The sequence below is a fragment of the Hakea prostrata genome, chromosome 4 (assembly GCF_041222555.1).
Source record: "Hakea prostrata isolate BN-2017 chromosome 4, UWA_Hpros_2, whole genome shotgun sequence".
Taxonomy (NCBI): Eukaryota; Viridiplantae; Streptophyta; class Magnoliopsida; order Proteales; family Proteaceae; genus Hakea; species Hakea prostrata.
In genome coordinates this window covers 12,794,047-12,846,625 of record NC_142603.1, presented here as the reverse complement: position 1 = coordinate 12,846,625, position 52,579 = coordinate 12,794,047, and the positions used below count along the sequence as shown (strand labels likewise).

Below are 52,579 nucleotides of genomic sequence, written 5' to 3'. Positions count from 1 at the left end.
ACATCAAATAGGCCTTTAGAGTTCTCACCATCCAAAAACTGCAAACCAAGGGTCAACCAAATGCTAGATTAATTATGAACTACAAAAGTCTCAATTTGTATCAACTGATTATAGAAAAACCAGCTGGTGATATACTACTACCATGGGATCATGAGGATGCATTTGATGATATTTACAGAGAATAATAGTTTTGATGTTTTTCTTTCTATTTGGAAGCTGAGGTTCATCTGGGCCAGTTTACGCGCACCTTGATTACATCCTCAGAGGGGGAGACGCTGTCTGCAAGGATCATGGGATCATGAGGATGCATTTGATGATATTTATAGAGAATAGTTCTGATGTTTTTCTTTCTATTTGGAAGCTGGGGTTCATCTGGGCCAGTTTACGCGCACCTTGATTACATCCTCAGAGGGGAGACGCTGTCTGCAAGGATCAAACCCATGACCTCTCCACTGAGAAATATGGATCTCTACCACTCTACCAATCCTGCATTGACAGTTCTTATGTTTTTCTATTCCAAGAGAATAAAAGAATGAGAAGTATGTGCTTGTTAAAATTGATAATTTTTTTTTTAACATTTAAGAACAAACCATTCAGAAAAGCGGTTTGAGGTTTTTAGAACATATAAGACATGTACATTTTTTCCGGCAAATAGAAACTTGATAAAATGGTCTCGATAATGAAGATCACCAGAGTCCACTCCCTACCCTTGCTCATAAAATCCCTCCATATTACTCTCCTGGTCCATGCCTTTGCTTGAAAATAAAAATTTTCATATTGTGAGTTTGATTGGAAATATTTCTATATTGGGTTTATTAAACCCTAATCCATGTAGCTTTAATCTCCTCATAAGTGACCTATCTTATTATCTACTCAGCTCTTGACCTAATTGTCCCCTTCAGTTGTGGAACAGTAGGAAAACCCACATCGTTTATCATCATTTGCAGGATCGAAACCTAGAGCCATCCAGGTCCACTTCTGTACATCAGTACTGTTTTAATCAAACCCTAACCCATTAAAGGAGCAAGCTTGAGACGACTGATAGGGCCAGTCAACTACGTACCCAGAAGAAAACTCTGTGTCAACATTTATCAAGACTCATTTTCTCCCTCACTTGGTCAACCTGGGCTAACATATCATTACTCCCCAACTCCATTTCCACTACTGAAGCTTCAAAATTTTGCTTTCCCAGAGCTTTTCTAGAGTTAATCGAAAGAAAATGTTAACAGCAAAAGGGTTTGCTAACTATGGAAGAAAAAAATGTTAGAATATGTGGTCAATAGAAAAGGAAGTAAGTGTGAGAGAAGAGACAAAGAGTGAGAAAAAGCAAAAGCAGATGAGGAGTCTAAATTGAAATTAAAAATAAGTTAGCAGAAGGATTCCCTTTCATGTCTAATAGACAGGCTTTTCTTACTGGTTCTCCAGTCAAGATAAAAGCTACCAAGTAGACTACTTTGCTTATGCTGTCGATGAAGCTTTTGAAATTGAGACCTTCTGGTTCATGACCCACCTTGTTCCATTTTTGAAATTGCACGCAAGTGGAGGTAGTCTTTGTTCTCAGAAAACAATAATTGAAAGAAAGAAAAGAATTGAAGTGATCGTTCACCAAGTTGGGTTGGTGGGGTTTCTTGTATCCTTGTAAGTTGAACCCCATGTTTTCTGCAATGTTTGTTGTCTTCTTAAATGAAGAAAACCCACATTGTTCTTTTCCAACCTCAGCTCATTAGGTGTCGTGTTCTTATTTGGTGTTGTGAACAATTTCAAACCATGTACTTCACTGTTTGGACTTTGTATTTTAACTGTTGAGGGTCATTATTAGTAATGATGCTTAGCTACTATTTTTTTTTGATGTTGGCACTTTATAAATAAAACTGTTTGATGAACTTGTATGATGGTAGAACAAAACAAGGGAGAAGTGTTCTTGGCTGGCAGGATATTCTTATGCATATGCTTCTGTCTGATATCTCCTGATGCGTCAGATAATCTTGTAGGTAGATCACTATGACTAATAAGAGATAATATACTTGGAATTATATATAGTGTCACGCCATGGATGCTTAACCATAAAGAAGGATACAAACAATAATCTTGTAGGTAGATCACTATGGCTAATAAGAGATAATATACTTAGAATTATATATGGTGTCGCACGATAGATGCTTAACCATAGAGAAGGATACAAACAAAACACACAACAGTAAAGAAGGTTTACAAAATTGCTTACATCCAGCTAAGAGAGTAAAAGATTCTATTATTTCCTGAAAACCTATCTATACTATTCTTCACGTAATTATAAAGCGCTACCCATTGTTTGCCCTGAGGTCTGCCCTGAGGTGTGGGCTTCTGTGCATTCATCCGAATTAGATCAGCTCAAATTAAAACCACATGAAACTTTCAATTTCTTTGACCTCTATTATCCCACAGATACAATATCTATAAGGAAACTTAATACCCTATTCTTCATATAATTAGAATTTTATCCGTATACAAGTAATTGACCTAAACTCTGTTCTAGTTACAGTTATATTCAAACTCTAATTACACAAACCCACAGAATACAAGACACCCAGAACCAACATATTAATTTAAGCTTTGATGGTGGTGATAAATTCTAAGTTCACAGCATCTACTCTTTGATCTTGAAACAAATAATCATTATATGCCGAACCTCATAAGTGTAGGAAGGGTAAGATTTTTTTGTTGGAAATAAAGGATATTATTAAAGGGGAAAACCTCTATTACAACATATTCCTAACAAATCACACAGTAAAAACCAATAAATAAGGGGGGGGGGGGGGGGAGAGTTAATAGTTAAGAAAGCTTCTTGTGTGAGAGCACTGTCCTTTGCTAAGGAATCCGCCACTATATTAGCCTCACGAAGGATGTGCCTAAACGTGATAGACTCAAAGGATTATTTGAGGTGCAAAATGCTGCAATGATTGGGTATACCTTCCAAGGAGCCGTTGTGAGGGAATTTTGTAGGATATTGATGATCGCTTGGTTGTCAGATTCTACCTCAATATTTGCTAATTTGAAGTCCATAGCCCATATTAGAGCTTGATGAATGGATAATGCTTCCATTTTAAGGATATCCTGAGCTTCCACGCCTCTTCCAAAGCAAAAAAGCATGTGTCCTTGATAGTCTCTCGCTATACCTCCATATCCCGCTACTCGTCTGTTGTGGAAGAGTGATCCGTCCACATTTTATCTTAGGATGAATAGGTGCCACTCATTTAATGTTGTTGGATCGTTTTATGAGTGAAAGTTTCCTCATGTTTTGGGCTGTAAAATTGAAGACCTTTCTAGATTTGAAAGTATGTTTGAGTAGCAGTTGGATTTTCAGATGAATCTATCAAGCTGGTATAAGATTTCCAATATAGCCAAAGCGTAGTGAAGATCTTGAGTGTGGATGCTGAAGTTGTTTCTGTTTGCCACAGTGATCATTTGTGAGTTTTGTTCTTTAGATTTCCATTTATGCTCATATTAGGAAATTTAAGAGCATGCCAAACGTCTTGGATTATCCTCACCACAGTGAAGACAAAGGAGGGAGCACGAGCATCTTCGTTGGAGTAATAGTGAGGCAATTGGTAGCTTTTTGTGTAATATTTTCCATAGGAAATGGGAGACTCTCGGATGTAGAGGCAGTTTCCAGAGTTTGTTCCATGGAAGCATCTGTATCTCCAGAGTTGTTGAGGTGTTAATGATTCTCCTATTTGCAGAGAGCATGTATGCTGATTTAACTGAAAATTTTCCAAAGGTTGTCCAATGCCAAATTAACATATCTGACTATGTTGACAAAGGTAGGGGAATTGTGAGAGTCCTACTTACCAATTTTGGCGGCCACCATTGTTGTAGAGTATTTCTATTCTAGGAATGAGTGCGAGGATCTATGAAGTGTGCTACATTTCTAGGTGCTATATGGGCGTAAGGATAACAACCCCTATCCAAATCTGTCTTGGGTATCCAGCATTCTGTGAAAGGGTGTATTTCTTGTCCATTTTCGATTTGCAACATAAGCCCTTTGTTGAGAAGATTCCGTCCTATGAGTAATGATTTCCACCCCCATGAATCTGTTATATGTGGAGCAACTTCCAAGAAGGAGAAACGCTTACAATATTTTGTTGCATCAACCTTCCCCACAAAGATTGGGGAGTTTGAAGTAAATCCCATGCCTTTCGAGACAGAAAGGCTAGATTAAAATCATGAAGATTTTTAAAATTTAGTCCACCTAAAGATTTTGGTGAGCAGATAGACTGCTAGTCTATGGTATGAACTTGTTGCTTTTTGCCGTTAGACCAGAAAAAAGCTTTCATTTTCTTCTCAAGTTCCTCAATCATAGCTGAAGGTAGACGAAAGCAGGACATAAAGTGGGAATGCATAGTAGCTAGAGTGGATTGAATCAGTACTTGTTTTCCAGGAGAAGACAAGTATTTGGATTCCCATCCTTATAACCGATTGTTTACTCTGTCCATGAGTGTGAGTTTTCTTTTCAATTTACCAGGAAAGAGTGGAATGTCTAAATATATATCCTCAGATCGAAGACGTTGGAGATATGTGAAATTGTGATGACAATTCTCTTTTGATACCGGTGGAGTGTTTGGATTGTAGTGAGCTCTTGTTTTGTGGATATTTAGTTCTTATCCTTAGAGTTCACAATACTTTTTGATGATGTGAACGAAAACCTTAGCTTCTTTTATGGTAGCATATCCAAACAAAATGAGATCATCGGCAAAAGCTAGATGGGAATGACCATCTTACCCTTAGAAAATCGAAATGCATGTTTTGTAGATTCCTCCACTGAGACTTTCATGGATCTCGATGCCCATATAGGAAACTTGCTTTTTCCACTAACTTCAATATCATAACTTTATGATGAGATCAAAAAGGGGGAAGCTAACTAAAGTAAGAACTGATGTTGAAAGCAAAAGCATCAAACATAAATTTACTGCAACAACCAAAGAGTATATTTACGTGAAAATGCATGGATACAAAAAACCTGTCAGCATTATTTCGAAATGAGCTTTAATAGAATCATTTCTTACTTTTCCCTCATCAATCTCAACGCATCTTATTATTTATCGGTTGTTCTTGACCATTCAACAGGAAATATAATTGTGAGGAAAAGTAGGTTTGCATGGATAAAACTACAATCTCCTCATTAATTAAGATGGGAAGAGGTAGATTCTAGTCAGAGTTCATCATAATTTGATTCCAAAAAGAGAGAAAAAGAAACCTACCCAAATCAAACTAGCTTTTTCCCAATCTCCTGTCCTTTTGCCTAATGGTGAAGCAAATTAAAGTGAAAAGCTTTAAAATTTTGAAAGGAGAAAAAGGAATCCGAGAATGAAATCTAATCTACCAGTCAAACGAGCTGCAGTCACTTTCACCTCCTTGTCTCCTTCCCAATTATTTATGAAGTTCTGAATGAACTTGAAAATAGCTCTGCAACTCCTGCACTTCCTCTATATATATAAGTTTCTTAATTGGATTGCATTGGGAAGGGTGATAAATATGATACCCCACTTCATTGCTTTTACTCGAGTGATTTATGTCTTCCCACAAAAAAAACAAAAAGAAAGTGATATATGTCTCATAGAGAGCTTCAAAAGAAAGAAATTGATGGAACCCTAGTAAAGGCAATAAAAATGTCATTTGTGTAAGCTAGGGTGTGAATCAAACTGGTTTAAATCTTGGTTTTTTCAGTTGGTATAATGTGAAACTAAATCAAATTGATCAAAAAAAACTAAATAGAATATGGAACCAAATCGTCAAACCGAATGTTTTCTGCTCGAAAATCTGGAAACTCTGTGTTTCCCTAATTGAATGTTCGGGGTCCCACGGGTGGGGGGGGCTAACCGCGGGGTTCTTGCGGGGTGATGATCGATTGTTATACATTCACATGCATGACTAATTGAACCAAACTAGATACAAACCAACCAAAGAAAATTTTGGTTTGATCATTTCAATTTCAGTTGAACCCAACCTCTTCACTGGGAAATGAGGTTCTCAACAATTCCACTAACCTTCCATTGGCATTTCAGTAATTATCAATCACCACTAAAAGCGGTGAAACTAGACTGACTGATTGATACCTTATACCCATGGCACAATACAAAATAAGATCTAGGATGGGACTCTAGCATTCTCTCGACAATTCAGATGTACTGTGTTAATCCACCTCTATATGAATTTTTGTTTGTTGTCATGAGAAGATCAGAATACATGGCATTTTCAAAATCCAACGGCTTTGGTCACAAACACGAAAAATCACAATCATTGAATCTTGAAAATGCCACATGTCGTGAGTTGAGACCCCATGAGAAATAACTATGTTGCAACACTAATGAAGAGCCAACCTCGAGGGGTTGTTCAATTGGTTAAAAACCAACACCTTCAAGTAGGAAGTCAGAGTTTGAATCCTCTCTTGGGGCCAACAGCAAAGCCCTGCATTTTAACGAAAAAGGGTCAAAAAATGAAGAGTCCTATAGTTCAATTGCCCAGTGTGTCTTTTGATGTATATTATGGGTCCCCACTCTAGTTAGATCTAAGGTAAAGTGAAAAAAATTTGGGTCACAAGTCCAGTGGGGCCCGGTATTTGTTGGCTTCTGAGAGGCTCTCAGGAACCGTGATGGACCACACTTTCATGGACCATGTTCAGGTTTAGCCCAGCCCAGAGCCCATCAGTATCATCCAAAAGTTCCATCAACATCTAATGAAGGCGTCGGGCATTTCTTCAGTTCGAACAATTCCCGCCAAACTTTCATTCTCTGTCATTAACGATCACTAAAGAATCTGAAAACATCATAAGAAAGCTTGGGTTTTAGAATTTTGTGAAATTTCAAATGAGATGAAAAGATGGACCTCCCAGCCTCGAATCTTATCTTTTTCTGGGAGCCGTTTGAGAATCCTCACTCCTTCGGAACTCAACCGTCTGCTTCAAAATTGCAGCAATTCAACGTCATTAAAACAAGGGAAGCAAGTTCATCAGCAAATTATACTTCATGGGTTGGGATCCGATTCATTCATTGCTACCAAGTTGGTTCAAATGTATGCGGATTGCGATGATTTTCACTCTGCTCACATCTTGTTCGACAAATTGCCTAAACCCAATGTGTTTGCGTGGACGGCTATCCTCGGTCTATACTCAAAGAATGGATTGTATCAACAGTGCCTTAGCTCTTACAGGGAGATGCAAGTGCAGGGTATCAAACCCGATGGATATGTCTTTCCCAAGGTTCTCAGGGCCTGTGCTCAATCCTTGTCCTTGGAGGAAGGGAATTCGAATCCACAAAGATGTACGCAGGTACGCTGCTGAACACAAGCTGGAAGTATGTAATGCCCTGATCGATATGTACTCCAAATGTGGTGATGCTCAAATGGCTAGACAGGTTTTTGATCAAATGGTTGAAAGAGATATTTTGTCGTGGAATTCTATGATTTCAGGGTATGTCTGCAATGGGTATTTTGATTTGGCTATGGAACTGCTGGGTTTAATAAGATCAGAAGGTTTGGAGCCTGATTTAGTCACTTTGAATACAATCGTTGATGGATACTGCCGTATGGGGTTGTGTGAGGAAGCTTCAGAGATCTTTAAACAAATTAAGGAGCCTAATATCATCTCATGGACCACCTTGATGTCAGGATATTCAAGGATTGGGAAGCATGAGATATCTGTAGGGATTTTCAGGAAAATGGTGTTTAGAGGAACAGTTTTCTCCGATGCAGCTGCTATTTCCAGTATCATTGTCTCATGTAGACATTTAGGTGCCATGAGAGGCGGACAGGAAATCCATGCATATGCAATCAAAACTAGATCCTCACTCAAGTTCTACAATTCAGCAGGGGCGGCCTTGTTGACAATGTATGCTAGGTGTGGCAGGTATCAAGATGCAAGAAACGTATTTGCATTCATGGATAAATGTGATATTGTAACATGGAATGCAATGATTCTTGGGTTTGTACTTCTTGGGCAGGTTGAGTCAGCATTTGCATGTTTTAGGGAAATGCAATCTAGTGGAATTAAAAGTGATCAGATAACAGTATCTACAGTTCTTCCCATTTGTGATCTTCAACATGGGAGACAAATGCATGCCCTCATCTGGAGAAATGGTTTCGATTTGGCTATTCCTGTATGGAATGCATTAATCAGCATGTACTCTAAATGTGGAAGCATTGGAACTGCCTATACTGTATTCTCAAACATGAAAAATAAGGATGTGGTATCATGGAACACAATAATTGGAGCATATGGAATACATGGTCAAGGCAGGGCTGCTCTGGAACTTCTGCAAGAGATGAAAAAGTCCAGTATTCAACCCAATGCTGCAACTTTCACTTCTGTGCTCACTGCCTGCAGCCACTCAGGTCTCGTGGATGAGGGAATCCAGCTCTTCAACAGTTTAGTCCAAGACTTTGATTTCTTCCCACATATAGAACATTTTGCATGTATTGTTGATTTACTTGGACGTGCAGGACAATTTGAGGAGGCTATCAGATTCATAAATAAAATGCCAACTGAGCCTGATAGGAGCATTTGGGGGTCTTTGCTTGCCGCCTGCCGGGTCCACCAAAATATCGACTGTGGAAGACTAGCTGCAGAGCACCTATTTCACTTGGAACCAGAGAACCCTGGAAATTATATCACACTGTCAAATATATATGCCAGGGCTGGGAGATTTGATGATGCTGTGAGAGTAAGGAAGCTAATGGAAGATCGAGGATTGATGAAGCCATCTGGATATAGCTGGATTCAGACTTCTGACTCAGTGAGGACTAATGAGGCACAGATGGATCAAAGAGATGGTCAAGATTATGTTGGAACTTTTTTATAGTGCAACAAAGAGGCGAGGAAGACAATTTTCTTTCTGAGGGTAATTCAGCCCAATCTATCATTGAAACAACAGCAATGGTGCACAGTGTCTCAAGACCCCTTTTTCTCCCTAAGGAGGAGAAGCTTCTGGAGGGAATCTTGACTTCCATTATTTGCAGTTCCCAATTAAGGATGTTACAACACCTTTTCTTCTCTACTAAAGGTAAGCATTTTGGGGTTCCAACACCATTAAGAGGCTTAGGCCTTGACTGTCTGTGCATTTCAGTAATTCCTATAATGGAATTAGCATAGGAATTAGCTGTAAATTTGCAGCGAGGGTCTTTTCTTTGCCCCTTTTTTTTTCAGTGTTAGAACAAGCACACATTAGGTACTGTATAAGACAGAATCAACAGCACAATAGAAGACAAACAGAACAGGAAAAGTGCACAACAGAGTTATATAATGGTACAACCACTTACCCGTATTTAGCAACAAAGTGTAACCAGAAACAGAAACAGCAGCAGAAGAGTTGAGGTATACACAAGTGCACTACCGTTAAGGTGTTCGAACATCCCCCCATTGGTGCACAAGCACACTGTCCTTAAGGTGTTTGAATGTCTCCCATTGATGCACAAGTGCACCATCTTTGGTTTGGAAGTCTTGCATTCCAACAGAACACTGCTTGCATAGGAAATCCGTGGATAGTAAATCTGTACATGACACTCGGGAAGGAATGAAAACAGTGCAATCATTTTAGTTTATAAGACATGAAACTAAACCAGCTACTCCAAGATACAACAGCCCATCAGGTTCTGAAGGCTTGCATTCCAATAGAACGTTGCTTGGAAGGAATGAAAACAAAGCGATAGTTTTAGTTTTAAGACACAACTAAACCATCTGGTAAAACCATTAAGTCCTTTGTCCACTATCATTGGCAGATTATAGTTTGTTAGGTATTTGGCTTCTTCGATAAACCAAAAGCTATTCGGTGTTTTACCCTGTTATTCATTTTGTCCCTTGACTTCAATAAAACTAATTACCCAAATTTTGTATTCAGCTATGTATTTTTTGCTGTTGCTGTTGCTGTTGCTGTTGGTCCAAAAGTGGTTGGGACCACGTATGCAGGGAAACAGGGAATGAAACCCATAAAATGAAGAATCTGTCAATGGTAGAGACAGAGCTACCTTCTTTCTTCTCTGTAATCATTCTGAGAGGCCATTATTCATCATGAAGACAAGTTTCCTTTTTAATCAGGATGGCAGAGACAGAGCTACCATCCTCAGTTCCTCACCCTTATTGCTTAATCTTTTATATTTTGTCGTGAAAGATTCAAACAAGTTATGATTGGAGAAAGGAAAACGCCTGGGTCGGATGGGTTATTTTGGTTTGGTTCGCACTGAGATGTTCAGCGTGATTTTAGGCAATTGTTTCCAGACCTTGCTTCAGTCCTACGCATTTAATGGCAGGACTGTCAAGCAAATCAATTTCAGCTGTCGGATCAAAATCTCGACCGAAATTTCAGATCCGACGATCCACATTCGGCTTGACATCTTGCGCATTAAATGCATAGGACTGAAGCAAAATTCAGTCAAGATTTCGATTTTAATCACTCGTTTCGATCTTGACCAATATTTCCATCCAGATAAAAATTATTAGTGTGGGCTTTGGGGCCTCCAGTTGATGGGGTAGCTCAGTTTCTAGAAATAGGCTTAAGAGCCAAGGCACAGGCTTCTCTTGGATTTCATGTCTGCATAATAAGAAGAGTATTTTATTTGTGGGTCCTCTTGATCAAGCCTAAATTATGTGTTGAGTCCTCTTAGTAGGAAATTATGTGTTTAGGATTTTAGAAGTTAAAAGAACCAAAATCCAAAATGCTCCCCTTATCAATTAGTAAGAGTATTTTTACAAAAATATCCCCATGTACCTTTCATGTAGGTCGGTGAACAGATGGGATCCCACTACCTAGATATAAGATTTCCCATTTAAGAGGACTTGACAATATTATAGGCTCAACTAAGAGGACCCACATGTAAAATTCTCTAAGTAAAGATTTGAATAAAACCTATAATGATAAATGGTGCTTCCAACACAATGGTGGTATCCTCCAATGTAGAGGTAGGAGTTTGGATTAGCTCTCCTTTAGGGAGAACAATGTGTTCCCTTGATGGTTCTAAAGCACACAATAGGGGGTGGGTCCCACATGAGGCCCACTAAGACTTTTATTTCTTGTTTTTTAATATAAGTATTTGTAGGTGGGGGCCACCCTCTTACTATGTGATTCAAAATTGTCGAGGGAGCACATTGTTCATCCTTGACGAGAAGGTGATCTAGACTCGTAGAGGCAATAAGCCTAAGGAGGTTATGGGTTCGAACCTTGTTTTTCCGCAGCTTTTGCCAAGTCAAGATCGCCTTCCCTAATGAGTCGACACTTTATGACCGCAAAAATTAACGATGCCATAAAGGACACACTGTTGGTCCCACATTTGTTTTTTTTTTTTTCTCTTTTTTTTGAATAAGTTCTCTCCAATGAGCCACCCCTATTTATGTGGTCATAGAGCGTTGAGTGTTCCTTGATGGAGGTGAGGTGATCCGGGCTCCCTTCCCCCTCTCTTTTGTGAAATTGCTTTAGTTCAACGCCATACACGTGCTAAACTATTAAGCAAGTAGAAATGGACCGCAGATCAAGATCTCAGTTGAGATGTCAATCTTGGTCATTGATAAACAAGTGGTCGAGATTTCCAGATGCACGATCCAACAGTGATAAATCTCACCTAATAGTTCAACGGAAATTTATCTAGTTGGACCATCTCTTTCCTTGTCAGAAATGGACCATCCCTTTCCTTGTAGATGTATGACACGTGTTCCGACATCACATAAAATGGTTGAAATCCATTTATAAGTTACATCAAAGAGTTGTGATTAAATAAAATAAAAGAAGAATTATGTGACTTGTAAATAGACCTCAATCTTTTGACGTAATGTTGAAATACATGTTACACATCTACAAGAAACACGATATTAGTCCACACTTTAACATATTTACTTAGAACAAGATTTTCTCCCCTGGGCCTGGGCCTGGGCCCAGTTGAATAAAAGCTACACCCAAGTTGATTTTGGCTCCGAAGAGAAACGCATGAACCGATTTGACTTTTGTTTTCCTAATTTTTTTGGGTAAACTTATCGGTAATATGGAAAGAAAATGATGTTGACACGAATCTCTAAGCAGAGGTTGCGATTTCGACGGGCAACCAAAAATCAAATATCTCCGGAATCTCAGACTGACGAGAGGGGAAGCAAAAGTGTAATAATGGCCAATATCAGGAAAAAGGAATTTGTATAAAGCTGCAAATAGCCAACCGATCTTCTCTTTTGCCTCTGTTGGAAGCAAAGACTAGCTGAGGGGAGCATCAATCTGGGAAAAGTTACGCTGTGATGGATTTGAAGTATCGTCGAGCTAAGCAGAAGAATATATGAAGAAGAAGAGATGATGGGATGAAGGCAGCCCAAGTGGAAGAAGAGGACTCAAAGGAGAGATGGCGAGGGCAGAAGGCAGAGGGAAGTGGTACTCTTACAAACTTGTCACTGCAGTCATCTGTTCCATCAATATCGTCGCTGGGCTTTACATTTTGCACTTTGTCTACAGCTCCTTACACATCTATTACGACAATCATGACGATTCCTACGGTTAGTCTTTCCTCTCTAGATGGTTAGGTTTCACCACGAGTCGCCCATCTCGCGCTTTTTCCTTTTTAACCTGTATTTCGTCTTTTCTTGTTTCGATTTCGTTGAATAAATGCACATTATTTATTTAATTTTTTGGTTTATTTCTGTTGTCATTCTTTGTCGTTTTGCAGATGTTAAATTCAGTCACGATCCGATTAAGAGAATGGAAGACTCGATTCGGGCTCGAAAGGCATCGGAACCCAAAGAGCTTATTAGATTGGTGAGTTACATATCGTTTTTTCCCCCTCCCTTTATTTGGAGGGTTTATAGTTTATTGTGTCAATAGGATTTAAAATTTTGTTCAATTTTTCGTGTTTGCAAAAGGTGAAGGGTATTGAAAAGGAATTTTCCAGACAGAAAAAGGAACCAGAATTGTCTATGCCTGTGAAGCAGCAAATTATTGAGGAGATCCATCAGAAATTGAAAGGGCTGAGTGCTACAGCAAATGTGACTGAACAGCGAGGTAGGTGCTCTTTTAGTCTCTCTCTGTGTCTAATTGCCTGAACTTGGATATTGCTTTTCTTTGTACAAAATGTGGTTGAATGCTTTATCATTAATCAAGTTAATCTCCAAAGTTAACTGATGACACCACTATACTTGTAAGAATGCATTATTCTTTACAAGGGGATAAGTGGATAATTACTGTTGTTTGTTTAGATCGGCTTTTGCATCATCTCAAGCTTCTACTTCTTCTTTTTTCTTCTTCCTGGGGTAGAAATTCAAGCTTCTAGTCAATAGCTTATATTATCATTATTTCTATTCATATGGTGGAAGAGCTTAAGAATCCACGAGTGGTTGACTAAGTTGTTTAATAAGACTATGAGCAAAGGAAAAATGCAAGATGAATCGAGGAGAGGTATTGTGGTTCCAATTTACAAAAATAAAAGAGATATTCAAAGCTGTAATAACTATAGAGGCATTAAATTGATGAACCATACTTTGAAATTATGAGAGAGAGTAATTGAAATTTGTTTAAGAGTTAAGACACTTAACCTCAATAATGGAGAACCAATTTGAGTTTATATCGGGAAGATCTACGACAGAGGCTATTTACCTAATTAAGAGACTTATGGGAATGTATAGAGAGTATAGGAAAGTCCTTCATATGGTATTTATTGACCTAGAAAAAGCTTATAATAGAATTCCTACAACATTAATTTGGCAAGTACTAGAGAAAAGAAGGGTCACAATTAAATACGTGGACCTAATTAAGGATATGTTTGATGGTTCAATGACAAGTGTAAGAATAGTGGGGGGGGGGGGGACAAAGTAAATTCTCAATTACAGTTGGGCTACCATTAAGGTCAACTTTGAGCCCATATCTATTTGCACTTATAATGGATGGAATTAACCAAAGACATTCAAGACGAGGTTCCTTGGCGTATGCCTTTTGCTGATGATATTGTGTTGATAGATGAGACTCAAATAGGAATTAATACCAAGTTAAAATCATGGAGAGCAACTTTGGAATCGAGAAGCTTTAAACTAAGTAGAACGGAGACAAAACATATAGTTCGTAACTTTAGTCATGATCGGGCAGACAATGAGGTGGTGAAACTTGACGATAAGGAGATTCCTCAAAGTGGTTGTTTTAGGTACCTTGGTTTGATCATAAATAAAATAGGTGATATAGAGGATGATGTTTCCCAAAAAATCAAAATAGGGTTGATGAAGTGGAGATGTATGTCCGGGGTCTTTTGTGATCAATGTATTCCACTAAAGTTTAAAAGGAAAATTCAATAAGGCCGTCGTTCGACCAACTATGATGTACGGTGATAATGTTGGACTATTAAAAAGAATCATATGATAAACTCAGTGTAGCATAAATGAGTATGCTAAGATGGATGAGTGGCAAAACTGGAAGGATAGGATAAGGAATGATCATATTAGAGTTGGTCTGGGAGTTGCTCCCATAAGTGATAAGTTATGAGAAAGTCATTTGAGGTGGCACAACTATGTCCAACGGAGGCCTATAAATGCCGTTGTACGGAGAAGTGATATAATCCAAATTGAAGGAACTAGAAGAGTTAGGGGCAGACCTAGATAACCTTAGGAGAAGTGTTAAGAAAGGATATACATTGCTTAGGCCTTTTATCTAGCATAACCTCAAATATAACTGATTGGAGGGCAAATCCATGTAGCCGACCCCCTTGATTTGGACTAGGCTTATTTTTGTTGTTGTTGATGGTGGATTAATTACCAACTAGAAACAAGACAAATGGTTCCTACACTATACTTGTGCGCTTAAGGATTGTTGATCAAATTGATTATCGAAAACCCTTATGGGTGCATTGCTGGGGTTGCATATATGGAGGTATTGTTCTTTTTGCTTTCTCCTTAGAACAATGTCACATCTCTTAGGCCAGTATGTGTTTCCATTGAGGCACAAAATATGCAATGAAAATTTTATTCATGACAAAAATGATAAGGAAAAAAAGAAAAGAAAAGAAAGAAAACTGATGTTGCTTTAAGATGTATTACATAATCTTACATCCTTGCTAGATGACTACAAGCTTTAACATTTAAATAATTACCCATGAAATAATTTTTTTTTCTTGGAAAGACCATGCCTTCAGCATAATAAGCAAATTCACCTTTAGTTTGCAGCATATTGAGATGTAGAATGTGAATTACCTTCATAACTTCCCAGAAAAGGAATCTTCATTATTAGAAAAGAAAAAGAAAGAATCACCTTTAATCTGAAACTTTCGACCAGCTATAGGATACTCATCTTTAAGTTGCAGATATTTTGCTCTTTTTTATTCTCTCTCTCTCTCTCTCTCCCTCTCCCTCCCCATATTAAGTCTCACAAGTTCTTTTGGTTGCTTTTCTTTGACAAGCAGAAGCAGTGGAGAGCTGGCATAAGAAAAAACTGCAAGAGGTCAAACTATTAGCACGCCGACGGGTAGACTTGAATTCAACCATCCCAGCCAAAGAAGCCCGTATAATCTTTTTCCTTTCCTGGGCATGCTTCTTTGTATTTCTGTCTATTGTGTAGTAGAAAATTGATTATCCTGTTGTTTGGTATACCTTGAGATCTTCTCTGCAGAGAAGCTTTTAAGAGCTTTGGAGTCTGATTGGACTGTGCTACTTGAGAAAATTGGCATTTGGATGCCGACTGAAATCATCCATAAGGAACATGTGGACAAACCTGAGTGGGACCTAGAACTCGGTAAAGGATCATTTCTTTTTGTTGTTTAAACCTTGTTTTAATTCTGCCTCTAATTTCTAATGTTACATTGACCTTCACTCCTATCATAGAAAGTTTTGATATGTTTTTCTTCTCGTTGTGTTATGATCACGAAGTTTCAGAGATTGAAACAGTGGCTGATTGCTTCTAGCAGGTGATGGGGTTCATCGTTAGATTACTAGGATCAGAAGCTCAATTGAAAGTCTGACTCACGGTGAAGAAGACAAAGAACAAGATTCTTTTTATTTTATTTTGTTTTTAAGAAAAAAGCCAATGGCTTATATATGGTCCAAAAACTGGTCAAGTACTCTAATCAGATTGGTGGACAAAATATTTGAATACCACCACAAACTCAGCCCCATTCCAGTTTAATTGGTCTGCTACATGCACATAAAGTTATAAACAGAACAAAAGCAGGTAGAACTGAGTTCTAAACAGAAAGATGGAGAGGGATGGGAGAAATGAGATGAGAAATGGAAAATGGAAAATTACGAATGAGAAATGGGGAATAAATAGAACACCAGTAGACTATCAGCTAAGTAGGAATTCGTGTTCCATTCAAGCAGAATTCTTATCCTATCCATAACAATCAAGGAAATGACAATTACTGAATGACGTAAACTATCTTGAACTAACCTTAATAAAGTAGACCTGTATTCCAACGTTCTACTCATAATTTTGTTCCATTAAAGGAGTATTGGATAGAAAGTCCATTGGACAATAAATAACATGGCCAAAGGCTTATTTCCCCAAAAATTGGGTCAAAGTCTGTGTTATCTCCATGCCAGCAGCAGGCTTCATACTTGATATGTTTCTTTGGTATCATTACGTTTGTGTATTGTGATATTGAATGTATATTTACTTCCACTCTTGTTGGTTCTCCAGAGGATCAAATTTTACCTGGCCCGCGAATTCCACCTGAATGCCATGCTGAGGTTCATACAGATTATGGTGGGGCTGCAGTCAGGTGGGGTCTTACCCACCATGTGGAAAGTGCTGCTGACTGTTGTCAGGCGTGCTTGGATCAGGCTAAAGATGCAAAGCCGGGTGAAATGAAATGCAATATATGGGTTTATTGCCCTTCTGAGACAGGGTGCTATTCGCCAGATATTTATGAACACAAACATCAAGAATGCTGGCTGAAATTTGTAAGGCTTTGACTTTGTTATTGCACCTTTTTCCCCTTTTTAAGTTTTGATTGCTGGGTAATGGACCAGAGAGAGTGGTAGTTAACTAGTTATACACAATCTGGATTTCATATTTTAATTCCTGTTTGATCTCCATGAGCATCATTAATTAGTAGTTTTGTCAGGGGGCCTTGTTAGCTATCTAGGTAATAACTGCCTGCATTTGGTGAGAATACTAGCCAGGCAATATGTAAATTCAGGTAGAGTTTGAGGTTTGAGTTTTATATCTCCTCATGGAAATGGGTAACTTCCTGTATATGAGAACAGGGTAATGGGATACTAGTCAAGTGACATGTAAATTCAGGTAGGATTTGAGGTTTGAGTTGTATATCTCCATTGAGATGGAGATCTTTCCTGTATATGAGAACAAGTTAATGGAGTATGTAATTCACTACCATACCTACAAGTTCATAAAGAGGATTCTTCATACCTGCTTACTGGCACTCAAACCATTTAGTTCACATAAAAGCCTGGACTTGGACTTTGTCTTCATTCAGAGGCCAAAGGATGGTATCTATAACTTGGAAATTTCTTATGTGACATTTACATACAGTGTCTCCAAGGTATCCACAGACTTATCTCCATAGGGTTCTGTTCCACTGCATGATTTATATCATAATAGTTTATCGCAATAACAACTATCTAAGGTTATAAATGGACCAGATATAGGCTGATTGTTGTCATACCCATATTTGGTTTGTGTAGTTATTCCATTGAAATAACCTTATGGATATGAATAGGCAGGCATGTCTGAATTAAAAAACGTTTACAGATATCTAGTTGTCGTTTTCTATCTTTTGATCCTCATTACCTACAATTTTCATTCCTGTCTATGCCTCTTTGATGATCATGTAAAATCTTTCTCAATAAATACCCTTCTCATTATGTTAAATGCCATTACAATAGACCTTAAATCATCAATTTTATAAAATTACTATTGATAGGTGACTGACTGTTTATGAATAGGATATATTACAAAAGAATCCTGTTGTAATCAGATACGACGTTGGTGTATCTGTATCTAGACATCCATATCTGAACAAACTAGCTGGATCTGAATTTGGATCCAGATAATATCTAGTTCATTTACAGTCCTACCATCATGGTATGTTGAAACAAAAACTATTTAACATTCTAAGCTTGACGATTTGTCATGATGAGCCTTTCTAATGCTTTATTTCATTTTTTTCTTTATTCTGGATTCCCATCATCTTTGAGTCTATCTTTATATTTACCATAACTGGTTGTCCTTTTCTCGTTCTCAAATACAGGCAGAAAAACCTAGAAAGAACTTCCAATACAAGTACTCTAAATCTTACAGAGATTCCCACCCAACCGCACCAGTGATTGTTCCTTGGGCTTCAGGTGTCACTAGTACTTGAAAAAGTTTTGCATCAGGAGGTTGGCTTGTGAGGATGGTCACAAATCCCTTCTCTAATTCAAACTACAAATATCACTCTTGAAGCCAGCTCTAGATTCAATCAGCTGATCTTCCTTCATAGAGGTATTTTGTAATCTTTAATTCATGCTTTCCTTTTTATGTTATATGCTGTATCATCATTTTGTAACATAGTTTCTGGTTTTGGGCTGAGACGTTCAAAGTTCAGTCTCATCCTTGGGGGAATTTTGAGCAGTGAAAATCTACTGAAGCACATTGATGGATGTAATCAGTGTTTACTTGATTCATTGTAATGTGGATATCATGATTCATTGCTATTGATATTCTATTCCTGAATTCTTATAAGTTTGTTTTGGCTCTTTGGCTACACCTTTTTATGAGTTCATGAGCAGAAACCAACTACACAGCTGGAGCCTTCTGTATTTGATTTCCTCTTGGTTGTTTGTTACTTAGTGTGTAACTCCTCGTTTTTCTTTCCCTTGGAGCTAAACATGGTATCTTGGGATTCATTTGATTTCATATTCAAATACAGTTCAGTGACAACACGTTAATCTTGGGTTTTGTCCTCATGATTCCTGTAAAGTTTTATTAAAATGTGATGGCATTAAACTGGAACTTGAAATCTGAAGGAGCCAACTTCCGTTTGACATGGAAAAGAAGGTTCAAATCCGTATGAGCCATTACTAAATCTTACCATGCATCGTCTACACCATGCTTTAAGATGGTTTAAGGTGTAAGTAATTTAACTGTCCAATACAGTACATTTCTAAAGGTGATTGGTATGGGTCTCATATTGATGGAATGCTACAATCAAAGATAAATCATCAAGATGTCTATTTCTAAAGGAAAACATTTGGTAAAACTTGTTTAATACGATCTATCTATTACATATTGGTTTAAATTATATATAATAGCTATCCCTTTGAAGGTGTAGTCAAGGTGTGCGAAAGCTGGCATTTGCGAGTCTCAAGTCCAAAAAGAAAAAAAAAAAATTGATCAATACCTAATACAATACCGTATAGTAAAACCATGACACTAATCGGATTGGATCCGTATATCTTTTGAGAAGATCCAACCACAACTGTAGAATGTATAAATGTAAAATGTATGTATGATGTTCACTCCCAAAAAAAAAAAACTTTATGTATAACCAGATTGATGGAGTCCGATTCCTCAACTTTTTAGTAATGTATCATATGTTCAACAGATCTACCTTGTTACTTTTTTAGAATTGGATTCTTGAGAGTTGAAAGAACTCATCAATCTTAAGATATTCTACCCATCAATTAGAAATCGGTTCCCCTCACGCTTTTCCATCACATAGTAGGAGAGGGGTTTCCTCCTAATTCTATCGAAATGATCAAAACTGGGCTTGAGTGGACCCCTCATGGGTCTCGAGTTCTTCATGGTTATTTTTGGTTGTATTCCTTTTTTGGGTTTTAGCCACACTCCTTGTACATGTAGTATTCCTCAAGCTTGAAGCATTCTGCATTGGCTTTGTTTGCTCCAAGAATGTCAAATTGAGATTTTCTACGCCCAAGTTGATTGTGCCCCCATAACCCTACGCTCACATGAGTGTGGGGACCACATTGCCCAACTCAGGCAGACTTGAGGTAGTGTAGTCCCTACACTTGTGTGAATGCGAGGGCATGCGGCACACGACGATCGGACCATGAATAGGGGTGTAAATGAACAACTGAAATCCGCTTTCAAATTCGTATCCGCATCTAATATCTGTCCAATAAAATTATCCGATTAAATTACTTACTTTTGATTTATTTTTCTTATTTTTATACATTTTTTACTTGAAATATTTGACTATTTTTCTAGATATTATACTAAAATAGCTACAAGAGGTTTGCTAAATTCTTAAATTTCAAATCTAGTCCTAACAAACAAAATGATAAAGATGTCAATAAATAATTGAAAATTTGAATTCAATTTGTATATCAATTTAGAAGAATATACGTAAGAAACTATCCAATTATCATCCGAATTTTATCTTTCTTTGTTCAAAAACCGATAAAATATTACCCGAATCCATTCAAATAATAATTGGATGCGGATTTATGACCATAATCCGATCCGTTGAACTCACGAAAGCCTGTTACTGCCGTTTCTCCATCTTACTTGGTCCGTCAAGTCGAGCGTTCTTGTAATTCAAATTACACCGTGGTACGTTCGTCTTTCTCTGGGTACCTTCCAGGCTTCCATAAATCATATGCAGCCTGCTCTGAGGTTTTTCCTTGAAGTAAGTTTCTTCTGAAGAATATTTTTGAAAATCAATTTATAGGGTTTGCTAAAGCTTCATATTCTGATTTTGAAGAAATCGCCTTTCTAATTTTGAAAGAGAAGTTTTAGAGCTTGTATTTAAAAGTTGTTTCGAATCTTAATTCTTAATCTTAGTTGGACGGATACGCACTTCTCGCCTGATTCACTCATTTAGCTTTCCTTCTGATGTATAGCTTCAAATTTCACCCATTATATTTTTTAGCTTATGGACACATTTATATACTCCTCTTAAAGGTACGGAATAAGTTTCAGTACGGTTGAGCTTATGCATATTTTGTAGGGTTCTTGTTTTTTTGTTATTCTTTTGGGTAATTGTATTTCTTGGGTTTCAAATTTGCAATGGACTACAACGCTTGAGCCTTTTGCTACGTGAAATTTTAACTTTCAGCAACAGATCCATTTTTTTCTACTGAATTTTCTTGTTGTTTGGTATTTACCCGTGCCAAAGTAGCACTTGATAATTTGTGTAAAAGCATATGGTCAGCTGCACAATTTGTACGAGTTAAATTGATAAAAGCATGGAGTTTGTGCATTTGTAATGTACCTTTTAAGGCAATACTTGCTTTTGGACTTTCATATGATTGAAAAATGGGAATAAGAGTATTCTAATTTGAACATATGTTGCTGATAAGAAGTATTGCTTTTTATTGGGATGATTGTGAATAAGCCAGCTAGTTATCTGGTTTGACAGATCTAATTGTTCATTAAGATACTGTTAATGGACATAAAAAAAGAAGCTAGGAACCATCTTGCATCTGAAAGCTTTCCTATGCTCTTTTTATTTCAGAAGTTTTCTTCTTAATTGTTTGTTTATACTTCATTTGTTTTTGAAAGATGCAAATGACCTTCTGCTGTGTTGGGCAAATGAATGAAAACATTGGCTTATTGCCTTTAGGGTGATTATTAGTGTTCTAATTGCCTTTTTTTCCTGAGTTAGTTGCATATTACTAAGAATGGGAACTGATTGATTGAGTGGAAGTTACCTGTACTTCTAGACAGGAAATTTTGAATTAGAAACTGATAAGATCCTCTGCAGTACCTTGGGATTAATTGAATAATCTCTTTCTTGCATGATGCTTCTCCCTCATATAACATCTCTCACACACACACACTGCAACTGAAGGATAACTCAGGACTTAGAAGAAACTTTAGCAAAAGCACTCGATTAACGGAACATTGGTTAACAAAAGACTACAGTACAATGTGCCTCCCCATCTTGAATCATCACTTGAATTGCCCCCAAACCAGAGGTCTTCCCCTCTCTTATGAGTCAAGCTCGCCCCAACACTAACACCAAAATCTCCTCCACACACTATTATGCTGGATTAGGGATTCAATTTTGGATCCCATGTCTGACATCTGATGCTGCAAATTGTGCACTGTGATTCAGGATCTTAACCCCTGGACTCCATTTGGCTGTGAATGATCCCTGGGATCGGCGCGCTCTGATTCCACGTTGTTAAGACACTGCGAACCCCAATAGATCGAACACAAACCCAGCTCCTGGCAGCTCCCTTATTAACTCAAACTCACACACACACAAAGCACTTGAATGCCGTAAAAGAGATCTGTAGAACAAATAATAATGGCAAACACACTAATTTCATTAACAGAACTCCATTACAGGACTCTCCCAGATCTGAATTCACCCTTCAAAATGCCCCACCCAAGGGTCTTCCCATTCCCATAAGGAAGCTTGCACCAAAAACACACTAATCCATTCCCCCCCCCCCCCCTTTCCTATCTACCTGATCTCTCCTAATATAGCCCAAGACGAATCCTAGCGAACTAGCAAACCTTCCCTTTCCATGTAGGACAGCATGGGAGTGGTTGCTCCCAAATAGGATTTTGCCACTTGCTCCTTTAGCTGTCCTGTCCCCCACCCAAAAGAAATAAAAAAATAAAAAAACAAAACAAAAAAATAAGTTGTATGGAATTGATCCCCTACAACTCCCTTACCTCTACACCCTCAACTTTATAAGACCAGAAATATATTCCTACTTCTGGTCCTTCCTATTTCCTTGAATCCTATTCTTACCGCGTACTGTTCTTTCTCTGTTTCTCAGATTGAGCAATACTAGTCCAAAACAAACTGTCATTCTGAGGCTATAGCATCCACATCAGCTTTAGGGGGCTATAATGGATTATGTTTTTGAACATCAGTGGTAATATCAGCATTCAATGGCTATCTTTTTATATACAAGCAGTCAGGATGTTGGTTTGGAAAGAATTGGGATTACAAGTTCCTTCTTATGCTTTCTAAAAAGGAATCAGATAATAGAAGGAATGTAGTTGAAATTAAACTCATAATCTAGTCCTTACCAATAAGTGTGTTGATGATAAGTGAGACTGATCCATCTGTTCTGCCACTGCCGGTCTGAAAACTGTTGTTTCTGGGCAGTAGCTGATTTTGTGCTCTCTGGCAGTGGGCCTCTTTCAATTAACAACTACAGCAACAAGTAATCAACCATGGTAAGCTCATTGGTGGAATGACAATGATAATTGATTTTTTTCATGAACTGAGCTTGTAAAATCATGATTAAGATGAGACTAATTTGTGAAGAATGTGGATACCATCTGAATCAGAAATTAAATTGGCAGGTCTGTAATCTTTCCTCTGTGGTGTCTGGTAGAGTGGTGGGATTGAAGAAGAAGACCAGCCTCAAATCACAAGCCAGAAGTCTGATTGCTTTACTTTATTCTGTGAAAGAATTACACCTATAAATTGAGTGCATTTTTTTTCTTTTTCTTTTTCCCCTAGTAGATTTTCAGCTGATTTGGTTCTGATTTGGAGTTCTGGGTTTTAAAAAACTTCTTGCTTTCGCGCATAGAGCAAAATTTGTTAGGGTCACAGTGTCTGAAAACTATTACCCAGCTTTTATTAACTATGTAGTTTACTAGCAAAAGAGTTAGGATATGGGCGATCAGTTCTGAGATTCTAAGAAGGCAGAAGCCTTGGGTATTCTTAGGATGGCTGTAGGTCTCTGAACAGCAAACAGACCTTCTAAAAGAAAGTGTTACAGGCCAGGTACACCAAACAAGTTTGGAAGAGTCTGTGAACTTCTGGGTTATCGTAGCTAACTATATTATTTGATAAGAATATCCTGGATTAATGGAGAAGAAATATTTGGGTATTGATATAACTAAGAAAGGTGATATTTAAAGCTTTAATAATTATTGAGGAATTAAACTCACAGGCCTTTCTATGAAATTCAGGGAGAAAATAATTGAGGCTTGCCAAAGGCAAGAAAAACTAATGTTTCAAATATCCAATTTGGTTTTATGCCAGAAAGACCAATAACAGAGGTTTTTTTTTTCTCCTGTTGGTTAGGTGACTAATGGAATGATTTAAGAGCATATCAGAAAGATATTTGTTTTGTCTTTATTGATTTAGAAAAAGCTTATGCTAGTGTTTCTATACAGTCAAATGTCAAGTATTAGAGAACAAATGTTTTAAGTAAATAGTGGACATAATTAAATATATGTACTGTGTGGTGATTAATGTAACATCTGTGTAAATGACTCCTATAAAATTATACATGGTGTCATGGTGGTATTGCAGTAATAGAACAATCAGTTTGCTGATTCTTTTCTCTTCTGAGGATCAGAGTAATTTTATTTTCATTGCCACTGGCACTCTTGTATCTTTCTTTTCTTTCAAGTTGCTTTTGTCTGAATTTGGTTGTAAAAGCTATTAGTGTTCTAATTTCATTATCTCGTCTTTTTGGTCTTGGTAGTGAAGTTGTTATCATTGCTCAGGAGCAGTTTCCAACCATGCCTCTTGGCTGCAGTTCCATTAAGAAAACCTACTATGACATTCTATTGGTGAAGGAAAATGCAAGTTATGAAGATATCCGTGCAAGCTACAGATCTGCCATCCTTAGTTCCCACCCAGACAAGTTGCAAGGGATACCTGAGTTATCCAATTCTCCCCATAATTCACAGGAAACATTTCTCAACATACAAAAGGCCTGGGAAGTTCTCAGTAATTCAAGTTGTCGTGCAATTTATGATCGTGAACTGCAGGAACTGAGACGGGATACAGAAACTGCAGATGATGTTAGTTTGCAGGACATGACTGTAGAAGATGTTGGAGAAGTCCTGGAGCTCTCTTATCAATGCAGGTGTGGTGATTACTTCTCCATTAATTCTTTAGAGCTAGAAGAGATGGGTTATACATTAGATAGGGGTGAGAGTAAATTTCTATTATGTACAGCAGATGCCTTGGCATCATCAGTTGTTCTTCCATGTGGGTCATGCTCTCTGAAAGTCTGCCTAATGATTGATCTGGACACCAGTTTTTCCAGTTGATGATCAGCAAAACTAGCTCCCTGGATCTAAATTCTTAAATCTGCTGAAAGCAAATTCTTGCTTATTTGGGTATGCATGTGAATCTACAGTGGAATGGAGTGCAAACTGACAAACCTTCAAATTGAAGAACCATTTCATAGCTCACACAAACTTTAACAAGGAATCTGTTAGCTCAAAATCTTCTGATTTGTACCCTATAGTTGGAGGTCACAAACTTAGGATGCACGCTTGGGCAAAATTTGGGTTGTACATTGTAACTTCAAACTAAGTAATATATATTTTTTTTGGGGGGGGGGGAGGTGAGTTGTTCGGGTCAGTTTATGTGTTTATGTGCAGGTCGACCAAACTTCTCTCAAGAGGATAGCTTGTATATAAATATACTTGGGATTATCTTTCTCATATGACTCTGGATCCTCTATGGATCCTCTACCTGTCCGAATAGAAATCTATGTTTTACAAATTTCTCATCCACATAATAGAGGTGGGACCCATCTTCGAATGTTGACAAAATGACTTAGGGTGAAAACTGTCTGTGGGCCCCACGTGGGCTCCCTCCTAGTATGTGGTGGAGAGCCAAGGGGTGTAAGGGGGCAGACATGTATGCTCACTGATGGTGGATCCAGACTCATACAAGGGTGATTATATTACTGTTAGCAAATCTAGCCTTTTCTTGAAATAATAATTTAATTGATTATCTCATTTTTGGGTTAATTCCAATCTGATGGTGAGTTGAAGTGTTAGTAGGAGTTGGGAATTAGCTAAGGTGTCCCTTTCCTGCTGCCAATGCCTACCATATTATTGACCAATTGTGGGGTTTGCTTGCAAGTCTAGCTAAGAGAAAGGTTGAATTCAGGGCAGGTCGCTTCCCTACAAAGTCACTTCTGGCTTCCTGGTCTTGGCTTCAATTTTGATGGAAGATGGGGTCTGGGGAAGGAGGGCGTCAACGCTGGAGCGTATTCGATGGCGTGAAATCCTTTCCTTCCAGCCCTGAAGCTCTCATGGCGGAAATTAACGCGGCCATTGCTGCTGCTGAGTACGTCCATGTTACTTCTCTCCTCCAGTCCTCCGTTTCTTCTTCTTCTTCTTCTTCTGAGACAAATAATTCTCGTGATTCAGTAACAGAGACGGGTTCAGTCCAGCCCCAATACGATGCTCGGCTTGCCGATGAAGCTTATAGGGCGGGTTGTGCTGCTTTGGCTGTAGGGAAGCCTGCTGAGGCTCTTCAGTCTCTGAGAATCGCTCTCTCCAAATGCCCACCTGCCAAGCGTTCCGCCCTTGCCAAGCTCAACTCCCTCATCTCTCTCGCCTCTCAGCAACTTCAAGAATCCAGCTCGATTTCGATATGATTTTGCTTTCATCAAATGGGTACTAGATACACATCTCCAGGTTTTACATTTTTAACACACTTGGATTCTTGTTTTATATTCTTCAATTTGCTTTCTCAGATTAGGACTAGCATCTCGGCTGTAGAGAAGGGATATATTCGACACAGTAAAATGAAAGGTCTACTTCCAATATCTTGGGTAGAAATGGAGAATTTATGCTGACTGAGTCTTCAGTCCTCCATTTTTCTTTATTTGCTCTGTTTTTTACTCTCATACAGAGTTGTTTCCTTTGGACACCTTGTGTGTGGGTTTTTCAAGGGTGTGTTTCCTCTCTGTATAAGAAGGCAGCAAGAGCTACTGGAGAAGGACCCTTTAGGCTATGGTATCTTGGAAGTTGATTTACAAGAACCCAGTTTGCACCATATTGGGGGCAAATACAATTTTGAGGAGAATGGTCAATTGCATGCCTTGGGCTACATTTTCCTGGATGTTCTTTGTAATGGTGTGATCATAGGTGTTGTGTTTACCAAAAGAAAAAATCATCGGTGTTGTTGTGCAAAGTTTTATCAACAATTGATAGTGAACAAGAGTTTCTCAACTGCAGCAACAAATATAAGTTTTGTATCTCATTTGGAACTGTTCACTATAATTCTTAAGATTGTAATTTTTAGATAATTGAATTATGGCTTCTCAAAGTTTTCCAAGTGCTATTGTTGTTCTAGCCATGGTCTAAAATGAGCTTCATCCATTGATTATTAGAGGAGAATACATAGGTATTCACAATGTTAATACAAGTTGTGAATACATACATCTAGCACCAAGAAATGGAACTTGGCCAGTTTGTCATACATATGATAGACAAGGTCTTCCTAGCTAGGGTGTGGGCAAGCTAAACTGCCTAAGAATGTTGTTCCACCATCTTTGAATAATTGACAGAAAAGCACAAACACAACTTGTAGTGCTTGACCCAAAAACCCTACTAGGGCCTCTCCTTCCTTTCCTCTTCTTCACCACTCCTTGAGCCTCATTTGGTGCCAATTTCAATTTGTTGCCTTTATGTTAATTTCAGAATAGGCTACAACTGCAACAACCCAGAGCCACCAAAAGCCTTCAATGTAATGCCCGATTCCTAAAACTTGATGAAACATGAAAATCAAAGAACCAACTATGAAGATGAGGAGATTTTTGAAGAAATAAAACTGCCATGTTGGGGGAAGAAGCATGTATTAGATCAAGAGCTCTAGAAAGATATCCCGAAAGCCCTTGTTCAAACATCTTATGAGCCCTTGATTTGTGTTGGTGTAGAGAGAATGGATGGATGGATGGTCTTAGCCAATCCGCTTGAGTTGATCCTAGCTTGCTCTTGATTCAGCGTGATATCCTGAGATCAAACCATACATTAGAGTGGACCGCCTCACAGGACGGTTAGCCACCTCCGAATATTAAGTTCGTCCAGATAATGGAAGCTGGAGTTTCTCCCTGCGAAGAGACCTTCCCGGAGAGAGAAGAGAAGGAATTCATCCAATCTTGTGAAGGGATCAGAAAATCTCCCTTACTTGTTCATATGTTTTTTGGAGATAAATAGCAGGTTCGCCCCTTGTCGTCGCGGGAGATCGTTCCTTACCCTCAAATGGATATCTTGATAAATGGAGGGTGGAGATGGCTTCATGCATCAGTCAAGAGTGACAAGCTCGACGACTTGACTGTCCAACCATCGTGTTGTCTTGTCACTGGATGAGCTGTCAACACTTATCATGATAATGTCATATAGCCGCTTGGGCAGAGGAGCAAATGACGTTAGGCTCGAGGGAGACTCTGAATTGGTCAAAAGCTTCCATATCCGCAGCGGGATATTAGAGATCCTCCGTACACGCTAGGTATGGGAAAAGACATTCAAGAGGTCCTTTATCCTTGCCAAGAAGTCTTCCATGGGTAGAAGTACTGTGCTACCCCTTGTTTAATTCTTCCAAAGAACAATCTCCCTAAGAAGTACTATCTCTCGAGAAGTCCTTATTAGTCTTGGCCCAAGTCGCGACTTCCAGTTCATACGATTTTGGTTGATAACAATTTGGATTTGCACTCTATACGGTTTAACATCTTTTACGAAAACACGACATTCGAAAACACAACATTTTTCTCCACCATCATTAGTGAGATTTCCTAGGTTGTGCATATAGTTAGAAAATGATAACCAAATCTCATCGGTGGGCTGCTACAAAAAGTTCCCCCAAGATGGATTCAAAAGGATGAATCATGAAGGTTGTGTGATGAGTTAAAACAATACTAAAAAGGGAAAAAAGAAACACGCCACAAGGGTGGAGGACACGGAAGATGATACTGCATCTTGAAGAAGCGAGGGTTTGCTCTCCATTGGAATGAAAGTTGTAGGTCAATTCGGCAGAAGAAAAAAAGGTGGAAAGTGATTAGGGTTAGGTTTTCCTCCACAATAGGTGAGTAGTGTTCTCATGGTCATTTTTTTTGTACTTCATGCTCGTTGTGTTTGATTCCTTGCATGTCATTTATTATGGTGGGAGAGACATTAGCATTCTTTTTGGGATAAATGAGACATTAAAATTTTGTGAAAACCTATTGGGAACTCTTAAGGAAATAATAAACTAGTTACAATAGGAAGTGAGCATTTATGAATAAGATTGGAGGACTATTAAGACAAACTTTACACATCCACTAAAATGGATGACGGAATGAGTTACAAAATTCAATCACATGGAATATTCTAATCGGAGAATTAGGATAAATCTAATGAGTACTCTTGAATTAGAATATTACAACATTCTTCTCCGTGATCATGAGTGAGATGTCTAGGCTGTGCATATAATCAGAAAATGGTAGCCAAATCTCATTGGTGGGTAGCTACAAAAAGTTCCTTCATGCCAAATTCAAAACTATGAATCATTAAGGTTGTGTGATGAGTGAAAACAATACTAAAAAGGGGAAAAAATAAACACACCACAAGGGTGGAGGAACTCACCAATAAGGGAAAGAAACTTCATGCTATGGAGGTGAAGATAACACTACATCTTGAAGAAGAGTCGGTTTGCTCTCCATTGGAATGAAAGTTGCAGGTCAAGTCAACAGAAGAAAACGACGTGGAAAGAGATTAGGGTTAGGTTTTTCTCCGTGGTAGGTGAATAGCTTTCTCATGATCATTTTTATGTACTTCATGGTCGTTGTGTCTCATTCCTTGCATGTCATTTATTATGATGGGAGAGACACTAGCATTCTTTTTGGGATAAATGAGGCATTAAATTTTTGTGAAAACCTATTGGGGACTCTTAAGGAAATATAAACTAGTGACAATAGAAGTGATCATTTATGAATAAGATCGGAGGACTATTAAGACAAACTTTGGGCATCCATTAAAATGGATGACCAAATGAGTTACAAAATTCATTCACATGGAATATTCTAATCTGAGAATTAGGATAAATTTGACAAGTACTCTTGAATTAGAATATTACAACATTCTTCTCCGCGATCATGAGTTAGATGTCTAGGCTGTGCATATAATTAGAAAATGATAGCCAAATCTCATCGGTGGGCCGCTACAAAAAGTTTCCCCATGCCAAATTCAAAACTATGAATCATGAAGGTTATGTGACGAGTTAAAAACAATATTAAAAAGGCAACAAAAGAAACACACCACATGGGCGGAGGAACACGCCATAGAGGCAAAGAAATTTCATGCCACAGAGGTGAAGAAACTTCATGCCACAAAGGCAAAGATAACACTACATCTTGAAGAAGAGAGGGTTTGTTCTCCATCATAATGAAAATTGCAGCCTACAAGTGAAGTTGGCAGAAGAAAAAAAAGGTAGAAAGCTATTAGGGTTAGGTTTTCCTCCACGTAAATGAATAGTTTTCACATGATCATTTTTTGTACTTCATGCTCGTTGCATTTTATTCCTTGCATGTCATTTATTATGGTGGGAAAGACATTAGCATTCTTTTTGGGATAAATGAGACAAATACGAAATGATCATGTTTTTTGCTTAATTCCTTAAATAGCTTGGCTAGTAAAACTATTAGTACTCATGCGTCAAACAATAGAAGTGATCTGAGCCTCATACAAACTGAAGAACTATATTTTTTTGCTTAATCAGTAATACAATTGGTTTTTTTTTCAAAAAAAAAAAAAAAAAAAAAAAAAAAACGAAATGATCATTTATGAATAAGTTGGAGAACTATTAAGACAAACCAAATGAGTTATAGAATTTAGTCGCACAGAATATTCTAACGAATATTCGTGAAGTGAAATATTACATGTGATTTTTTTTATATAAAAATATTACTTATAGTTGAATTCTGTAATTCAAATTTTTTTTACAAGGAAAGGAGTTTTTTTTTGTCAAAAGTTCAAACATTTCATTCATAATTGAAATAAAACACAGACAAAAACACCGAAGGAAAAAAACAAGAAAAAAATAAGAATTAAGGAATGGGCTCAACAAACCCTCAGAAACTTGGTTGTGACAACCACAAAGCCAAAAAAACATAATTGATATGATAAACATAGCCACCACTACCGCCTGCGAAGACACATCACAAGGCGGACACCCACGCAGACATAACCATTGATGGCCGGTAAACCTACAGTGCTAGCGCATACAGTGGAAATGTGCAATGTGTTTTTCTTCGTTAACACAGGCACCGAGAAATTTTCATACTAGTGAGAATATTTTTGGTAGCACCAATGATAATATGACGCGTCATCATTATACAACAAATTCTAACTATAAAACCATGAGCGGGAAAGAAATCGGGAATCAGACCTACCTCGCAAATTTCTTGTGTTCCTTTCTTCTCCAGGCGCAATCAAGGCAGGAGTCAGAAAACCAGAGAGATCATGGTGGGAAAAAGGATGAAGAGACTGAGAGAAGAAGAAGAGAATCGGAGAAATGAGATGGAGATATGGTCGAGACTCGCCAGTTTCCCGACTGAAATTAAGGACGAAATCTTTATGCGTCTTACTACGACGGCCTTGATGCAGTTCAGGTGCGTCATGAGAGACTACATCCGCTTTCATAGTCCTTATTTTCTGAAGATGCACTTGGACAACCAGATCAGATATGATAATGGTTCGAGTATCATTATTAAAACTGCTTCGAAGTTATATAAAGTGAATTTTGACAAATTTAGTTTCCCTCTTGAACTTCGTTTTCCTTTCCGACACCCGACCTGCACAAGCCCAATCGTCGTGGTGGGTTCATGTAATGGATTACTGTTCTTAACGCATAGGGGAATGTATGGAAAGATTATGTATCTGTGGAATCCTGCGACTGGAGATTACAAGCAGTTGCCGGCACTTCTTGAGGATGGCTGCATCTATCACCGTACTTTAGGGTTTGGGTATGACTGTAGTTCTGGTAAATTCAAGGTGGTGGTAATTGCAAACAATATTCGCCATCGTGATGATGAAGCCATTGTCAGAGTGTATACGGTGGGGACAGATTCTTGGAGAAGCATTGGAGAAGTTAAGTATCGTCTTTGGGATTTCAAACCAGCAAAAATGTTTGGGGGTTGTCCTCATTGGCTTGTGCCTCGTTTAAAAGTGATTGTTTCATTTAACATGGAGACTGAGAAGTTGGAGGAAATTCCACTGCCTCCCCTTGGTTATAAGTATGTTACAAACACAACGAACTTGTCTGCATTGGGAGGAGGTTGTCCTCTGTTGTTTTGTGGAGCATATCAATCCATTTGTGACTTTTGGTCGAGGGTGAATGATGGGCCAGAGAACATGACTTGGAAGAAAGGGCTCACCCTTGAGCAGTCATCCCTTCCTGGAGATCTTACTATGGGTGGATACAAACAGGTCAACGTGTACGGCTTCAAGAATGGTAAGATATTACTGCGGAATGATGGACCAGCTTTGTTTGATCCGGTGACCCAACAAGTTAGAGCTTTGCATCTTCGTGGCTACCCAAAGGAATTTGATGTTTATTCCTATATTGAGAGCCTCGCACCAGTTGAATAGATAGGCGATGTGCACCAGAACTCAATAGAAGGAATAGAGAATAACTGGTGGGATATATTGATTTTCTTTAGCATTTGTTATTGGTTTAGTTGAATATGAATTTGAACTTATGGTACTTAATTGGTCCTGGCTTATGGATAAATCTGATTTTGAATTTCCGACGTTGATGTTAATTTTGTGTTATTTATTTATTTATTTGGTGTTTTTATGGTTCTTGCTTGCTTCTTTTTGGGTGCTGTGGAATTTGTAATGCAAACTGATGTGCTTCTGTAGTTTGAAAGACAAAAGATCAAAACAATTTATGTTTAGGCAGATTCTTTTAAAGCTCCACATCACACATGGCACAGATGGGTTCATAAAACAGGTGTTGGATAACTCAGCAAGATTGATTTATAAAAAAACCATATAGGATTAATGCAGTTAAAGACTGCAGACTTTGCATGGAAATACAGTTGTTATGATGTGGAATACACTATGTAAAACAGATAAACTCTCTATCAGAATTGCCATGTGGGGCTTCTTATTTTGGCTTCTAATCCTTGTTTTCTGGTGAAATTGCTTGTGTAGTGCTAAAATGGCTATTGTTGATGTAGCATGACTTGAGATGGATCTCTAATCACGTCGATTTATTTTCAGCTTCTATTCTGGATTTTAGTTTCATCCATCAAATCAGCCTACCTTGGCTCAACTACCCTTTTTTCTGGGATGAATAAACCAATCCATGAAATCAACTACCCCTGGTTATGTAAATGCTACAGTAATGTAGACCGTTAAAATAGGAAAATATTCTTCAGATTTTGTGGGCCCCAGGCCATCTTGCATTGAGGAAATAAAATAGGAGATGATGCGGATTTTGTGGGTCCCAAGGCCAGGTTGCAGAGGTATATAGTAGGAGATGGTGCTGTTTTGCATCCTAGGTTTTTAGTATATATATGAGTTTTTGTTATGTATTATATTCAGATACTTATATAAGCTGATATTCAATTTGGTTAGGATACATAGGAATAGTTCTACCAAAAAAAATTTGTTCAAAACCTTTTCTTTTTGTTTGGCAAAGGGAACTCCTACATGGGGGGGGGGGTACTTTTACATATACCACCAAGGAGAATTGAACGTGTGACCTCTTCACTAACAGGTGTTGGTTACTGCCAATTGAGCCAACCCTTTGGTGGTGTATATTTCTTTTATTATTAAATGTTTGTAGTCAACATATCCTGGTGTGGAGGGAAGAATGAATTGAATCATGGTTTGAACTGCCTCATGGCTGTGTGCAGGTGATGCGTGTACTCTTCTCCTGCGCCCCCCCTCCTACGCTTTATTTCCTCTCTTGCCGCACCACTTTGCTTCATCTCATGTTTCCCCCCTTTTCCCCTTCATCTTCTCCTTTTCTTCTTCACTTCCTTTTCTCCACATTATGCGGCTTCAGAGTGGAAACCTAGGTAGATCTATCTTTGGAATTCTGCCACTATGAAGATGAGGAGATTGTGACTTTTGGTTGAGGTGAATGATGGGCCAGAGAAGATGACTTGGAAGAGAGGGCTCACCCTTAAGGAGTCATCCCTTCCTGGAGATCTTACTATGGGTGGATACAAACAGGTAAACGTGTACGGCTTCAAGAATGGTAAGATATTACTGCCGAACGATGGACCAGCTTTGTTTGACCCAGTGACCCAAGAAGTTAAAGCTTTGTGTCTTCGTGGTTACCCAAAGAAATTTGATGTTTATTCCTATATTGAGAGCCTCGCAACAGTTGAATAGATAGGCGATGTGCACCAGAACTCAATAGAAAGAATAGAGAATAACTGGTGGGATATGTTGATTTTCTTTAGCATTTGTTATTGGTTTAGTTTAAGATGAATTTGAACTTATGGTTACTTAATTGGTCCTGGCTTATGGATAAATTTGATTTTGAATTTCAGACATTGATGTTAATTTTGTGTTATTTATTTATTTATTTTGTGTTTTTATGGTTCTTGCTTGTGTCTTTTTGGGTGCCGTAGAATTTATAATGCAAACTGATGTGCTTCTGTAGTTTGAAAGACAAAAGAGCAAAACAGTTTGTGTTTAGGCAGATTCTTTTAAAGCTCCACATCACACATGGCACAGTTGGGTTCATAAAAGAGGCGTTGGATAACTCAGCAAGATCAGTTTATAAAAAAACCATATAGGAGTAAAGCAGTTAAAGACTGCAGACTTTGCAATTTGCATGGAAATATAGTTATTATGATGCGGAATACACTACGTAAACAGATACACTCTCTATTAAAATTGCCATGTGGGGCTTCTTATTTTGGCTTCTAATCCTTGTTTTCTGGTGAAATTGCTTGTGTAGTGCTAAAATGGCTATTGTTGATGTAGCATGACTTGAGATGGATCTCTAATCACGTCAATTTATTTTCAGCCTCTATTCTGGATTTTAGTTTCATCCATCAACTACCCTTTTTTCTGGGATGAATAAACCAATCCATGAAATCAACTATCCCTGGTTATGTAAATGCTACAGTAATGTAGACCGTTAAAATAGGAAAATATTCTTCAGATTTTGTGGGCCCCAAGGCCAGGTTGCAGGGGGTATATGGTAGGAGATGGCACTGTTTTGCATGGTAGGTTTTAAGTAATATATATGAGTTTTTGTTATGTGTTATTTCAGATAATTATATTATATAAGCTGATATTCAATTTGGTTTGTATGTTTCTTTTATTTTTCATTTTGTTTGGCAAATGGAGCTCCTACTTGGGGGGAGGGGGAACTATTACATTTACCACCAAGGAGAATCGAACGTGTGACCTCTTCACTAACAGGTGTGGTCACTGCCAATTGAGCCAACCCTTTGGTGGCGTATATTTCTTTTATTATTAAATGTTTGTAATAATATCCTGGTGTGGATGGAAGAATGAATTGAATCATGGTTTGAACCACCTCATGGCTGTGTGTGGGTAATGTGTGTACTCTTCTCCTGCACCCCCCCCCCCCTTCCTATGCTTTATTTCCTCTCTTGCCATACAACTTTGCTTCATCTCATGTTCCCCCCCTCCCCTTTTTCCCCTTCATCTTTTCCTCTTCTTCTTCACTTCCTTTTCTCCACATTAAGCGGCTTCAGAGTGGAAATCTAGGTAGATCTATCTTTGGAATACTTCACCCTCTCACACTCTCTTCTTTGCCATTTCTACGTCCTGCTTATATTCTAATTGTGTTGCATCTCTACTAGTAACCAAAAAATTGAAAAAAAAAAAAAAATGAAGAAGAAAAGAAAATTCTCCTACTTGAGACGAACATGTTCCGTACAAGATGAGTCATCGATTTACTAAAATGCGAGGATTATTATTATTATTTTCCCCTAAGAGGGGAAAATGATGCAGCAGGATTTGAGAAGGAACTCCAATTATGTGGTTTTCTTTTCATCCTTTATTCTTGATTTATTTATGCCCATTGGAACAGCCTGTCTTGGCTGGACTACTCTTGGTTGCTGTTCATGCTATACTAGCCTGAACAATCAAAATAGGATTTTTCTCCAATTTTCCAGTATGCTGCAAGGCCAACTTGATAGTTGCTGGCATAGTTTAGAAATTCAATATTGCAAAAATCTTGCCCTGGTTAAGGCGAGATAGCATATGAGTTACAAAGTGTCATATTTCGATGAAAGAATTTGATATTTTGAGCAACATATGATGCAGACCTAGCATTGAATAGGGTTTTTTTCCACCTTGGGGATAGGCCTAGGGTAGGGTCATATAGGCATTGGGCCTTCATTTTATGGGTTACCAATGTACTCGACCAAGATAATGGAACCTAAAACTGGATTTATAAATTGAGTGCGAAAATAGGTAGTTTGTTAATTTAGTTTTGTATTGAATTAGTTTAGAGCTGATTCAAACTAGTTGGGTCTGTTTGAATTCAGTCAGGAATACTAGTTTGTTCTGAGGCTAGTTGGGCAGTTTCTAAAGGTATACGATGTTAGTTAGAAGTCTGTTTTCAGTCTCTTTTTAATTTCCATTTCTAGGTGATTCTAGGGCTTCTATTGTTTGTATTTTTATTTCCTAGTTGAATCCTACTAGTATTAGGATCTTTTGTCAGGATGATTCAGCCCCTATGTATTCCCTTCAATAGAGAATTAAAAGAAGACTTAATTATTGAAATTTTCTGCTGGTTGCAGACAGTCATTGCTGTGTTTTATTCTCTCATTTGTGGGACTGGTCTGGTGAGTCATTCCCAGGCTGACACTTGGTGTCATATCCGAGTTGTTAGGGTTCTTGGTGAGTATATCCTAGCTACCCTAACCTGGTGACTAGTATCTGGATTAATTAATCTCCATCATCTTCTCCTTCCCACATTTCTGTTTTCGTTTGTGAAGAGATCCTGGCACAATAGAACCTACCTGAAGTCTAAGTCTACTATTAGACCTTATCAGAATTGGCTGAAATTCGTACCAGTCCTTCCTATAGGCCTGCACTATTCCTGCAAAGAGTCATTCCTTCTGACCATTGTAGACCCCCAACTGTCTCTACTAGTTGATCATCTATTATTCTAGGACTACTTTATCATATCTTTATGAAAAAACTATAACTTGAATGATGGTGTGAGAAATTTTGTTAGAAAGGGATTAAAACTTGTTGTATTGGTTTGGAGAAGGCAGAAACTCTTTTTCCTTCAATTTTTGGCCTTATTTTGCTCATTCTCACTAGATTTTAATACAATAGTGTTGGTTATCCCTGTTCGCACTCAGCTATTGGGAGTCTGGGATATGGAAGACTAAGATTTCTAACTTTATACAACTTATGTTTATGTCTTGTTGTTTGCTGTAGTTGGTATTTGGGAGTTGGTAGTTAGTTGATACTTGATAGTTGAAAGTTTGGTAATTTGTAATAATGACTTATTGTTCAAGACAAGTTAACTTCCAAATCTGTAATTTATGTTTTGCCATTCAATTTGTCTAAATAATCCTATCTAAAGGAAGGTCCTAGCATGATGGAACCAAGGAAAAAGTTTTGTTTGCAAGTTAATCTTCACTTAAAAAGTTAAAACAGTGTAGTGGACTTGTGGCCCATAGGCCTTGCATGGAGAAGGGAGTTCATTGGAATATTTTCTATTCTATGTGCTCCATTGGAGAGAGCAAAAGAAAAGAGATTTTATTGCTATTATTTAATCAGTATTTACCTAAGTTTCTGTTTCTATTTATTTTCTGTACCCTTTTTTTAGGGAAAATAAATTTTATAAAGCACAGGAATTATTAACATCAGTAATGTCTGCCTTGTAGAGTTGTACAAGCCCTGGAGTGGTTGGATGCCAAACTCTGAGTAAGTCATCCAGAAGGGCTGACTTCTCCTTCATTTTTCCTTTTTCTGGGAGCAATATCTGGAACAACACTCTCTATTAGAACCATGGTAAGGGCAAAAAGCCCATTACTACTTCCCTTTGAGGAATCACCCAACCCCTAGAAATGTTTCTTGAAAAATTTGGAGGCCCTCTTAAGACTGAAAATTCTCTACTATCTGCTGGAATGGGTAGGGAGTTTTTCATGAAGGTAAGTCAAATCCTTGATCTAGCAAGTTGGTGAGAGAATAAGTGGCATGATCCGTTGATCAACAGCCGCTGGAACAAGATAGCCAGCACTTTTAGAAAAATTTTAAAGGACCAGGCGGTTTGGATGGCAACTTCTTCTGGTCATTTTTTCAGTTAAGTCCGCCCTCAGTGTAATCCAGGTTGTGAGGCCAAAGGTTGCGTGGGCAAAGGTGGGAAGAAACATCATCCGAGATTGACCTTGATTGCTTGGCTTGCAATCCTCAACAGATTGGCTACGAAGGTAAGGATGATTAGTTGGAACATCGGAATTGATACCATGTGTATCCTGTGCGGGTATGGTATTGAGGGCTGCAACCATCTCTTTTTTGGTTGTAGTTTTTCTGGTGAAGTGTGGTGTCAAGTGCTGAAGTGGAACGAGTATGTTCATCATCCTAGCATGACATGGGATGAGGAGGAGCAGTGTGTTGCTACCATGGTGTGAAGTTTCGCCGAAACAGGTCATCTTGGTACCAAAATATTAAAATTTCGGCAGAATCTCGCTAAAATTTGGGAATGTTACAGCCAGCTTTCAACCCCAAGGGTTTTTTTTTTGTGGGGGGGGGGGTATTTGGGGTCATTTTGGCGTGGTTTGTAGTGTCTAACCTAATTTGAGGTCAACAAACACACTAGGAGTGCTATTTTTGCCTAAAACCTAACCTTAAGTGGTGTTCTTGATCGACACATGCCCGTTGTATGTGGGCGAAACTTAAAGTCTCGAACATGAATTTAAACCAATGTAAATATGGATATTATGCAAGACAACACTAAGATTTTCATTAAAATGCAACAACACATACAACAAGTAGAATTTGATATACAAGTATGTGTCGAGTTGGATCCATCCATTGGGTCATGGAGGAGTACTCTGAGTACTGGACATAAACAATGCCATGGCATGGGATAAATATTCATATAGTCCATCACTAGCATAACTAGTTGTGTTGGTGCTAATGGATATCCAAAGATGGAGTCACAAATGATGCACTTGATCCATCTCGATACTCATGCAAATATGCTACTACAAATAGCAAATGAACCACCATATGCTCCACTATATCCATATCCATATTCATAAGCTTATATGGTACAACCCTTGGAATTTTAAAAATTCATTAGGGCTTGTTTGGTTACATGAATCCAGAGATTTATACCCATTTGGTTGTGAAAATCCCTGGATTCATGAAATCTAGAGATTCATCTTCTTACACTAAAAACATGAATATGTAGATTTATGGGTATTGGGTGAAATCTTTGGATTTCAGCCCTATTATAAAAGCACTAAACATTTGCACATTCACAAAAATCACGTCGATCAAATAGTTTTTCAGGATGAATTCACATATTTCATTCCACAGATTCAGGTTAACCAAATAGTTAATTTTATGAATTATGACAACATAGATTTGAAATCTCTAGACTCATGTAACCAAACAAGCCCTAAGATTTCACCCAAATTTGAAAATTTTCGTATTTGACCCAATTTTGCATAGTTATGCCAAAAAATAGTAACTTGGTTGCTACTCTTTTTCTAGGACTCATTACATGGACTCTACTAATTAAAAACACATGCTAGTATCAAACTTTAAGTTACTGAAATGGGTACATGCTTAACTTAAGATAACCTAGGACTCCACCAAACAACTTTCAATCAAAATAAAACTACTTAAACCCATCCAAACTCAACTTCTCAATTTAAACAAAAATAAATTCTGAAATATTCTGGAAATAATTCCAGAATTTAAAAAGGGGCAAAAATGCCCAAAATACCACCAACGAGGGGTTCAACCAGCTTAGGTTGGCTTTTTGGAGCCATCCTAGGGGCCCCACTTGTGGTTTCCACCAGGGGGTCCTTGTGTTCACATCAGTTATATGTGGGAAATTTAATTGCAATCATGTTTGCTGATTTATTAGGGGAGATTTTCCAAAAATAATTCCACTTCTTGTGGGGGCCATGCTTAGCTGGATGAAATCAGTTTGAAGATTAAATTGTGAATACGTGGAGGACCCCTACTGTCCTACAGCTGTTTTACATAGGTTAACTAATTAAGATATCGTCCAGTTATTTGTTCTAATCAGATCTAGATATAATTTAGGATTATTTGCTTCACTGGAGTAAAGATAGGGGGAAGCATCTACCCAGATCTATTGGATCCAGACAGCTTGCACGGGGCACATGGGGCACATTGAATTCAAGAAGGTTGTTGCGTGGGAGTTTAGAAGGTTATTCTTTTATTTATTTTCTAGATCAGGAATAGGAGTTTTCCTTTAAATGGTTATTTTTGTTTTGAGATATTACTAGAAAAACCTAGGATGTAAATCATGTTATCAGTTGGATTTATTAATAATGGAATAGGCTGATAACCAACCAAGCCTGGTTTATGGCAGTTAGAAAAGGAGAGAGTTTTGGTTGTAAACTGTGCTATACTGTGAAACGCTGTAAGCATGAGATGCCTGAAAAGTGGTTTAGAGACCTATGAGAGAGGACAATTAATTGAATCCTATGCTTCTCTATCATTTATTCTCTTTGTTGTTGATCTGCTATAAGTACTGTCATTGATTAAGGAATATGTGCCACAGCTTCATCAAATTTTGCCTATTTTTGAACACCCAAGCCACATCTAACTTATTCAAGAAGGTCTTATCTGGTGCTAGGTCCTTCATGATCCAGCTTTAAATTAAAGCTCTAGTAGTTTTCTTTTTATTATTCTACGCTTGTGGTACCATATTCTCTCTTTATCCCAAGGTGGGACTCTCTTAAGTGGTCTCCAAAGCACAAGCACAATGAGTGAACTGCTAGCCAGGCCAAGGACTCTCTCTAGTTCTATCTCTCTTTGCTTCTCACCTCGACCACAGAGAACTATGACTTTCAGGCAGGTCTGCCCAGGTTATAAGGATTCTTTAAGCCTGGTTGAGCCAAAACATCTCATCTTGAACCCGATTAACTCCCCCGGTGCCATTTACCAAATGCCTGTGATGTTAAAACCTTTTTCTAATCGTTGGGGCAGCTTAGTAGGTTCCGTATGGTATGGTTTTGTCCTTTTCTTTAGTTATGGCTGGTGGGGTGGTTTTAGCTAAGAACTGAGATAACTTTCCTTCTTCCTTACTTTCCAATTTTGTCTTCCAGCAACTTTTATAAAATTGGACGAGCCTGAGAGGTCTCCAAATGATTTAATGAACGGAGAATTATATTGTTGGTTGCCGTATATTGTCCTGATTCTGAGTGAGGCCTGTCCAAGATATTAATCTCTTCTGCTCACTTTCTGAACTTTCTCTATTGTCTGTTTTTATCTTCCTGCAACTATTCCAGACCATCCAAGGCCCATATGTGGAGCAGTTGAGCATTTTTGGAGACTAACAGAACAACGTAGCTGTTTTTGTTTCTAATTTCCTGCTCCTGATTTGAGACTTTTCATCTGTGCAACTTGAGAACCATTTGAGCTGAAATTCTGGGGATATATGCCCTTGTCTAAGACCTATATTCAATTGTAAGAAAGGCTGATCTGAGGTCTGATGGTTGGGATTTCAGAAATTTCCATATCAATCCTGTTGTTAGACGAACCAAAAAAATATCAAACCAAACCCTGACAAGAATATACAAGAAGGGGGGGGGGGGTTAGACTGATTAGCCAACAAAGGAAAGAAGCCAGGTCCCTATGCACAACAGAAAACCTGCTGGGGGGTGGGGGTGGGTTATAAACGATTCAGTGGCAGTAAGGAGAGCCTACACCCCGGGTAACAACAATAATTCTGTTGTTGTCTTATTCACTAAACATTTTTATGGCGACTTCATCTCATCATATGTCAGCAACCACCTATTTACTCATTAAATGTTCATATTTGAAGTACTACTCTAACACCATAAGGTCCTATTGACTGGGCAGGTTTGGTCTATGCCACCAACATTCTATTTCCTTTCTCTAGTTTCTATATTCATTACTTACTGGAGTCTCTGGACTTTGAAATCATGTTTGATGTAGTAAAAAAAAAGGCCTAAATTGGTTAATTGGGCTTTAGTATACTTTATTTTGGCACTTGGATGGGTTCTATAGATATTAGGCTTCTTATTCTTGGGTTTACGAGTCTAATGGGCCTAATTTGTAAGCCCATAAACTTGCGGTAATGCTAATACATGCGATTAGTAGTTTGATTCAGTATTTGTGTCCGTGTTTGAGTTAGACTAGGATACTTAATAGCTTGCCAGAATTCTGTTTTGATTTCATTACATTATTGAGTCGTCCAGAGTTATTTTGAGTCGAATAAGGAACCTTAGAAAGTATAATGGAGGTTCAAAAATCAAAATAGAGAAGAAGAAAGGATAAAGAAGATAGGGGTAAGATGGGGAAAATTGAGAAGAATCATACTTGTAGCGAGGGAAGAGGGAGAAGAAACTCATGAGAAGATGACAAAAAGAGGAGTTTTTTGGGGGGGGGGGTTGAGGTGCAAATGCACATAAAATACTCAATTTTTAATTTGTCTCTTCAAACATTATTTATTAAGCTGAATACAAGCATTAAAATAATAAACAAAACATATGTCAATAAAACTAGTACTAAATGACTTAAATTAAGTAAAACTTATTCCTATGTAACCTACCCAAGCTGAAATTCTACCTACATAATTATCAGTGGTAAATAACCCCCCCCCCCCCCACTCATGATCAATAGCCCAACAGCTGAAGTATGCTTCAGGGCTTGTTGCAGCCGATGTTTAAGCATCTCTTTCTGATCCAGTTTCTATTTCCCTTGCTGCTGGAATCAAAATGACTTTCATTCTTCCTTGGATAACCACCTTCCTTGGGTGGGGGAATCTCTGCCATACTGAACTTTTCCCACCCAGCATCTTGGGAAGAAAGTTAGGGCCAAGGGTGAGACTGTCTGTTCAGTCATGTATAGCCTAGCCATCCTCTTTCTTTTGCATGGAATGGTATTTTACAATAGCAAGGAAGGGTGGAGGTGAGGCAAATCTTATTTGGCCTCGATTTAAACAACCAGCACGGAAAGTTTTTCCTTATTTGAGCATTCTCTAGCACGGTCTGGTAGAATCAAGAATTCCATCAGTTCTGGGCTCTATAGATTCCATTCCAAAAGAGAGGTCCCTTGGTAGAAAAACAGAAATCGAAAGGTCCTCCCTTTTGTATATGATCGATCTCAATACCTCTACTTCTCTGAAGAGAAGACATAAGGGGGACTCAAATCCATCAACATTTGTGGGAAAACCCTCATCTTCCTTCCTTGTCCACCCACAACCCATAAAAAAGAAAATTCCTCAGCTTCCAATTACATTTGTAATTCCTCGTTTGAACCAGCATTTGGTTCAACTTCCAATTCAGGATAAATGGGATCCATCGTTGGCCCTTCTTTTCTTTATTATGTTTCAGCGAATGCGTATGGGTATTCGGTAAGGGTGGAGAAGCAGATATGGATGCCTCTATTCCTCAATATTCCTTATTCGATTTGAATGAGAAGGGGACTTTACAACTTAGTGGGGGATCGGGAGAGACTTGATATGTTGTTTCGGGAGACACTGGTGGGACTGTTAGCTCTAGAAGAAGGATTGGATATGTTGGTTTGAGAGAAACAAGATTTATTAGTTCAGAAGAAAGAAGATAATCTGTAGGTTCGACTTGTGAAACATGGAAGAATTGAAGTTCTAGATCAAAACACAACAGATCAACCCACATCAATGCACTTCCAATTATAATAAGCGTTGAACATGTTAGATTAGGTTCTGGCCCATACATGCACTAACAAAACAAAAAACCAAACGAACACACAAAGCATACGGGTCCTGCACAAACAAAACAAAGCATTAAAACATTACTTTTTGAGTAGATGGACTATTGTTTTAGTTCTTCTAGTCTCCCCTGTGGCCGAGGGTGGCAGCCCCGCACAATGAGCTCTTCCTGTTCTTCGAGGGGCGTCCTCCTCCTGTCTTCTATACCGCGAATGTGGTCCCAGATCCATTGCATTGCTCTTCCTACAGCCACCAGAATGAGAGCATGGGATGCCCCTAGAAAAGACCCAGTGCTTGCTCCCATTTGAGCTTCTCCTCTTCCCTTGAAAGGTTTCTTGTGAAATACGTGCCAGTCTTCCAGCGGGATCCATGGCTACTTGCTTTCTTGCAGACTCCTAAGTGCCCTTTGCCAAATAGGGACTGAAGGAAGCTTCTATTTATAGGCATTGGAGGCCCAACACTCTTTCTTATTATTAGTAAGCATGTTTTATTATTAGTATGATAGGTTGTCTTGGTTCTGTATGGATCATTTCAAACCTGACTTTTCATGAATATGGAACCTCTTGAATAGAAGGCAATAATAGAGCAAATCTTAAAGAAAGTACTCTACCACGAGCTGCCAAAGCATGCTCAGTCAATCGGCAATCTCCAGCCCAAAGCTGACCAGTACAACCATGTGTCAGCCCATGGTTTTCGTCTTAACTTCTCGTCCTTAAATGGCCTATTCGCACCCTACTATAATCTATTCCCTTAGGCCAAAGGGTCCCTTGGCCAATCATCCCTCCATATCTCTGTCCTTGCTTAGGCGATCGAAGTGTGCCCTATCTCTTGATTGATCTGACCAGAAGCTTGCTCTTTCCCACATGCTTGTTCTTTTTATATTCTTTCTACAACTATAGATTTGGAGCCAATCAGGGATCACTGCTTGTCAAATTGTGTCAAGCGGGAGAAAGAAGGCTAATTCCTTTCCAATGAGAACTAGACACGCATCCCATATCTGCATGTGCTTAGGGGAGCCATTTGATTAGGGAGTGAGTAGTCAAGCTAATATATAGGAATAATAGCTTTATGGAGGAAATGCTTGAATGAAGCTTGTGGTGTGTGACGTGTCACGTGTGTCCTTCAGTCCGTTCAAGTGGAGTGGGCAAAGTGCTTCCTCGCAAAAGAAGCTGAAAAGAGATGGGGGTGATTCTCTTGATTGATCTGATCAGACGCTTGCTCCCGTCAAGATAGTACCTTTTAGTGCAATATTTAGATAGGGGTGATCATATATCAATCTAGGACTACATTGATTTTGGTCTGAGCTTTTCAGCAATATAATTTGTCTTATAAAGATCTAAACTTGATAGGGATTCAAGCTGCATTTGATTACTTCCAGTTGTTGGATCCTATTTTTTGTTTTGGCTGATTGTTTGTGGGTTAAGGGTTGTAACATCTTTTTAACATATTATTGGTACCCATATTTATGCTGTGCTAGAGGTTGAATCATGTATTCCTAATCTGGAGTTTGGTTACTCGTAACTTAGCCTTACATTAGCTACTAATTAGGATCTTTCTTCTTCCGGAAGAAAAGAGAATGGAGAAGGAGGAGAGAAGATGACAATGGGAGAGACTGCTAAGAGAGGTGCAGCTTCCTTACCCTCACACTGTCTATTTTTATTCTTAGAAGCAAATCTGAGGAAGGAAAAACCTTCCTAAGTTAGTTACAGCATAAAAAGCAAAGTAAATAAAGTTGATAAACTATCCTATAATCAGCATACCTAAGACACAAGCAGGGACAGGAAAGTATAACTGACTATGTACCTGACTCATATGTAGGTCAAGTACACTTGTATTGACAGACTTCCCTTGATCTTTCACTGTGTGAACTGTAGAGGATAAACCAAAACTCCTGCAACAACTGATTCTCCTTAAAAACTACAGATTCATATATATATTACTCTGTGATTCGCATCCTCTACTTTATTTTTATGTCCACATTTCAGACCAGCGGTTGCCTAAACATCCTGAGAGAAATTCACAACGTCATTCTTACCCTTCCCTCTTCCACAACACCCCCCCCCCCCAGGCCTCAGTGGGGGGCTGTATGAAAGTAGACCTTTTTATTGGTTGACTTATTCCAAGGGGAACCCGTTAGGGTTGTGAAATCAACCATGTAGGTGTAATTGCTTCTTTCATTTGAGAGGAAACAAGCAAGCACAACTAGGTTCCCTCCCCCCTAAACCGAACAATAAAACTGAAACGAAAACTCAGGAAGAGGGAAAGAAAAAAAAATCAGGTATAGATCTTGGAGGTGCACATAGTCAGAGGCTTCATAGTTTTTGAAGTGAGCCATGAGGGATCAACCATTGGAGTTCAATACTCCATAATACTTCTTTAGATGATTGACCTATCAGACAATACACTTTGTTTATTAAAAGATCTTTCATATATGAGCATTTAGCGACACTCATATCCTGGTTGCCATCTGTTACTAACTCTTGATTTTTATCTAATAATTTAACTTGATGGCCTTGTGCAATATCCTTACACATGCATATCTTTGTGAGTTTAAATTGTATTTAACAATTAATGTTCCCCATCCAAATATCTAAAGTTATTATGTTTTTCAATTGGATATGGATTTATTGGTGTTTGCATTTTCTGCATATGTTAATTTGTGAATGTTGTGACTTGGTCATTTAAGGGAACTGTTGCATTTTTAGCATGTGCACTCTTTAAATACTTCTAGTGTTTTATTTATTTATTTATATATAATTTAAATTGTACTGGTATATATTATGTAAGTTCCAATTGTATTCCTAGGCAGACATTGAATTTTTTTTTTTTTTTTAATTATTATTATTATTTTTTGTGTGTGTGTATCGGGGGGGGGGGGGGTTGGTGAGTCAATCTTTTTCAGAAACAACTTCCTCCCAGGCTGTAACCTAACTGTTCACTCCACGATCTCTGATGGCCTAATTTCTCAATCACTCCTAGCACCATCTCAAACATCACATAGCTTGCAGATCACTCCTGCTTTCAGTGGGCACAGGTTGGTTGGCACCCAAATGTTGATAAATTTACATTGCAAAAACGAAGGATGCGTACATGGACATTTATTTAATTCCAATGGATTTAGTTGTATTATGTGGATTCTAGCCATGTGATGTACTCGAGCAGTTTTAGCCATGCTTTTTATGATTCTTGCTCTGTGGGTGCTGCATCGCTTGGTCAAATTTCATTTGATTATAAGAATGAAAATTTTGGATTACCGAATTAAACATCCTCATTGAGTGATGCTGCATTTTATTAGAAACTGCTATTTTCTGTCTCTGTAAATTAGACCTCGGAAGATGGTTGCTGCATGCATGAGCTGTAGCAGAGTTGAAGGTCTTATATTATGTGCTGCATTTTCTATATAGTGCATCATTTCTTGTAAGAAGGCAGAAACCTTGGGTGTAAAATTAGAATGTGTCTGATATGGATTTCTCTGAACTAGCAAAGGGAACCTAATTATTTCTTGTGCCTTAGAAAAGATAAAAATAGGTAGAGTACTAGGTCCAGATTGCATCCAAATAGAATTTGGAAGAGTCTATGAATTTGTGGATTATCGTGACTAACTACTTTATTTAATAACAGTATCCTGGATTAATGGAAAAGAAATATTGGGGTATCAATTTAACTAAAAAAATGTGACATCTAAAGCTTTAATAATTAATGAGGAATTAAACTCACAGGCCATTCTATGAAATTAAGGGGAAAAAAATAAATAAAGCTTTCTAAAGACAAGAAAAACTGATATTTCAAATAACCAATTTGGTTTTATGCCAGGAAGACCAATAACAAAAGCTATTCCCCCCCCCCCCCCCCTTCTGTTGGTTAGGTGACTAATAGAATGGTTTGGTGTATTTCAGAAAGATATTCGTGTTGTCTTTATTGATTTAGAAAAAGCTAGTGCTAGTGTTTCTAAATAATTGGCTAGTCAAGTATTAGAGAAAAAAATGCTTTGAGTAAACAATGGACATAATTAAATATATGTACCATGATGTGGTGACTATTGTAACAACTATGAGTAAATGGTTCCTATAAAATCATAGATGGTGTCATGGTGGTTTTGCAGTAATAGCAACAATTAGATTGCTGGTTCTTTTTTCTTCTGAGAATCAGAGTTGTTCTGTTCTCACGTCCACTAGCACTCCTGTTTCTTTCTTTTCTTTTTAAAATTAGGGGAAAGAAAAGCCTCAACTTGCTTTCATCTGAATTTGGTTGTGAAAGCTATTTGCGTCCTAATTTCATTACCTTGTCCTTTTGGTATTGACAGTGAATTTGTTATCATTGCTCAGGAGTAGTTTCCAACCATGCCTCTCCGGCACTTGTCTGCAGTTCCATTGAGAAAACTTACTGTGACATTTTATCTGTGAAGGAAAATGCAAGTTAAGAAGATATCTGTGCAAGCTGTAGATCTGCCATCCTTAGTTCTCTCCCTGACAGGTTGCAAGGGATACCTGAGGTATCCAATTCTCCCCTTGATTCACAGTAAACATTTCTCAACATACAAAAGGCCTGGGAAGTTCTTATTTATTGAAGTTCTCATGCTACCTATGATTGTGAACTGCAGACACTGAGATGGGATACAAAAATTGCAGATGATGTTAGTTTGCAGGTCATGGCCGTAGAAGATGTTGTGGAAGTCTTGGAGCTCTGTTGTCAATGCAGGTGTGGTGATTACTTCTCCATCAATTCTTTAGGACTAGAGGAGATGGAGTATACATTAGATAGGGGTGAGTGTAAAATGCTATTTTGTACAGCAGATGCCTTGGCATTGTCAGTTGTTCTTCCATGTGGGTCATGCTATCTGAAAGTCCATCTGATGATTGGTCTGGATATCTGTTTTTTTGGTCGATGATCTGCAAAACTAGCTGCCTGGATCTAATTTCTTGAAATCAGTTGAAAGCAAATTTTTGTTTACTTGGGTATGCATGTGTATATACAGTGGAATGAAAAGCGTAAATTGACAAGCATTTGAGTTCAAGAACCATTCCATAGCGCACACAAACTTTGCCGAGGAATCCGTTAGCTCCAAATCTTTTGATTTGTACCCAATGGTTGGAGGTCACAAACTTAGGATGCACACTGGGGTGAGTTTTGGGTTTTACATTGTAACTTCAAACTAAATTATATGATTGGTTCAACTTTGTTAGTTGGTAAATGCATAGAGTGCCTAAGTGCTGACAAAATGAATTAGACAAGCACTCTGCCCTTGCCCAGCTCGACTCCATCATGTCTCACTTCTCAGCAACTACAAGAACCCAGCCCGATTTTGACATGATCTGCAGTACATTGCTCTTTCAGCTCTTGTCAAATAGTTGCTAGATACACATCTCAGTTTTACAATTTTTAACATACATGGATCTTGTTTTGTCTTCTTTGATTTGCTTCCTGAGATTGGGACTAGCATCTCGATTGTAGAGAGGTGAACTATTCGACACAGCAAAATGAAAAGCAGATCAGTGCAGCTTCTGCAATGAATCTTTATGCTGATTGATTGCTTGTTGAAGTCTGCTAAGGTCCCAGCTGATTGAGTCTTCTGTGCTCCATTTTTGTTTATTTTTATTAGTTCTTTGTTTTTACTTTCATATAGAGTTGTTTCCTTTGGACCCCTTGTGGGTGGATTTTTCAAGGGTGTGTTTCCTCTCTATATGAGAAGGCAACAAGAACTAAACTGAAGGACTCTTTGGGCCAAGTATCTTGGAAGTTGCTTTACAAGAACCCAGTTTGCACCATATGGGGGGGAAGGAGAATAGCCAATTGCATGCCTTGGCCTACATAAGGTGATCATAGGTGTTTTTTTATTTTCTTTTCTGGTGATGTATAAGGTACTCATAGGTGTTGTGCAGAGACTCATCAACGATTCATGGTATAGAAATTTTTTTCAACTGCAGCAGCAAATTTAACTTCTGCATCTCATTTGGAACTGTTCACTGTAATCCTTAAGATTGTAACCTTAGGATAATTGAATGATGGTTCTCAAAGTTTTCCAAGTGCTATTGTTGTTCGAGCTATGGAAAATTTGAGGTTAGTCCATTGACAAGGCAGTGGCATCCTAATCATAAGAGGTGGAAGCAAATGATTGTGTTGTATTGCAAATGAATGGTGAGCGAAACTAAAACGCACTAGTATCCTGCCGCCTACCAAGAGTCATAGCTTTGTCCCTGTCATATAAGGAAAGAACAAGCCCATACATAAAAGCCAAAAGAAAGAAAGATTGGCAAGCGATTTAATAAAAGTAATGTCGTAATGTCTTCTTCCGCACCTGCTATATCAATTGTATATGGAAAGAACATAATCGTTCTCAAGTAGCGATCTTATCTTCTTAGTAGTCAACTAGATCGATCGAATCCCGCCCCAATGGGAGCAGTAGAATCCACTTTCTAAGCTATTTTGGTAGCTGGTGAGGACTCATCGCTTTTGTTTACTCCATTGAGATACATGGCATTCAAGAAATTCAATGACTGATTTTAAAGACAAGAGGAGTTATTGTTGTTAGATTTTTAAAATGCCACTTACGTAAGTTTGCACGTACAATGATTCACCAAATTTGTTGCGAGTTACGTATGATTACTTCCACTAATTGTACTTATCCTTGCGAGATCATCATTAATATGTCATGCCGTCATGTCTAATTCATTGCATCTCATTTATTATGATGAGAGACACATTAACTCTTTAAAGGAAAGAAGATGATCGTCTATGAATAAGATCAGATGACTGCTAAGAAAAATATTTGAAATCCATTAAAATGGACAACGAAATTTGATACACTGAAAACAATAGAATGATTGAACATGCCTAGTTTAGATCCTCTCCCTGGAGGACTCTTGAAATGAATTATACCATTTAGTCACAATCTAATAAACTCTTTTATATTAATCACTTTTTTTGTCTGTTAGGTCATTCTGTTCACCCAATGAGAAATTTTCTTGGGGAAAGAAGCAAAATATGAAAATACCATTAACACAACTGATGATAGAGAAAACCATGCACTGCTAGCTCATGCTGTCCAAATGTGTAATTTTTTTTTTTTTTTTTGAATCCGAAGAGTTTATATATAAGGTGGGGGAATATTACTAATATAGGTGTAGCCGGATGGGTGCGAACCAGGGGAAGTTGGGCTTTCTTGTTTTTCTTGAACAAGTGCAAGAAATCGATGTAATAGAAATGAGAATTTTTTTGGTAGATCCAATGACAGTACGACGCGTCATCAGTAGACAACAAATTTTAGTATATAAAGCTTTGAGCGGGAAAGAAATCGCGATTCAGACCTACTTCCCAAATTTCTTGTCTTCCTCTCTTCCTCCCGGCGCAACCAAAGGCAAGAGAAAATTACAGAGAGAAATTATGGTGGGAAAAAGGATGAAGAGACAGAGAGAAGTAGAAGAGGAGAATCGGAGAAATGAGATGGAGATCTCTCCGTGGTCGAAACTCGCTAGTTTTCCCAACGAAATTAAAGATCAAATTTTCGAGCGTCTACCGACGAACAGTGTGATGCGATTCAGGTGCGTTCTTAAAGATTACATCCGTTTTCACAACCCGCATTTTATGAAAATCCACTTGAATCGTCAGATTGGATATGATAATGGTTCCAGTGTCATTGTTAAAACTGCTTCAAAGATATATAAAGTAGATTTTGACAACTTTAGTTCTCCAAATGAACTTAATTTTCCTTTCCGGCACCCGACATGCAAAAGCCCAATCGTGGTGGTGGGTTCTTGTAATGGATTACTGTTGTTAACGCATAGGGGAATGTACGGAGAGATTATGTATTTATGGAATCCTGCGACTGGAGATCACAAGCAGTTGCCGGCACATGTTGACGATGGCTGTACCTATATCCGTACTTTAGGGTTTGGGTATGATTGTAGTTCTGGTAAATTCAAGGTGGTGGTTATTTCAAAGAATATTCACCATCATGGAGATGAAGCCGCTGTCAGTGTGTATACGGTGGGCACAAATTCTTGGAGAAGCATTGGAGAAGTAAAGTATCCTACTGTGGAGTTAAAACCAGCGAAGATGTTTGGAGGTCGTCCTTATTGGGTACTGCCTCGTTTGAAAATCATTGTTTCATTTAACATGGAAAATGAGAAGTTTGAGGAAATCCCAATGCCTCCCTTCGGTTATACTCATTTTACAAATCATGCGAACTTGTCTGCATTGGGAGGAGTTTGTCTTCTATTGATTTGCAAAGCATATAAACCCTTCCGTTTTGAACTTTGGTTGAGGGTGAATGATGGACCAGAGAAGATGACTTGGGAGAGAGGGCTCTACCTTAAGGAGTCATACCTTCCAGGAGATCTTACTAGGGGTGGAAGCCAAAATGTAAAGGTGTACGGCTACAAGAATGGTAAGATTTTACTGCAGAACAATGGACCAGCTTTGTTTTGCCCTGAAACTCAACAAGTTGCAGGATTGCGTCTTCCTGGTGACCCAAACAAATTTGATGTTTATTCCTACATCGAGAGCCTCGCAACAGTGGAATAGGTGGGCGATGTGCACCAGAACTCAATAAAAGGAGTAAAGAATATCTGGTGGGATATTCATTTTCTTTTAGCATGTGTTATTGGTGTAGTTGAAGATGAATTTGAACTTATGGTACTTTAGTGGTCCTGATTCATGGATAAATCTGATATTGAATTTCAGACATTGATATTAATTTTATGTTGTTGTTTATTATTATTTTTATTTTTTTTATATTGTTCATGTTTGCTTCTTTTTGTATGCCGTGGAATTTATAATGCAAACTGATGTGCTTTAGTAGTTTGAAAGAAGAAGATCAAAATAATTTGTGTTTGGGGAGATTTTTTTTTTAAAGCTTCATATCACATAGGGCACAGTTGGGTTCGTAAAACAGGCGTTGCATAACTCAGCAAGAACAACTTGTAAAAAAACAAAATAGGAGTAATGCAGTTAAAGACTGCAGACTTTGCAATTTGCATGAAAATATAGTTGTTACGAAGTAGAATACACTATGCAAAGCAGATTAACTCTCTATCAGAATTGCAATGTGGGGCTTCTTATT

At 38.2% G+C, this 52,579-nt stretch overlaps 4 protein-coding genes and 1 pseudogene across 8 annotated transcripts; all 5 read left to right on the top strand.

Annotated features, from left to right (window-relative positions):
* The first annotated feature begins 6,697 nt into the window (after positions 1 to 6,697).
* LOC149017976 (pentatricopeptide repeat-containing protein At5g39350-like) lies at positions 6,698 to 9,640 on the top strand (annotated as a pseudogene).
* Positions 9,641 to 11,973: 2,333 nt separating this feature from the next.
* LOC149017975 (uncharacterized) lies at positions 11,974 to 19,194 on the top strand. The gene is made up of 7 exons (XM_089152305.1): positions 11,974 to 12,493; positions 12,664 to 12,752; positions 12,857 to 12,995; positions 15,376 to 15,474; positions 15,582 to 15,704; positions 16,608 to 16,870; positions 18,181 to 19,194. The coding sequence occupies exons 1-7, from the start codon at positions 12,343 to 12,345 to the stop codon at positions 18,289 to 18,291; spliced, it is 975 nt and encodes a 324-aa protein (XP_089008431.1). The 5' UTR covers positions 11,974 to 12,342; the 3' UTR covers positions 18,292 to 19,194.
* Positions 19,195 to 20,406: 1,212 nt separating this feature from the next.
* Positions 20,407 to 28,553, top strand: LOC149017974 (uncharacterized). Of its 4 annotated transcripts, XR_016172877.1 has the most exons (3): positions 20,407 to 20,559; positions 24,338 to 25,944; positions 26,028 to 28,553. XR_016172877.1 is itself a non-coding variant. In XM_089152303.1 (2 exons), exon 2 carries the CDS (start codon positions 24,375 to 24,377, stop codon positions 24,909 to 24,911), a length of 537 nt encoding a protein of 178 aa, XP_089008429.1. In that variant the 5' UTR covers positions 20,407 to 20,483; positions 24,338 to 24,374; the 3' UTR covers positions 24,912 to 28,553. The 4 variants fall into 4 exon arrangements, 3 of the variants coding, with proteins under 3 accessions (XP_089008429.1, XP_089008428.1, XP_089008427.1); XM_089152303.1 differs by having other exon boundaries at positions 20,407 to 20,483; positions 24,338 to 28,553; XM_089152302.1 differs by having other exon boundaries at positions 24,343 to 28,553.
* A 1,838-nt stretch (positions 28,554 to 30,391) lies between these two features.
* LOC149017973 (F-box protein CPR1-like) lies at positions 30,392 to 48,982 on the top strand. Of its 2 annotated transcripts, none has more exons than XM_089152300.1 (3): positions 30,392 to 32,275; positions 47,927 to 48,013; positions 48,122 to 48,982. In XM_089152300.1, exon 1 carries the CDS (start codon positions 31,101 to 31,103, stop codon positions 32,226 to 32,228), a length of 1,128 nt encoding a protein of 375 aa, XP_089008426.1. In that variant the 5' UTR covers positions 30,392 to 31,100; the 3' UTR covers positions 32,229 to 32,275; positions 47,927 to 48,013; positions 48,122 to 48,982. The 2 variants fall into 2 exon arrangements, with proteins under 2 accessions (XP_089008426.1, XP_089008425.1); XM_089152299.1 differs by having other exon boundaries at positions 47,847 to 48,013.
* A 1,667-nt stretch (positions 48,983 to 50,649) lies between these two features.
* On the top strand, positions 50,650 to 52,041 carry LOC149017972 (F-box protein CPR1-like). The gene has a single exon (XM_089153836.1). It carries the CDS (start codon positions 50,650 to 50,652, stop codon positions 52,039 to 52,041), a length of 1,392 nt encoding a protein of 463 aa, XP_089009962.1.
* The last annotated feature ends 538 nt before the right edge of the window (positions 52,042 to 52,579 follow it).

Coding starts and splice junctions, on each gene's coding strand:
- LOC149017975 (XM_089152305.1), top strand. CDS start 12,343: ATGGCGAGGGCAGAAGGCAGAGGGAAGTGGTACTCTTACAAACTTGTC. Junction 12,753..12,856: donor CCAAAGAGCTTATTAGATTG/GTGAGTTACATA, acceptor TGTTTGCAAAAG/GTGAAGGGTATTGAAAAGGA. Junction 16,871..18,180: donor AAGAATGCTGGCTGAAATTT/GTAAGGCTTTGA, acceptor TCTCAAATACAG/GCAGAAAAACCTAGAAAGAA.
- LOC149017974 (XM_089152303.1), top strand. CDS start 24,375: ATGCCTCTTGGCTGCAGTTCCATTAAGAAAACCTACTATGACATTCTA.
- LOC149017973 (XM_089152300.1), top strand. CDS start 31,101: ATGGTGGGAAAAAGGATGAAGAGACTGAGAGAAGAAGAAGAGAATCGG.
- LOC149017972 (XM_089153836.1), top strand. CDS start 50,650: ATGGGTGCGAACCAGGGGAAGTTGGGCTTTCTTGTTTTTCTTGAACAA.